Raw genomic sequence first — 72,089 nt, forward strand, 5'->3', positions numbered from 1 at the left:
GGGGGAGAGGGAGCGGAAACCCTGGAGCTTGGGTGTCCCAAGCTCCTGGCAGTCCAGAGCCCAGCTCTGGGGTTGCTGCAGCACTGCTTGTGGAGGTGGGTCTGATCTCTCCCCATTAGAGCTGTGCAGGGGAAGGACAAATCCTGTCCCTCCCCAGCCCTGTTGGTTTCAGGGAACTCAGATTTCTTAGGGCAGGGTTTATTTCACGGTCTGTGACATGTTTTTCATGGCCATGAAATTGGTAGGGCCCTAGTTATGGCCCTATTATAGGAGTGGGTGGATAAGGTTCTGTGGCCTGTGATGTGCAGGATGTCAGATTATAGGATCGTCTTGGTCCCTTCTTGGCTTTAAAGTTTATGAGTCTGTAAGCTAGCCAGGGTTGTAGTACTAGAGGTTGTATCTGGGACTGGGAAGAGAGATCATGTGTTCATTGAGCAATACTGCAAGGTCAAGCACTCTTTAGAGGGGAGCCCAAGTACTAGCACTTTTGGTCAACACTTTTCACTAGCCATACGTAAAACAGCCCAAATGCAAAAATAATAATAATAATAATAACAACATGACTCCATTCCCTGCTGCATAAAACTATATTTTATACAAGCATAAAGTACATAGTATTAGAGGGCCAGATCCAAACCCCAATGAACAATGGAAAGACTGCAACTGACTTCACTGGGGTTTGGATTTGGCCCTTACATTAGATACACTATAAAATCAATGTTTAAATTTGGGCATGTAAATTAGCCACCCAAATTTGCATTCAGGTGTGCAAATGGGTTTTAGGTGCTAAAAATTAGTATTTGCACACTTACATGCTAGTGTGGGCATCCAAATGCAGAATTTAGTTAATTACTTAACTCCAGCTAATTACTTAAAGCTAATTATTTAAATTTGAGAAGTGGGCCTTATTTCTACAGTCCATAGAACTGTACCAAATATTTTGGTATCTTGAAATGATAATTATTTCAATAAAAAGTAACATAATAAAAACCTCCCAAAATAGTCATTCCAAGCAATGATCGATATTATGAGTCGTGTTTACTACTGATCAAGTTTCTTTGAAAATTATATAAAAGCACAGGTGTTACTTTTTCTTAGCTATTCCATCATAGCTACACAGCAGCTTTTCAATTACAAAAATATTTATCAGTGCAACATACCAAAATTTTACAATTTGCAAAGTTATACTGCAATAATATAGGCTGTTCAAAACTGAATACTTCATGCAAAATAATAAAATTGGACTGCAGCTTTCCTGGGGGGAAAAAAGTACTTTTTTTATTGATAGGTGGTTTAATATTCAAGTCACTAGCTACAGATTCATCTGACAAATGAACACTACAGGAAAAATATACGATAACCCTTTTAAAATAATGGATGACTAATAGCTATATAATGCAAAGAAATTCCTAAGGAACTGCATACTTCTTTCATTTTAATACAAAAGAATTCAACTGAGTATTAGTAATTTAATGAATACCAAATTATTTTATTAAAACTGTTTATATAATTATGGAAACACAGAACTGACTCCATAATTAAGGTTGTATTTAGAGTTCATTTTAAGCCTTGTTTTGGCACAAAGACACACTCCAACTTTTAATCTCAGTTGTCTGAAAATCTCTCTGCTATTAGTAAGAAGATTTTTTCTGAAAATTGCATAACTTTAAAAGACATAGTTTCTGCATCCTAGTTCATTAAAGAAAGGCATTTTTTAAAAAATTGCTAGTCATGACTTTTCAGTCTCTGTTTCCAAGAACAGAGTGTACTTGTTGATTGATGCCTTTCTGTAAGATGTGTTTTAGTGAAACACAAGTTATTGGGTTCAATAAAGAAGCAACTGGATGAAATTCTATAACCAGTGTTAGTCAGGAGGTCAGACTGCATTATCTACTGGTCCATGCTGGCTCTAGAAAAAACCCTAGGAATAAGAATTTAGACTCCCATATTGGCACATGTACAGTTTGTGTACATATTCAGTCATAAAATACTCTGAAAATTCACAGTTTGGATTTGTTATAAAAAAAGAAATTATTGATAGTCATATTTATTAAACAGACTCCATTATGGAAGCCAGTTTGTAAAGATATACATCTGAGTCAGCAACATTTAAAGATATTCATACCGTACTCAATGAGTACGTGCTGTAGGAGTACATGCTGTATTCTTCATACAGAGCCGGGAGTTTGAACCCCTGATTTAAGTGCAAAACTCAATTCAGTTTTAACTATGGATCCTCCATAAAGCCATTAAGACTCCTCGACTTCCAGTTCACATTCACTGAGTCACAGCCTGCGAATGCTTGGAGTGCCCGTTACAGGCAACTGCTGCAGTTGTCAGACTATGTGCAGAGAAAAATGCTGTACAGCAGCAGTACTTCTTAGTAGCTACTACAAGGTGCAGCCAGGGGCTCCAGCCAGTTTCAGTGGTTTTGCTGTCACCATTAAGGAGAGATTCTTAGAGCCCAATAGGGATGAAGGAGAAAGATGAAGAAGCTAGAGCCAATTAGCCAACATGAGGCTGTCCCCATATGACCATATGACAAGCTTGCTAGGAGCATGAGGAAGACTAGAGATAAAGAGAGAGGTGAGAATTGCTGACCCCACCACTAGCTAAACAGGAGAGCTAACAACAATGAAGGAAGTCCCAAAACAAGAACAAATTTAAAATTACACTTAAGGATGCTAAGTGCAATGCAAGAGAATATATACCATTGAAATAATCTGTGAAATAAAATTAAAAGGATTATCTTGAATTCTACTTAAAAAATCTTAACGGTAACATTTCTTGGTGTGGAACATAATGTGAAAGGGTCAGGCCAGATGGCTACAGGAGAGTGCTAGAAGGCAGATATATTAGCCCCAGGTTAAGTAGGTCTCTTTTCCCTGGGTAGGGGAACAGGGAAGGTTCCAGAACAATCAGGAACTTTCTGGAAACAATTAAGGCAGACAGGCTGATTAGAACACCTGCAGCCAATCAAGAAGCTGCCAGAATCAATTAAGACAGGCAGGCTAATCAGGGCACCTAGGTTTTTAAAAAAGGAGCTCACTTCAGTTTGTGGTGTGCATGCGAGGAGCTGGGAGCAAGAGGCACAGAAGCTGAGAGTGAGAAGGCATACTACTGGAAGACTAAGAAGTACAAGCATTATCAGACATCAGGAGGAAGGTCCTGTGATGAGAATAAAGAAGGTGTTGGGAGGAGGCCATGGGGAAGTAGCCCAGGGAGTTGTAGCTGTCACGCAGCTGTTACAGGAGCCACTGTAGACAGCTGCAATCCACAGGACCCTGGGCTGGAACCCGGAGTAGAGGGCAGGCCCGGGTTCCCCCCATCCTTCCATCCCCCCAACTCCCTACTTGATACCAGAGGAGTAGACCTGGACTCTGGGTTCCACCAGAGCGGAAGGTCTCTGGCCTGTTCCCTAGTCCACTAGGTGGATCAGCAGAGACTGTGGGGATTGTTCTTCTTCCTTTCCCCATGCTGGCCAGTGATGAGGCTAACTGAGTGAATGGCATATTTGAGCCACGAAAGTGGCCAAACTGAGGGCTGCCGTGAACCTGTGAGGCGAGCAAATCCACCAATAAGCAAAGGACCCACCAAGGCAGAGGAGGAACTTTGTCACAATACATAAATACACACACACACACTTATTGAATACATGTTTAATGCCCTCATCACTGCATTATCTGGGCACACTGTGTAGGTGTTCTTTCAGTTGCAACAATTTCTTCAAAACTGGGAGCACATATGATATTAACTCATCACAGCCTTCTCTTTTAGCACATGTAGCTACTAGCATAACACTGGTAATGAACTTGCTTGCCTTAACAAGCTCTGACTTTTTATGTACTATTATAATGGAAGAGAGTGGTTTGGAACACTACAGGGATCCTTTTACCTTCAGCACTGATGCCTTTTTCAAAATATTAAGCTTTATAGCTCCTGTTAACAATGCTTAACATGTTTCAATGTATGGTGAAGTGAAACGAAGTGATTCACCATACCTTTAAACTCTATGAAACTGGTGGACAAGATATATTAGTATCCCAACATGTTATCAATTGTGTCTGTTTTACGGCAGTCCTATACTGATTGTGTGGAAGATGAGGTCACTTACCTGTGTTTTATTCGTATTAGCCAAGATCTAATTCAATCTCATGAAATACACAAATGCCCAGGCCTGGAACCAAGGGAACTAGACCAGTTTGAAAACAGTGTGAGAGGAGTGTCAGGCCTGTCGTCTGTTAATCAGCAGCTGTAACATAAAAAATTAAATTTCAGCCACCTACCCATTAAACTTAATTATGATTTTCTTGGTTGAAATATAACTATGATTAAGGCTAAGATTATGTTGTGGAGATCGCGGAAGTCACGGGATCCATGACTTCCAGCAACCTCCATGACATTGGGGGCCCCCGCAGCTGACCAGCCGCTGCTGGCAGCAGAGGAACCCTGGGGCAGCCCAGCCTCCCCTGCAACTGACTGGCCGCCATCACTGGCAGCAATCCCTGAGCTGCCCAGCCACCACCATTGGCAGGGGTCTGCTTTGCAGCAGCTCTGCTGGGGGCCCACAGCTCCCAGCTGCCGCCAGCAGAGGTACCCCAGATCTGCTCAGTGGCTGTGGGCAGGGGAGGCTCCCCCCACAGCTCCCCAGCCTCTGCCACTGGCAGGGCCCCCCACACAGTTCCCCTGGCAGTGACCCCCCTAAAGCACCCAACCCCACAGGGTAGCAGGGGGGTCTCTCCCAGCCACTGCGCAATGGGTCCCAGCAGCTGCGGGGGGAGGGGTGGCAGGGTGCTGACCCTCCTCCCTCCCCATTTTGTCAGGGATGTTTTTAGTAAAAGTCAGGGACAGATCATGGCTTCTGTGATTTTTTTTTATTGTCAGTGACCTGTCCATGACTTTTACTAAAAATATCCATGACAAAATCATAGCCTTAACTATGGTTTGTGATCTCAGATGACCTTCATTCCTCCAAATTGGGGTCCTCATACCCAACATAACAAGTGCACTTGAATGCTTTAAATCTGATGAAAAAACTAAAGACCTTTTAGTGATCTCGGATGGAAAGGTCAAACTGGGGAGATTTTCATATGCAGCAACCCATAATGAAAAAAAATGTACCAGACTTCAAAATCCTAGCTCACAGAGACCGTTGATATTAACTGTCAGTCAGTGAATCACCTTTATTAGATAATACAGACAAGTGCCTATAATATGGAAGTGTAAGTGGTAACTATGGTTAAGGGTGACTATAAACTTTCATTCTAAGTCCTCTTTTCAACCCCCTTCCAATGTTTGAGTTAAGTAACCAACTGCTTTGTGAAATAGGGCATAAAAAGGATTTTTCCCCTGAGGATTAAAGAATGACAGAAGTAAAGATGTTTATATACTATTTTAATATAAATTACCTGCTGTTGTTTATTTTATTTTTTTTTTACATCCTTGGTGTCTGATACTGGTGACTCTGCTTAGTATCCCTTACCCCTCCCCTTTTGGGCACTGATCTCCATAGGAACTGAAGCAACTCAGTAATAGTTTTGTGTTCCCCCAAATATGAGGGTTATAATTCTGGCTGATTTTTTGCACGCCATACAAAGGGGTGTGGGAGCCTTCTCTTTTCCTTCTTCCTCCCCCTGCCACACATTACAGGCCTGCATTAAGAGCCACTCAGCATCTAGATTTAGCTATCTGATATAATACAAATAATCCTAATTTTCTCAGTCAAGTTTCCTCTCTGGCAGTTACTTATTTAATGCCATGCCTCCTTTATCTTCTTTGAAATGACACTGCCAGAAACACTGATTATAAAACAAATTCGATAACATGTATCTGTTTGATTGAGGTAAGAAAAGACCATTGTGGATTTAGTCCCAAATCTGAGGAAAAAGAAAAGCAAAGAACCCATAACATGGTTCAAAAAAGAACTAGATAAATTCATGGAGGATAGGTCCATCAATGGCTATTAGCAAAGATGGGCAGGAATGGTATCCCTAGCCTCTGTTTCCCAGAAACTGGATATGAACGACAGGGGATGGATCACTTGATGATTGCCTGTTCTGTTCCTTCCCTCTGGGGCACCTGGCAATGGCTTCTGTCAGAAGACAGGATACTGGGCTAAATGGACCTTTGGTCTGACCCAGTAGGGCCGTTCTTATGTTCTTACGTACGTTCTTAACTGTCATTAAAGGTGGTTCTTTTCCTTGATGAGGACACATGAATATGGATAGTATGCTAGACTAGAAAGATAAGAAAAATACTAGTCATTGCACTGTTCCATTTTATCTCCAGAATAGCCATTGTGTTGTAACTTTATTCTTACAACTACAATACCCACCTGCTGAAGTGAAGAAACAGATTGACAGAGCCAGAAGAGTACCCAGAAGTTACCTACTACAGGACAGGCCCAACAAAGAAAATAACAGTACGCCACTAGCCATCACCTTCAGCCCCCAACTGAAACCTCTCCAACGCATTATCAAGGATCTACAACCTATTCTGAATGATGACCCATTGCTCTCACAGATCTTGGGAGATAGGCCAGTCCTTGCTTACAGACAGCCTCCAACCTGAAGCAAATACTCACCAGCAATCACACACCACACAACAAAAAGACTAACCCAGGAACCTATCCTTGCAACAAAGCCCATTGCCAACTCTGTCCACATATCTATTCAGGGGACACCATCATAGGGCCTAATCACATCAGCCACACTATCAGAGACTTGTTCACCTGCACATCTACCAATGTGATATATGCCATCCTGTGCCAGCAATGCCCCTCTGCCATGTACAGTGGCCAAACTGGACAGTCTCAACATAAAGGAATAAATGGACACAAATCAGATGTCAAGAATTATAACATTAAAAAACCAGTCGGAGAACACTTCAATCTCTCTGGTCACTTGATTACAGACCTAAAAGTGGCAATTCTTCAACAAAAAAACTTCAAAAACAAACTCCAACTAGAGACTGCTGAATTGGAATTAATTTGCAAACTGGATACAATTAACTTAGGCTTGAAAAAGACTGGGAATGGATGTGTCATTACACAAAGTAAAGCTATTTCCCCATGTTTATTCCCTCCCTTCCATCCCCCCACTGTTCCTCAGATGTTCTTGTCAACTGCTGGAAATGGCCCACCTTGATTATCACTACAAAAGGTCCCCCCTCCCCCGCTCTCCTGTTGGTAATAGCTCACCTTACCTGATCACTCTTGTTATAGTGTGTATGGTAACATCCATTGTTTCATGTTCTCTGTGTATATAAATCTCCACTGTATTTTCCACTGCATGCATCCGATGAAGTGAGCTGTAGCTCACGAAAGCTTATGCTCAAATAAATGTGTTAGTCTCTAAGGTGCCACAAGTACACTTTTGCTTTTATTCACATATGTTTCCTCAGTTATTATAGTAGCCATAGAGCACAGACACTATAGATAACCATGAATACTAACTTGCAATCTAATCATTCCCCCACTTTTTCTGTTCCTCAAATACTTTTTTTTTTGGAGCGGATTGTGGGATCTGATATTTCCACAATTGCTCTGTGCCTAAAGAACAATGAAAAACTCAGTGGAGCTGTCTGAGTTATTAGGGCATGGAAGACATTTTTGCCCATATATTCTGATCAGAAATTTTGTACTTTCAACAAAAACAGCTGAAGGACGAAACAAATTGCTCGGTGTATAGAGGTTATTGAGATCTATGGTTTTACCTAACTTTGAAGATAATTGTTTAGTATTTTGTAAAGTTACAAGCATTTACAGTCAGGAATATGTACAGTAGAATCTTGTTTGTTTTGTTTTTTGAGGCACTGCTGCAGTGAGGTACAATGTTGGATTAAAACTTCAGTAGTGTGCCTCAAAATATGAATGTGTGTTCTCACAAGTGTTCTCACATTCTACAGGAAGGGTGCTTACAAACCGTAGGTGACTCAAGAGCATCAAATAGAGAGCACTTAAGCCTTCCTGGCTCTGCCTCTGACTGTCCTTGCTGCAAGCAAGTCACTTCACCTCTGTTTGCCTCTCTGCTTCTATTCCCAGGCTTTATCTGTCTTGTCTATTTAATTTGTGACTTCTTTATGTCAGAGAATCGTTCCTTCTTGGTAGAGTAGAATATTCAAATAAAAAAAGTTTCCTTGCCTGCAAGGTTGTTTAAACAAAGAGAAACATGTCTCGCCCATTGACTTCAGCTCTGTCAGTTCTTATAACTCTATGCTCTATGGCAGAAGTACAGCTTGTTCTGATCAGAAGTTACTAGCCAACAGCTCCCTCACCCTCTTTCTTCCTTCCTTTTAATAAGCGATATCTCCAGCCCTGGCAGCTCATTAAGTATTTGCAGGGCTGGGTGCTATCTCTTTTCTCACACCAATGATGAGATTTAAGGTCTGATCCTGCACTTACTGAAGTCATGGCAAAGTTTCCACTGACCTCAGTAGTGCAAGATCAAATCCTTCACCCCATCATTGTCCATCTGGTTACGTATACCAGACACATCTTTATTCTTTAGGTTTCCAAGCCTGCTTAGGGAGACTTTCCATTCATGTGGCATCAGGAGGGGATTGCAATGTCTGAATCCAACTCTTAGGTATTCTCATCACTTCAAGCAGAAATTGCTTTTTTATACACTGTAATTCTATTTCAGACAACATTATTTATAGATCTGGTAAACATTATTACCCCTCTTATAAATGCGCCCTTTCTATAAAGTCTGACTGATTTAGTTGTAAATCAGTTCAAAAATGACACTGGATCAAGGGATTACATATTATGAGTCAGATGCTGATATCCCTACTCATGTTGAGTAGTACCATTAACATAGAGTAGTACCCTCTCCGTGAGTAACAGCATTAGAGTCTGGCCCTCAGCTCCTTTGTAACGACTGTGCTGTTGAAGAAAAATGCCCACAGAACTTGTAAGTTGCAGTGGTAAGTTTCAGTTTCAAGATACATGAGTTTTAGGGAATGCCTGTACTGCAGCTGGGCGCATGCTTCCCAGCTCTGGTAGACAGGCACGTGCTTGCTATGCTCAAGCTACCACAGTAAAAATGGGTGTGGGAGAGCAGGGGCAGCAGCTCGGCTGCCTGAGCGCAAACCTGCCTGAACCTCTACATACCCCAAGCCTCACCTGTGCTACCCCCTGCTACACTGCTATTGTTAGCTAGCTACCATGTGTCTGATTACCTGAGCTGAGAAACACACTCCCAGCTGCAGTGTAGACCTCCGCTAAGGCTACACCTACACATATCTGCTCTAGCTCTCATTGAGCGAGCACAAGTGTAAACAGCAGTGTAGCCACGGTAGCACTGGCAGTGGCAACAGAGGCACAGCTGAACAGTACAGAGTACTTACTGACCAGATCAGGCAGGTTTGTACGCGGTCCGGCTCAGCCATGCTACACTGCTCTTTATGCTCATGCTAGATCAATGAGAGCTAGTGCAAGTATATGCACATGAGCAGGGGAATTGCATCCCTAGCTAATAGGGTGGACATACCCTTAATGTCTCCCCACCTATTCCCAATATAACACGGTGCAATCTTTCACTGGAGTATGTAAGTGAAAAATATCAGCAAGTAGAGCTTTTTGCAGATGAGCTTTAGTTGCAAGAGTTTGATACAACTGGATGTACCTGTTAATGACAAAGCTAGGGCTAGACTGTGGCCCATCCTGCCTATGGTTCCAAGGTAGAAAGGGGATGTAAACCAAGATCTTTCTCCCTTTTGATGGTGTGTTGAACTGCTGCATCTTGCACATAGGAAGAAGCAGAATCCATAGAGCCACTGCGTCCTCAAATCATACAGATTGGGTAGGACTGGGCAAAGTGTTGACTCTGCCCTCCCAATATACCCAGTGGTGTACTTACACCAGCACACCAGGTATGTATTATGACAGGTATGGATAGACTGGTTGCAGTGTACCTACTCCCTGCCTGGTACAGCGGGGAGACAATCTCTGTCCTGGACTACTCAGAGGTCATACAGCAGTGTGCTGCCCCATACATCCGACTACACTCATAATATCACAATCAAGCCCTTGGTGAAAAGTAATAGCCAATTGAAAAATGAAATGAAGAGTATAGCCTGGTATGAGGATGGTAGTTAAAGCTGCATAATAAATTCTAATTTGTAATGTGTTTAATAAATTATTATTTGACGAGTAGTAGGCCAAATGTCTGATCACACAAGGAGAGTGAGTTAGAGTTGAGCCGACAAATGTTTGAGTGCATGGTTCTAGCAATTAATTGTTTTCCTGAAATAGCCAAAGCCAGTATATCTGTACTTTCCTCAGTGGTTGTTAATGTACCCTGCTTTCTGGCACTACCACATCTGCTGATTTCATTTCAACCGTTATAGCTGCAGTATGGAAAGGAAGTGGGAAGGTCTGTGAGGCTGAGAGTGGGAGGTGAGAGGAGGAAAACCAGTGGGAAGAGAGAAGGAAAAAGAGAAAGAGAGGTGTCTTCTGATGTCACAATCCTACCACCTAACAATTAACTGCTCAACAGAGAGAAGAGAAAAAAAGAGAAGTGAAGAAGGAGAAAAAGGGAGAGACTATGGAAAGATGAGCTCCACCTCCACCAGCCTGTGAATTTTTCAACATACAAGCTATTACAAATATAATTGACCTTATGTTAGCAGTTGCTGCTCTTTCGACAATAAAATATAAAGAATGTGATATTACTCTGGTTTATCTATGACAGTAATTAAACATTCAGCTCTGCATTAACAAACATCTCTGAAGATGATACACTATCTTGGTAGTGGTACACATTCAAACCCCCTATAAAGGGTAAAAAGTGAAGTTGTGAGTACATGTGATGACAAACAATTTTGAAAACAATTTCATTTGCTCCAAATACTTTACAATGGATGCAATTCAACCAAGCATGGAAGGCCCTCACAAGGCCATTTAGGCCTACCATGAGGAAGTGGCTGCAGATGGAGAGTAAATGCAGGAGAGCTTCAGCACATCCTGTTTATCCCCGGAAAAACCCAGAACAGGCTGGTGCAGAGATGCGCCTGGGGAGGGCCATGGAATCCACATTTATGAGATCCATTCTCTGAAAGCCCACCTACAGGGTCTGATTCAAAGGCCACTGATGTCCGTAAAAGTCTTTGGCTTTGGATCAGGCCTATATATGACACTATCGTTATTATTCCAGCTTTAGGGGTGGAATAGCAGCCATGCAACAGCCCTATTATATCCCCCAGTCTTCCCACAGGAGGAGGGGTGCATCCCATCCCAAGCCCTGCACAGTTCTTACATCAGAGGAGGGTGAGTGAATTTTATTCAAAATTCTCAGACAACGAGCCAGACCATCACTTGACATAAATCACTATAGCTCCATTGAAGTCAATGAAGCTGTGCCAATATATACCAGTCACGGATGTAGCCCATCATCTAAATGTTTGTTTTGATTGCTCATTGTGCTCATCTTTTATTCAATTATGGTAATATATTGCCATAAATTATTTATCAAATTTGCTTAAACACACATACATTGTGGAAAGAGATAATACAATTGTATTTTTTTTTACCATAGATTACAGTTGATTCATAGATTGCAAGGGCAGAAGGACAATTGTGATCATCTAGTCTGACCTCCTGGATAACACCAGCCTAGAACTTCCCCAAATAACTCCTACACCATATATTTTAGAACAACATCCAATCTTAATTAAAAAATTGTCAGTGAGGGAGGTTTCATTTTAAAATGATAGTGCTAATACCTGGCCGCAATACAATTGATATGGGTTACTTTATGATTCAGCAACCTTTATACCTCATTGCTTAACAAATAGTGGTAATAATGAATGAATATCCAGTCTCTGTTCAGTTTTTCAGCAAAATTAATGCTTTCAAATTATTTTGAAGTGCAGAGAGCAGCAAGTCTATGAAATATTTATGAGCAAGTACATCATGCCCGTAGTGGTTCTAGTCTGTGACTGCAACATATGGTTTATAAATTGAAACAGGTGTGGGAGAACAGGTGGTCACAGCAATGCAAGGGCACATTTGGAATTTACCATGGGGAAACAAAAATGATAAAGTAGCTCTGTTGGCTTCTAGGGCAACTTGCAAATTTGATGACATAAATCATAAAGTTCTTCACAGGGGCAAATCCTAGTGCTCATGGGTTTGTAGCAAACTTACTTTGTGGAATAAAACATATGGCAACTGTGAAGCAAATGGTTTTGTCACCCAGTGGCACTGTAGTGGCTGTGGCAAATCTTTGTCATATACCTTCATATTGGCTGAAACAAACCCCAAAAATGATGCTTCTCATCACTCCCACAGGAAGTAAGCTGATGTGGGCACACGGGGCGGGGGAGGGGGGCGGGGAGCTGTGGTGGGAGAGAACACAATACAAGATGTGGGAACAAAACAAACTTTCTCGGGTTGAGCACAGGATAGGGTCAACCAAGATCTCAGCCAAGGTATAACAAAGGTCCCAAATCCTACTCTCAACCCATACCATTGTTGATTGATCTCTAGACATTTTAGATGATGTTCTTCTGTATCTGTGATCATATTAATCTCTATAAAGAGTCTAACCCACCATCAACTCACATTCAAGTCAATTTGGACAGTAATATCTGCAGTGTGGCTGAAATTCACCCCTATGCAGGGGGGCAGCACAGGGGCTATGCAGCACTTAAATCCCACTTTGTGGAATTAAATAGATTTTAATGCACAGGCATTGTACTTGCCTTCTGCACAGGGCTAAGTTTTACCTGTGGACATATTCCCCAACGTTAAAACATTGAATGTTTTACAAAGCCTCAGTAAAAGTCATATGCACACAAACTGCTTACTAGAATGAGGGCTGATTTGATAGTTGTCAACTGGATTACAAAAAAGGGACAGTTTTGGAATCAGAAACATCACATCATCACTTTTGGGAGCGCACATAGATGTTGATGCCCAAGTGCAATAAATAAAAGAAGCACAACTATGAATTCAAAATATATTTGGGCTCTATATTTATTTTATAAACTCTCTAATCTTAGGCTCAGTCACAGAAGTTGCAGGAACTGTAAATTTCACTCTGGGAATAGCTGAGTTCCCACAACCCCCATTGACATCAAAGTAAGATTGTGAAATCATTGTGCTTACTTTAGTGTATTGGATTTATGCATTAAAATGTATGTGCTAAAATTGATGTTCTGTTTAATATTCCTGAACTAGAAAACCTTAAAATAAAATTAACTAGTTCTACACCATCCTGGAGGCCAAATTCTTTTTGGCATTCGTATACTGAAAAGCTATTTCCAGGAACATAGGAAATGACACATCAGATCAAACCAATAGCCCATCTATACAGTATTTTAAGCTTATCAGCTCTCACAGTTTACCTTTAACATTTCAAAAACAGTCTACTTTTTGTAATCACATAGACAACACTCAAACCAGATCATTGGTTCCAGGAAGCAATTTACCATATGTGCTTCAAGGTTGCTACTGAGGCTCTCTAAAGCGTTCAGAGTGTGATGTTGGGGACTATGCCTAAACTGCAAACTTAATAAACTTTTACTAAATTATGCTATTGTATGCAGTCAGAACTAGACCATTGACAGCCCAAATTCATCTGTAGTGTAACTCCATTAAAGTCAATGAAGTTACAACACAGTGAATGTAACCTATTATGCTTCAAATTTACTACTTCCTTCTATTCATCCCAGTTCCTTTTTTTAAAACATGTACTTCTCTTGCTATTCCTAGTGCAAGGCAGATAAAATTACTTTATAGGAGAAGCTAATTACCCTAACACAAAACAATACTGTGGAAATTTAGATATAAACATTTTTCTGAAATATACCTTTATAGAAAATCTGATCATGATGTCGGCTCAGAAGAACATTCCATTAAACTTAAGTTCCATTAAAGTCAGTGAGACTTAGGGTATGTCTACACTACGAAATTAGGTTGAATTTATAGAAGTCGGTTTTGTAGAAAGTGTTTTTATACAGTTGAGTGTGTGTGTCCCCACACAAATACTCGAAGTGCATGTAGTCGGTGGACTGTGTCCACAGTACTGAGGCAACAGTCGACTTCTGGAGCTTTGAACTGTGGGTAGCTATCCCACAGTTCCCACAGTCTCCACCACCCATTTGAATTCTGGGTAGAAATCCCAGTGCCTGATGGGGCTAAAACATTGTCGCGGGTGGTTCTGGGTACATATCGTCAGGCCCCCGTTCCCTCCTCCCTCCATAAAAGTAAGGGCAGACAATTGTTTTGCGTCTTTTTTTTTTGAGCTACCTGTGCAGATGCCATACTACGGCAAGCATCAAGCCCGCTCAGCTAACCGTCACCGTATGTCTCCTGGGTGCTGACATGGTACTGCATTGCTACACAGCAGCAGTTTATTGCCTTTTGGCAGCAGACAGTGCAGTATGACTAGTAGCCATCGTCGATGTAGTCCTTGATGGGTGCTCTTTTAACCGGGCGCCTGGGCAAACATGGGAGTGACACAGCCAGGTCATTTCTCTTGTTTCGTCTAATGGCGACTGAGTCCTACCGGCAGTGCACTGTCTTTTAATCTGCAGCTAGCAGAAGACGATGGCCAGTAGTCATACTGCACCGTCTTCTGCCGCGCACCCAGGAGGTGACGATGGCTAGCTGTCGTACTGCACAGTGTGCTGCCAGCATGATGTATAAAGATAGATGAAGTGGCTCAAAACAAGAAATAGACCAGATTTGTTTTGTATTCATTTTCTCCTCCCTTCCTCTGTGAAATCAACAGCCTGCTAAACCCAGTTTTGAGTTCTATCCTTGAGGTTTTGAATTCTATCCTTGAGGCGGCCATTCAGTTTCTTGCAAAGCCACCCCCTTTGTTGATTTTAATTTCCTGTAAGCCAACCCTGTAAGCCATGTCATCAGTCGCCCCTCCCTCCATCAGGGCAACAGCAGACAATCGTTCTGCGCTTTTTTTCTGTGCAGACGCCATACCATGGCAAGCATGGAGCCCGCTCAGATCACTTTGGCAATTAGGAGCACATTAAACACCACACATTATCCAGCAGTATATGCAGCACCAGAACCTGGTAAAGCGAAACTGGGCAAGTAGGCGACATCCGCGTGGTGACGAGAGTGATGAGGACATGGACACAGACTTCTCTCAAAGCACGGCCCTGCCAATGTGGGCATCATGGTACTAATGGGGCAGGTTCATGTGGTGGAACGCCAATTCTGGGCTCGGGAAACAAGCACAGACTGGTGGGACCGCATAGTGTTGCAGGTCTGGGACAATTCACAGTGGCTGCGAAACTTTCGCATGCGTAAGGACACTTTCATGGAACTTTGTGACTTGCTTTCCCCTGCCCTGAGGCACAAGAATACCAAGATGAGAGCAGCTCCTGAGTTGAGAAGCAAATGGCAATAGCCCTGTGGAAGCTTGCAACGCCAGACAGCTACCAGTCAGTCGGGAATCAATTTGGAGTGGGCAAGTCTATTGTGGGGGCTGCTGTGATGCAAGTAGCCAACGCAATCAAAGATCTGCTGATATCAAGGGTAGTGACCCTGGGAAATGTGCAGATCATAGTGGATGGCTTTGCTGCAATGGGATTCCCTAACTGTGGTGGGGCCATAGACAAACCCATATCCCTATCTTGGCACCAGAGCACCAAGCCAGCGAGTACATAAACCACAAGGGGTACTTTTCAATAGTGCTGCAAGCATTGGTGGATCACAAGGGACGTTTCACCAACATCAACGTGGGATGGCTGGGAAAGGTACATGACGCTTGCATCTTCAGGAACTCTGGTCTCTTTCAAAAGCTGCAGGAAGGGACTTTCTTCCCAGACCACAAAATAACCCTTGGGGATGTTGAATTGCCTATAGTTATCCTTGGGGACCAAGCCTACCCCTTAATGCCATGGCTCATGAAGCCATACATAGGCAGCCTGGAGAGTAGTAGGAGCTGTTCAACTACAGTCTGAGCAAGTGCAGAATGGTGGTAGAATGTGCATTTGGATGTTTAAAAGCACGCTGGCACAGTTTACTGACTCGGTTAGACCTCAGCGAAATCAATATTCCCAATGTTATTACTGCTTGCTGTGCGCTCCACAATATCTGTGAGAGTAAGGGGGAGACGTTTATGGTGGGGTGGGAGGTTGAGGCAAATCACCTGGCTGCTGGTTACACATAGCCAGACACCAGGGTGATTAGAAGAGCACAGGAGGGTGCGGTGCACATCGAAGAAGCTTTGAAAACCAGTTTCATGACTGGCCAGGCTACGGTATGAAAGTTCTGTTTGTTTGTCCTTGATGAAACCCCCCGCCCCTTGGTTCACTCTACTTTCCTCTAAGCTAACCACCCTCCCCACCTCCCTTCGATCACCACTTGCCGAGGCAATAAAGTCATTGTTGCTTCACATTCATGCATTCTTTATTAATTCATCACACAAATAGGGGGATAATTACCAATGTAGCCCAGGAGAGGTGGTGGAGGAGGGAAGGACAAGGCCATACAGCACTTTAAAAGTTTAAAACTTATTGAATGCCAGCCTTCTGTTACTTGGGTAATCCTCTGGGGTGGAGTGGCTAGGTGGCCGGAGGCCTCTCCACCGCATTCTTGGGCATCTGGGTGAGGAAGCTATGGAACTTGGGGAGGAGGGCGGTTGATTACACAGGGGCTGTAGCGGCGGTCTGTGCTCCTGCTGCCTTTCCTGCAGCTCAACCATACGCTAGAGCATATTAGTTTGATCCTCCAGCAGCCTCAACATTGAATCCTGCCTCGTCTCATCACGCTGCCGCCACCTTTCAGCTTCAGGCCTCTCTTCAGCCCGCCACTTACTCTCTTCAGCCCGCCTCCTCTCCTCCTGGTCATTTTGTGCTTTCCTGCACTCTGACATTGTCTGCCTCCATGCATTCGTCTGTGCTCTGTCAGTGTGGGAGGACAGCATGAGCTCAGAGAACATTTCATCGTGAGTGCGTTTTTTCGCCTTCTAATCTTTGCTAGCCCCTGAGAAGGAGAAGATCCTGTGATCCTTGAAACACATGCAGCTGGTGGAGAGAAAAAAAGGGACAGTGGTACTTGAAAAGACACATTTTATAGAACAATGGGTACACTCTTTCACAGTAAACCTTGCTGTTAACATTACATACATAGCACATGTGCTTTCATTCCAAGGTCGCATTTTGCCTCTCTCCACCGTGTGGCTAACAGCGGGGAACATTTCTGTTCAGCCATAGGCAAACAGCCCAGCAGGAACGGGCACCTCTGAATGTCCCCTTAAGAAAAGCACCCTATTTCAACCAGGTGACCATGAATGATATCACTCTCCTGAGGATAATACAGAGAGAAAGAACGGATGTTGTTTGAACGCCAGCAAACATACACTACAATGCTTTGTTCTACAATGATTCCCGAGTACGTGCCACTGGCCTGGAGTGGTAAAGTGTGCTACCATGGTGGATGGAATAAGGCTGTCCTCCCCAGAAACCTTTTGCAAAGGCTTTGAGAGTATATCCAGGAGAGCCACGAATGCCAGGGCAAATTAATCATTAAACATGCTGGCTTTTAAACCTTGTATAGTATTTTAAAAGGTACACTCACCAGAGGTCCCTTCTCTGCCTGGTGGGTCCAGGAGGCAGCCTTGGGTGGGTTCAGGGGGTACTGGCTCCAGGTCCAGGATGAGAAACAGTTCCTGGCTGTCGGGAAAACCGTTTTCTCCACTTGTTTGCTGTGAACTATCTACAATCTCCTCATCATCATCTTCCTTGTCCCCAAACCTGCTTCCGTGTTGCCTCCATCTCCATTGAAGGAGTCAAACAACAAGGCTGGGGTAGTGGTGGCTTAACCCCCTAAAATGGTATGCAGCTCATCATAGAAGCGGCATGTTTGGGGCTCTGACTCGGAGTGGCCGTTGGCCTCTCTGGTTTTCTGGTAGGCTTGCCTCAGCTCCTTAAGTTTCACGCGGCACTGCTTCGGGTCCCGGTTATGGACCCTGTCCTTCATGCCCTGGGAGATTTTCACAAATGTTTTGGCATTTTGAAAACTGGAACGTAGTTCTGATAGTACGGATTCCTCTCCCCATACAGCGATCAGATCCCGTCCCTCCCGTTCGGTCCATGCTGGAGCTCTTTTGCTATTCTGGGACTCCATCATGGTCACCTCTGCTGATGAGCTCTGCATGGTCACCTCTGCTGATGAGCTCTGCATGGTCACCTGCAGCTTGCCACACTGGCCAAACAGGAAATTGAAATTCAAAAGTTCGCGGGCCTTTTCCTGTCTACCTGGTAAGTGCATCTGAGTTGAGAGTGCTGTCCAGAGCAGTCACAATGGAGCACTCTGGGATAGCTCCCGGAGGCCAATACTATCTAATTGTGTCCACAGTACCCCAAATTCGACCCAGCAAAACCGATTTCAGCGCTAATCCCCTTGTCATGGCTGGAGTATGGAAATCGATTTTAAGAGCCCTTTAAGTCAAAAAAGGGCCTCGTCATGTGGACAGGTGCAGGGTTACATCGATTTAATGCTGCTAAATTCAACCTCAATACCTAGTGTAGACCAGGGCTTAGGCATATGTGTAATGTTAAGCATGTTTTGAAGCACCTTCCCGAATCATGCCCGATTACTGGAAATTACAAATAAACTGACCCTATGTAACTGGGTATATTGGTGTTGCTCTCATATCTTTTTAGGACCTGAAAGTGAATCACTAGTCCTGGCACCTATTTAGATATGTATGCACCTGTAAGAGAAAAGTTGAAATAACGCTGTTGTCTTCATAGTTTATTTTCTTTTTGAAACCTATTGTTGTAGCAGTTGCTGGGTGTACGTTGTGGAATAATATTGTCTGAATTGGAATATGTTAATGTTCCATTTGTTTTTAGTTCTGTGGAAGATTCTTATTCTTGTGGTAGAGATCATCTAAGGAATGTCACTGACTCACATGCATGTAAATGGGCATCAAATACAGGAATAGTTATTAACCTAAAAAGAAAAGGAGTACCGGTGGCACCTTAGAGACTAACAAATTTATTAGAGCATAAGCTTTCGTGAGCTACAGCTCACTTCATCGGATGCATGTAGCTGTAGCTCACGAAAGCTTATGCTCTAATAAATTTGTTAGTCTCTAAGGTGCCACCGGTACTCCTTTTCTTTTTGCGAATACAGACTAACACGGCTGCTACTCTGAAACCAGTTATTAACCTTTGATTCAAGTCAGTTATAAAGGTAACGCAACCTCCATGGGATTGCAGCTGGGTTACACTCTTTGTATAAATTGCATTTTATGTAAATCTTCTCTTATAAAACTATACCAGCCAGTTTTATCACTCCTTTTCCTGAAGTTTCAGTTTTTGCAAATCAAATGACAATAGTTGGGGCAGCAAAAGAACAGAACAGAAACCAATCACATCAACTGTAAAAATAATACTACCAGGGCAGTTTGAATTCAAAATTTTTTCTATGTGCTCCTATCTATCATGACATGTGTAGAACAAAGGTGCTTGAGTAAATTATGCAAATGAATTAGTCTTTCAAATGACTGGAAGAAATAACAGTAAATAACAAAATAGACATCTAATGATACCGTATTTAAATATTTAGTGATATATTTTACATTTATTCTCCTTGGGACTCCTACTGACATCTGTAACCATGATATTAGCGGGACTTCGGAGTGAAGAATTTTTAACTAATGTGCAATGATCCTTCTTTCTCCTCACCTCCCCAAGTGCATTACCTGTATATAATGGAACATTTTTGAATGTATGCATATGAGTCTGATTCAAAGCTTCAATGGGCTTAGGGCTAGGCTTTCTATAAATAAATACCAGATCATTAGACTCTGCCTGTGCTTGACTAATATTGCAAATGAAGCTAGACTGTAGCATACATTTTCCCTCTTAAATTCAGACTAAGGGAAGAGCAGCATCGCACAAATACATGGATAATACAGGCTTCACACAGCATTGTGGGGAGAAAAAGGAGGCAGCCTCCACTACAGGTAGTCATCCCCCCCAACTGCATGAGTTAGTAGATTAATGGGTTGTAAATCCAGAGTCTAACCATGGTATTGTTCTAGCACACTCTTGGAATACGGGTTCATTTTCTGTTTTTTATATGCCAAGATGATAGTGATCTATTTTAAACTTTCTCCTTCCAGCAAATGCCAGAGGAATAAATAAAGGGCATAGAGGAAATTAAGTTTGCTAATTCCTGAAATGTACCGAGAGTCTGCAACAGCCATTAATCATAGAATCATAGAATATCAGGGTTGTAAGGGACCTCAGGAGGTCATCTAGTCCAACCCCCTGCTCAAAGCAGGATCAATCCCCAACTAAATCATCATTTATCAAGCCTGACCTTAAAAACTTCTAAGGAAGGAGATTCCACCACCTCCCTAGGTAACCCATTTCAGTGTTTCACCACCCTCCTAGTGAAAAAGTTTTTCCTAATATCCAACCTAAACCTCCCCCACTGCAACCTGAGACCATTACTCCTTGTTCTGTCATCTGCTATCACTGAGAACAGTCTAGATCCATCCTCTTTGGAACCTTTCAGGTAGTTGAAAGCAGCTATCAAATCCCCTCCTCATTCTTCTCTTTCACAGACTCAACAATCCCAGTGCCCTCAGTCTCTCTTCATAAGTCATGTGTTCCAGTCCCCTAGTTCAGCAGCAGTTACAGATGCCCAGCACCACTTTCAGAATTTGTCCTATTAAAAGTAAACATGAGTTTGAAAAGCTGTATTTTCATTTGGTGAAACCTAAAGAGTTTGTGATATTTATCTGGGAAGTTTTGGATCCATATCCTTTATTCTGAAATGTGAATAATGCAATGAACTACCTTTCTTATTCATTATTCACATGTGAAAAGATGAAAAACAAAGTTTACACATAACAAAATTGATTAAGTACCCAGCCAGGCACTGTAGCAATTCAGACCACTGGACCATGGATCTCTCTTTACACCTTGCTCTCTCTTGACATTGCTTTAATCTGAAAGGTTCTTCTTTAAGAAAAACAAACATGTATCATATTTTATCCACACCTTTATTGGAGCAGGAATTAAAAGAGCACACAGTCAAGGCAGACTTGTTGTGCCACTTGCTGAAGACAAGCTGAAGCTGAAATGAGATCTCCTGTCATAGCACAGGGGTATAATGATTTATTGCAAGGAATCTCTTGACAAGTTTATTTTCTGTTTGCCACTGTAAAGATGCGTTGAAGAAGGAAATTGCATTTTTCAATCCATAAGGTAAGACCTACAACATGGGACATCTGGCAAAAGGTAGGTCAGATTTTTATGACAGCATCCCTTGAAAGAAGCTCTGAGTTTGTCTTGGGTTTAATATAATTTGTAGTTATCTTCCGCTAATCTTGTGTTGATTTAAGGTAGCAGCAGTCACTGTGTTAGCTACCATGGTAGTGATGTATCTGGCAACCTACTTATTTTCTCCCAAACAGGAAGCCTGAACTTGACCATACAGGCCTTGCTCACGCAAAACTTCCCGTTGACTTCAGAGAAAATGTTCTCTTGGTAAGGACTGCAGGATTGTGCCCAAAAACTTTGCTAAATTCTGAGAAGTGTGTCTATGGTTTAATTGATTAGAAGGAGCATCTCCCATGCTTAGTGATAGATATTCTGGGAGTAGCAGCCTCCTTTAAATGGTCATACTCATGCTCTCAGCAGTTGGCCCTGCATTCCACAGTGGATCTTCAGGTTGAGATTATCAAAGACACCTAAGTGATTTGGACACCCAATTATCATTAAAATTAGATGGGAATTAGCATCTAAATCTGTTATGTGGCTTTCAAAATCTCAGTGTTGATGTATTCTGGATATATGAATCACATGATGTACAGGCATTTTAAAAAACAGATCTGGGATACCTGATAGAAATTCTATACTGTGAACATCATTTTTGGAAGTACTACTTCAAATGTATGTTATTTAAATGAAAGACAACATCCAAGATGGCAGCATCTATCAGTTCAAAGTCAAGACCAATAGGCAAATTTTGCAACCTATGGTGTCTACCAAACTCCAACCCCCTACATCCCATTCAAATTCCTAATTAAAGTAAAAATATATGGAATTCATGAAAATATAAGACATTATTTTCTCTGCAATATATGTGGATATGATGACAATGAGATGGACCAACTGGGAACAGTTACATTATATTCTATTAATTCTGAAAATTTGTTGTGTTCAGTTAAAAAAGAAAATACTGAGTTTCTTTATTTATACATGAACCACATTAAAAAAGTCCCTGAGCACCATTTATTTCAACATTAGACAGTTTAGTGTAATGTTAACATATTTTAATTTATACTGAAGAACAATGTATTGGCAAAATGCTGCATATCACTGAAACTTTAAATGTCAAGCAGATTCTTTTTCAGTTAATGAGGAAGGCAAGCTCCTAAGTAGAATTAAAGAATGCAGTTTGTCAGTTAGAGTTAAGTAATATAAAGTGTCCTTTTCAATTTACAAGGTTTTTTTTAATCTCAATTACCAGTTACATTCCTTTTTTCTTAAGAATGAGCTTTTTAAATCATATGCTTGTAGGGTTGGGTGTAAAAAAGATGTGGGTGAGAGATCACAGATTGTGAATTCTTCTTTCTTCCCCTGCATAGTACCTTCCCAACATAAGAAAACAGGAACAAACAAGAATGGGGAAAATGTCTGAAGGATAGGGAAAAAAGAATTCTATTACAAACTTAGAAGGAACAGCTTTGTAAGGATTTTTGTTTTGTAAAATTGGAAATTTTAGTTCAGTCACTGAAGCAAAGTAATTTGTAATTAATTGTGAAGCAGTGCTAGAAACTGACCCCCAACAATTGGATGAGCATTCTCAGTGACTTGTTCCAACACAGCTTTATTATTTGCAGTATATTAACTAGAGCTGTAAAACAGTGCAAAAATTTAATAAAGAATAATAGTACCTAGCTCTTATTATATAACACTTTTCATCCATAGACTTCAAAGTGCGTTCAAAAGGTGCCATTATCCCACCAGTAGCAGAACCAGTTCTCCTGAGTCTCAGTTCAGAGCATTATCCATTAGGCCAAATGGCACGTGCCATACTAAAAAAATAAACTCAGGGCCTTACTCTCCACAGCCTTATGTCTTATACACCTGTACAGAGTGGATATGAAATGCAACCACTTGGATTCGGTAGTGCTGTGTTTAACTCCCCCTTTGCTTCAGTAAAAATGATTACAAGGCACTGGAGAATCAGGCATTAAGAGTACATGTGTGGGATGGGAATTTACATAGACCAATCTGCCACTGTCCTAAGAGCCAGTGCCTAGTTTTCTCCTGCTTGTCTCTGTGCCTTGTACTATGAGGTGAGTAAAACAACAAAAATACACATCACAGTTTCACCATAGCTATAAAAGCATGCAACAAACCAGCCTGAGCATAGCAAAAGCATATTTAATCTCGTAAGGGAAAATCTCAGATAAGTTTTGATTTTTGTTTGGAAAAGCAGTCAACAATTTGGATACTTACTAGAACCACCCAAACCTATTGAGGTGCCTACAAGGGCATGCAGACCTCCACCCCAGACAGACCACCTCCTGCAACAGGCCCATCATCACCTTACCTTGAATTGTCTTCTTGGGGAAGAAGTACCAAGGGGCTTGTAGTCCACCTGTTACCTTCCGCCTGGCGTCTTTGGCAGATTGTAGAGTGTTCCCCTCTTTTATGTCTTCAAACTGACCACGAGGCAGAGTCACTTGTCCACCCCTCAGTATAGGTTGAAAAAAATGCTTCCCATGAAGAGTAGCAGAGAACTACTTCCTATTTGCCACTGGGAATCTATGACCCAGATACACTCATAAGCTCTGTGATCAATTGCTAAAGAAACACAACTGCTAAAGAAAACATGTTTTTATAGCTATGGTGAAACTGTGATGTGTATTTTTGTTGTTGCTAAAGAAACACAAGACCATGGAAAAATAAGAGACACTAAAGAAAATCTGCTCTCATTTGCACAAGTTCAAAATCCTGGTTATCTCCAGCAGTTTTTTCAATATTACAGCAGAATAACTGAGAGAAGAATTTAGCTTACTGGTTTTATTCTGAATGAGAAAGAGCATATAAAATGCCCACAGTCCATCTGAATAAACAGGTCAAAATGGCTTTTTTTAACCTTTTTGTTCACATGAGGCCAATCAGGGTAAACAAAAGAAATATCAAGGAACTTCAGTTATGGAATTTCCACTTTGATGAACAAACCCAGGAATTTGAAATTCATCATGAAAATCTGCCATATAAATTTAGCTGACATTCAGATTTTTTAAAATTAAATATAGAAAAATGATATGTCCAACTTTAACAAAATTTTCCACTAAATGATTTTCACAATAAATGTCTCATGGAATAGTTCATTTTAGTGGAAAATCTGCAGATTTTAATTTGGCATCAAATATTTTTCACAGCTCTGCTCTTAGCACCTCGGACTAATACTAAACATTTACCTTTCTAATTTTGACACAAAAACTGCTCTTAATGGAAGATCGGACTCTCTTTCAAAGCATTCTAGAACATGCAGTTCTCAGAGCTTTAGTGACCAGTAGTGTCTGCCAGCAAAACCATTACACTGATCTTCATCTACACACTGTAAGGTAGCCCAATTACTTTGGTTATTCTCATTGATTTTAGCAAATATCTAATTTAAAAAAATAAAGCATATTTTTGTTATACCATGTACATCTGAAAAACACATATATTAACTTATATGCTCCAATCTGCTCATCATGTAATTGGGATGGAGCACATACCATGTATGTGATTGTGAGCATTGCAGAACAATGTGATAAATGGTATATACTATGTACCTGTGACCACCTCAGCTCTGTTATGCCCTGGAATCTGTCACTACTGTGGTTACTTCTAATACATCAGACTTCTCAGATTCTTTGTAGAGTTGCTGGTTTTAAACCTTCTAGGTAAGAGTTGCCTACTATCGTCAAAATTGTGAATTTCCTCCAAAAAGTACACTGTGCTGATTTTCAGCCAGGCAATGTTCAGCCTGGGACAAGGGACACATTTAAAGTTTTGCCATCTCAAGGAGACATTGGGGCTCAGAGGGAAACAAGGAATCCCCACTTTCAAATGAATAAAGCATTTGTTTCCTGGTAGAGCCCAAGATATTGGATCTACAACTGATCAGAAAATGTTTTTTTAATTTTTTTTACACATAGAAAATGTCAACTTTTTGGAAAAATATTAAAGAATGAAATATTTCAACCAAAAACTGAAATAGTTTGATTTTGAAATACCGCTGTGGTACTTCCTAGGAGTTGTAATTTGAGTGCTTCATGCTCCCATTATTCTCAAACTAAATTTCCCATGATAAACCACAGTCTCCCTTCTTGGTGAGGGGAGGGAGTCCATCAGGGTAGCCCCATGGTCACAGTATATCATGGGGGATTCAGTCCTGCTGTGGAGTCTGGCACATAGACAAACCTAACTTCGATGATTCTGTGATATCTGAATCACAATATTTCAGTTTTCAGCCAAAAAACTTTCAAGTTTTCAGGCATTTCCACAAAAAACAACCACTGCAAAAAATTTCAGTTAGTCAAAAAGTCTGTTTTTCTTCAGAAAATAGTTTCAATTGAAAAATTTTGACCAGCCCCAAATGGATCTTAAAGTCCCAATATACTGTCATCCCAAATTCATATCAATAAAACCTTTATAACACACCTCTCAATCACATGTTCTCCATATCTGTGCCAGTTGCAAAGCTCTCATTGAGTACAATAATGCAGGACAACGTCCTCCGTGACTGAATGTTTTATATCTATAACCAAAATATTTCTTTACAATATTTTTATGCAGCCAATGTAAACCCAAAGCTTTTTCAAACATTTTGGCTGAGACCTTTTATTGGATTCTGAATGTGTTTTTCCCTTTGCTACATGAATATCTTGCTTCATGAAGAATGCAAACAATTAAGCCGGCGGCACCTGGACAATCCGAATGGAATACTTTCTTATGGTTCCAATTTATCCTTACAAATTGTCTAATGGCAAGCTACTGGAAATTATAAATGCTCATGAACAGATTCATGTCTTCTAGTCACACACATGCTCCTTTACTCACCAAACTGCAAAGGCCTCAATGGATGTGCATCAGGAATTCATGTGGATGAACTTGTTTATAAATAGTAAAACCAGACAGGAAATGACAATTTTCAAAAGCTTATAACTCAGCCAAATGTCAATGGATTTACATGGAGTCAGTAGAAGGCATCTCCCTCTGTATGGGACTATATCCCTGCCAAATTTCAAAGACCTGCTATAAAACTTGGAAGTGTTAGCGCTTAAACTTAAACTAAAGAGTATCCTTTATTTTTTCTAACCTCAAATCGGCCTTGATCAACCTGAGCAAAGATTGAGGCTGGTTATTGTTCATTCATAACCCCTCTCCAGCTTCAATTTACCATTCTTATTAGGGATAAAGTAACTAGCCCAGATTAAATATGAACTGAGCTGAAGGAGGACCTATAGACCTATGGAGTTTAAGTTCTTGCTCTGTCAGAGACTCTCTGCGTGATCTTGGGTAAATCACTCAGCTGGGGAACTGAGGCACAGGGAGGCTATCAAAATTAGGATAATAGCACTTCCCTACCTCAGAAATGTGCTGTGAGGATAAATACATTAAAAGATTGTGAGGTGCTCAAATACTGTGACAATGACAACCATATAAAAATGATTTTTTAACTAGATAGCTAAAATAGAAATATCACTTAAGCCCAGGTTGAGGTCCAGAACTCTTATTCACAAAATAGCCCCACCCCCTTCAGGTGAATACCGAACCAAATATTTTTCGAGGTTCACAACAATTATCTGATCTCTTTTACTCCTTTTACTCCCAGTATCTTCCATTGTCCTCTTAGTCTTCTCTTCTCTTTCAGTATAGAAATCCATCTGTTTGTTTCAGAAACTCATTTGTTCTCATTCATTCAGTAACATTCTTGTTAACTTAGCACATGCTTGTTTTCATACTTTGCGTGGATTTGTTTCAATTTGCTATTCTATTCTTGTTTGCTTCTGCTTGCTTTGCACGTTACATTGATTATTTCTACCATCCTTATTGGTTTCGTTGGTTCACTTTTACATGACTGTACTTTGCCAGTGCCACACAGTTTTATATACACTTTTCCTAGCATCAATTCTATCAGCTATAGTCATCCATTTAAAACATCAGTAAAGTCCAACTCATGTCTTCCCTTTTTCAATGATAATAAATTCTGATTTCAACTTTTCTTCACCACAGATCCTTGAAGCTCGATCTCATTCTTTCTGTACTATGCTGTACTCTCAGTCAATTGTATACTTTGTAAGGTAACAAGACCAATATTTCATACTGCATTCAAGGTGAGCTGTAACCACCACATCAGATAGAAATAATACCTCCACCATTGATTTATATTCTGTCCGCTAGCAATACAAACTTTGCACTTTGTTTGTCTTCAACATTGTTACTGCACTGCACTGAGAAGACTTTATGGATTTTTCATACAATAACTCCCAAATCTTTTTTTTTTGGTCAGAATGCTACAGACTCTTTCCTTTTAGCACATACAATATTTTCTCCTTTGGTTCTGTGATTTATTGTCCTGTGTATTCCCTTACAGTGCTGCATTTGCAATTGACTAGCCCAGTTAAGGTAATCTAAATCTTCCTGTATATGACTGCTTTGTTTGTCATTATGTTCCTGATTATATATAGGTCTCTCTCTCTCTCTCTCTCTTTTTAAGAATACAATTATACAATACTAATTGATTGGCTTCACACTGCCGTACTTTATGGACTCAAATTATGTTACTGCATGTGTGTGCTGTGTGGGAAACAGACAGAACACACATTCTCTGATTCCCCATTCCGGAGAGCAAAGAGTGAGAACATCTAGTACGACCAGGTGTCCTGATGGCTGCAGAGGAGCTGTTTCTAGGTAGAGTGAGGATAAGGCTATGCTTACCACCTATCCACCCTGGGTACTTGGATGGCTGTACCTGGAAGAACTGCAGCTACACCTTTTGAATGGTTATAACAGGACACACACCTCCCCATAGTCCTCCTAAGTTTACAGACATATTAAGCTGATCAGGCAGTGTTCCTTCTCCTCCTCCATTCTCAAGCTCTTTCAAATATATAATCCTCCCATGTATAGTGAACACTCTTCAAAGCTTGCCTAACACTTTCCTATTCTTATTAGAGGGAATACCTAGAATACTACAAACACCAAGAGGAAGTTATTTAAGGTAACTGGCAAACTTTTAACAGTGGTAACATTTTCCTTACTTTGGCCAATTTTAAAACTCCCACATTAGTATTCTCCCCGTGGAGAACCTTCAGTGTCACAAAGTAAATGTTCTCTGGGCCCTAAAATAATTAGGCTGTTTCAGGTTAAGACACTTGTACAGTAAGACATATGTACGGTGGGTAAGCTGCTATGCATAGATAATGTGTCATTTTTGCTTCCATCTTAGTTTGCTCATTGATATAATAAAATGTTGCTCCAAAGCAATATTAAAATGGGTTCATGTAGTTCACTAAAGGAAGATTTGATATAAGGACATTTACAAGAGTTTGGTATGGGCCTGATCCAGCTCATATTGAAATCAGTGAGAGCTGGCTGAGGCCCATACACTTCCCCTATATACACTCAGTGTGAGAAAGAGCTCTCTCTGCAAACTATGTTGGTTTCTGATGATTAGCTGGGCTTGGGAGAAAGGACATATTTAAAAGGAGTATGTTTCTAGGTGTGGAGACAGTGTAATATATGCCCTTGCTCTCAAAAGGTGGCTATTGCAAACAACATAGAAGTACCCTGCATGTGTTGTATAGAAATGGATTTTATTTTACTAAATCACATCACAAATGCTCAGTCCAACCTTGTCATTATAATTTGTCACACTATTATGTGTCTCTCTGCAGAGATTTCATCTGGCTCTCACTGCCATTGGCTATAGTCTGGAACAAAGTTCTCAAACACAATATAATTTTTTTCCAAACCTCACAAAGTTAATAGCCATAACAGCAACAGTTATGTATTCTACTCCGAAAAACCTCTGTAGCTGTAGTGTTAGAAGGGCCTATTGCTGCCTAGGATTATAATTTTGATTATAATGGAATTTGGAACCTTTTACCTCTAGAGAAGCCTTTCAAATTCAGCCCATTGGTAGTGACTGAAAGTTATTACCCTCTGATGACTGTTCAGTGGCTTTTTAAAAAGGAATTTGGTTATTATAGTCCTGTTACTAAAAAGCAAGAATCCATTTTACAGAACACCGTATCAGATGGTACTAATTGACACCCCGGCTGCCAATCTCCTCTTGAACTGAGCAAAAAAATTTGGGTTCATAGTTTCTTCCCACACAAATGCAGTTTTGGTGAACCCAAAACTATTCATGATTTTGACTCAAATACTTCTGGCCCAATTTTTTTTTCTATTTGTGGTGGCAGAGGCCTCCCTTATAAGATTCAGCCTGTTTGTAAGAGCACTCGCTTGGGGTGTGAGAGAGATGGGTTCAATTTCCCCCTCTACCTGATGTGGATAACAGATTTGGACATCAGTCTCCCACATTAAAGAGGAGTACTCTAACCTCTGGGCTAGGCTTGTCTGGGTTCCCCCATCTCTCCTGTTGAAGTTGTTCCATTTTTTATAGCTAATAAGCCATAGGAGCAGGGACTTGAACTTAAGTCTCTCATATACCATATGAGTACACTAACCACCAAGCTATAGGGTTATTCTCAAATTCTCTTTTTCTCTAGCCCAATGATTATTCATTTTCATTCATAGTGCCACTTTATAGTCATTGGGCAAGAGAAACAGATGTAACCCCTTAAGAGAGGGTCCTCCTGAAATACCACACTGAGCATCTAGGGCAGTGGTTCTCAAACTTTTGTACTGGTGACCCCTTTCACATAGCAAGCCTCTGGGTGCAACCCCCCTTATAAAGTAAAAACACTTTTTTAATATATTTAACACCATTATAAATGCTGGAGGGAAAGCGGGGTTTGGGGTGGGGGCTCACAGCTTGTGACCCCCCCATGTAATAACCTTGTGACCCCCTCACGGGTCCCAACCCCCAGTTTGAGAACCCCTGAACTAGGGCACTTGCCCTAGGCTACAGCGGCAATGGTAGCAAATGTTCAGAATTCTGTTTCCCAGATTGCCTAGGGTTCAGGGCAGAGTTAGAACTAGCTAGCAACACCACCAGAACCAATCATAAGCCAAAACTCAGACACAGGGTTCGGTTCTACTTCATTTTGGGGTGTAGCAGAGAGAGAACCATCACAGCCAGGGAGGACCTTTCTACACTCCATATTCCCACTCCGTGGAAGATTGAGTCTTTTGGGGATTTCCAGAACATTGAATAGTGTCATCTCAGCAGAGACCAGAAACCCAGAAGCCTGAGAAGAGAGTCATAGTCAGACTACCAGGAGCAAGCCTAACTGCAGACTGGAATCCAGATCAGAGAGCCACAAGGACATTACCATCCTTGGTGTGGACAGTTTGTAAGAACATACCTGTTTATTTGTTTTGCTATTTTTTTAAGCCAGCCCCTGACTTCAATGCCCTTATAGGTGAACCCAGGACTTATAAGCCTGAGAATAAAAGGGAGAAGGCTGCAGTTACACCTCAGGGCTGAGTTACAGAGTTTTTGGGTATTTCCAATTTTCCAATACTGCCAGTGAACTGAAAAAAATTAGTTATTCATCCAGGTCTAACCTCAACAGAGAGCTTTAGGGTTAGATCAATAAACAGATAAAAATACCCTCCCTTGTGAGGTGGTTTTAAATAATTAAGCCAGGGCACTGCCCTGAGTATTGTTCTGACCATTGGCTTTATTGGGTGTTTGTACCTGTCTGTATCATGCTATAACAGGGAAACATTCAATATGATCTGAGGATCTTTTAATTTATGCAGTTAATTTCTGATCATATCTATGTATTTCCTATTTCAGTATCTATTGGCCCTAAAAAGTCTCTTGTTTAGAAAATTTTTCAACATATTCTTTATTCAAAATAGAAGCACCTTAGTTGTAGCCACCTTAATTCCCCATTTCCTACTTAGTCTTAAGAGTACTTTTCGTCTACCCTACATATTCTATCTATGTATGAGACCAATGTCTGTTAGGTGAAAATGTTGTTGCTATTTTGTGATTATTCCTGTCTATTTTTGTAATACTCCTATTTTTCTTTCAAATCCCTCAATTTTAGTCATCAACTATTTATATAGGGTGAGAATCTGGCGATTTTTCAGTGATCGCTAACAAGCAAATACTATTCTTTATGCTGAATAGCCCCAAAACATCAATTCTATCTGATGTTCCACACAGTCCTTTGAGATTTCATTTCAATATAGGCTGTTAGAGGTCCCAATCCTGGAAGCACTTGCACATATACTTAACTTTATGCACTATGAATCCCACTGAAGTCATGCAGGCACATCACAGTTAACGTTCTCAGGGATCTAAGCGGCCTTGCTCAAAGCAGCATTTTTAAAAGCAATTTTGGTGCTTTCGGGATCAGCGAGCTAATAATGCCTGGGTTCTGTAGGGACACTGTGGGCGGGGGGGGGGGGGGCAGCTTGGAATTGTGTGAGATATACCGGCAGAGGCAAGCAGGGATATTAAACTTGCTATGGTCAACAACTGATCAAGGAGGCTGGGTATCTTCCAGAAAGGTTGTGAGCTTGGTTCTGCCCAATGGAATTGGATTTGCACTCATTGGCAATCAAGGGCCACAACAGTAGCAATATAGCTAGGTACGGGAGCACAGGCAATTCTGACAATTGGGCATTGGCATTTGGAAGCATGCAATACCTGTGTGCAACCTCGGATGGTGAGTCAACATTCATATGTTGCAATTTCATTCCAGATGTTGGAAGACCAGCTGTGGAGGATTTGGTGTGAATCTGTGAGCACAAGATTGTCTTTTATGCACATAGGGAGGAGCATGTTATTGGACCAGCTGATACCACTGCTGTGCGCCATAGAGGCCCATCAGCAGTCACCAACGTGATGTGGCATACCTTGAAGAACACTATGTGGCAATGTGTAAAGGGGTTCAATTACTGTCCAGAACAAAAAGGGACTTGATGCAGATCTGTGTTGTCGGACATACAGTAACGCAGGGTCTGGCTGGGAGCCCTGGGGCGCCACCTGGGTTGACAAGGCATGACAGATGCTAACAGGGGTGTAGTCAAATTCCTTAGGGTCATAAAAGGCTCAGCAATTTGGACATGCTGGGGCACTAAATTATTCAGGGAGGATGGGTTCCTCTGTCAAGCTTTGGAACCCATTTGTTTTGGCCCATATAAAAAGGGGGTAGTAAGAGATGTCTGAGAACCTGAGTGGGTGTGGGGGGAGGCAGCAAAGCTAATTGCTGGTGTCTCCTTGTGGCACATGTCCAGTGCAGGTGCCCCATAGGAAAGGTATACAGTGACTGGATAAATGGCTTGGAAAAGGACTTAAAAAGAGGTGTTCATTAAAGGAACAAACAGGGAGTGGTTGGGGACTCCTACGATTGGTACGGCAGGGAACCAACCCCCCATCCTTATAGCACATCTTAACCTTTCTAGAAGGGGACGTGGATGGTAAGGTCCCAGCAATGGATTTGCTGGAGGCACCTGGATGGAGAAAGAGGGGGAGCTGGTGGAAGCCCCCCTGGTAATTACAGAATAAACACTCTGCCATGTAGTCCCAGACATCTAATAATAAAGTTGCGGTCTGATTAAACCCATGTCAAATATCTCCTGTCCTTCTTTTGCTACAGTCAGACAATAAGTCTGTGGTTACATGATACTGTCCTTCCTTATTTCCAATTAAGAGTAACAGAAGAGATGAGTGGGGAGGATGAAGAGGAGGCAGTCCAAGTGATCATCAATAGGAAGAGAGATGGCTCATGAGACAATTTCATTAAGACATATGGAAAAATTTTTAGAATATATGAAATGTAGAACAATTCAATGATTCAATCAACAATAGAACTAACTAAACTCATAATAGCAAGCAGAACTCACCTTTTATTCATAGAGATGGCACTGAGCTGCAAAATCTGGATCCATATTCAACACTGCATTCAACATTTTAACATTGCAAATTTGGAGGTATTTGGATCCAGAACGTTGGTTCATCTGATTGAAAAGACAAAGCCCAACTAGGAAATACATATCTGAAATAGAATTATGGAACACTCCATACCATCAAAGTTTGCCTTTGTTCAGATTCTGGAATTTGGTTCCAGTCTTATTTCTGTGTATTATTCAAAGGTTCTAACTCAGACAAAATTGACAAATTTTCATAGGGCCAGTAAAAGGCACCTCCCTGACATAAAGGCCACGCCCTTCAAATTTAAAGTCTCTGTTCCAAAACAGGGAGAAGAAGGGATGCTAGGACTCTTTAAAAAAAAAGGTTGCCAGAATTTTTTAAAATGGGCAAAACAATGTAATTTTACTTGGTATCTTTGTTGGCAATGGCAAATCATTTTTACTGATTCACCCATAGAAAATTTCAGCATTCATAGTTAAAGTTTGGCAGAGTTATAAGTAACTGAGAACAGGGTCTTATACTGAGAGATGTCAGGAAATCTTAATAATAGGTGGTACTGTTCTCCCACCTGTAATGAGGGCTGGTTGAAAAACTTCCACTGTAACCTTTTTCTGACAGAAAATCGGGGTTTCAACTGGATGAAAATAGTCATGGAAAGTATCTGCTCTTCTAAAATAAAAGATTTTTTTGTCAAAAAAGTCATTTTCATAAAAATTTTCCACAGGGAGAGTGGGAAACATTTTTTAACCCACTAGAACATAGTACATAAGAGCCACCCTTTGAAACACTCATTTGCTTAATTTGTTTCTCATATTTGATGACCTTTGATCACTCTACCTGAGATTCTGGCATCATTTGAATCATCACTGGTAAGAAAATATATATCACTTCATTACACCATTCACACTTGTCTTCACCCATTGCTTGTTTATTGATATTTTCTTTGCTCATTAGCCGATAGTGCACCACTCTTTCCAAACTGACCAGATGATCTGGAAGTAACAGTAGTCTTTCTGAAGGGGTGATTGATATAAATGACTGACAGGACATTTTGCAAAACTCCATGTGGATAATTCTCTGCCACCAGCTGACTCAGAGAAACTGTCTAAAGCCTCCAGTCTGCTTCATTTTGCCTCATTTAACTGCCACATTCTTGCTCAATAAAGAAGTTTTGACAAGGCATTGCTGTGGCATGGTTTCAATTTAGTTTATATACTGATCCTTCTACCTCAGAGCTTTGGCAGCTACTGAAATACATTGCTCACCCTCTTTCCCAAATCATTTTCTAGTCTTTAAAATGTTCAGATCATATCGTCTTCTGAATTTCACCTTCTCAGATAAGTGGAACTTTCCATTGCTTCCTGTTCTTTCCCTGTGAACATTCCTTTTTATGATGATTTCAAGCCTTCTTCTACTTCAGCTTTAGAGCATTTATACTGAGGTCAGAGGATTTGTCATCTTTTCTTCTACATCAGTGCTACTCTGCATCATGAGGAGATTGTTGAAGAGTTCTCAAAGGACAGGACACACAGTACCTAAGAAAGATGTTTTCTTCATAAAATAATTGTTGTGTCAAACTCCTAAAATAAGTGAAGGCATTTGTTTTCACAAGTTTTATTTATTCAAACTAGTAATTGGTTCCTCTTACCTTCCAAGATGTAACATAACTCTATAGCTATTATATAAATACATGAACAATTAAAATTGGAAGGACCACTTGTTAAAAGGACTGTTAATCACATCACAAACTACCTTTTTCTGCAGGTATGCAAGCTAAAAATTGAGGTAAACATGCCATATAAAAAGAGGTGTTTCTGTTTTCCTGGCTCTGTAGATTTCCCTTGTATTTAAAAAATGATAAATATTTTAATAGTGTGGCATAATTTGCTCTGATTGAAGAAAAGTGGAATGGATAGCATCCAGCTAACCTTTCAGCACATAAACCTTTCTTCTCATAGTAGAACTATCTGAGTAATGCTAGTAAGTGTCACATTTATGTCAAATAAGAAAGTCTGCTGCTGCTGAATGCATGATTGGGCCAGTCAAAGGGAAATTAAGTTGTACTCAGTTTGTTCTGAGCATGTCTCTTAATTAGATTCAGTTTAAAAAAATCTTTGTAGAGAACATATTCATGACAGAAGTGATAGCTTCAAAATACAGCATTTCAGTGCAGATGGGTTTTAGTCTAGTGTTTAGTATTTGTACAGCTGCTTAATCCTATAATTGGCATAAGGGTTATTTGGTGGTTTTCTAAGAACACTCACTTCAGGGAAGACTATTTTCCCCCTCTTCTTTTCAAATTCAAAACTTAAGAACAGTGTATTCAAGAGAGTGTTTAAAGTAGCAAGCAGGAGACACATTTTGTTACCAAATAATGAAATTTATGTTCATATCCTATGAACATCACTATAAAAAAAAGAGCTTCTGCCTTAATGTTTATAAACAGCTTACTGAAAGAATAATGTTTCTCTAAGTGATGCATGCAAAACAGAAACATTTCTTATTTAAGGAAAAATATTAAAGGTTACGCCTTTCTTCTAACAAGAAGGTTTGCTATGGCATATCAGTGCTCTTGCTGGTTTAAAAGCTGTGTAAAAATAAGATTTCAGAAATGTTCAGTAAGAGTATGCCTAACAAAAAGGATGGATGTGATGGATAATCCTGATTCCCACTCCATTACACCAGCGCAACTACATAGGCTCCATGGAAAATCAGGCCCAGTATGTCATATAACACATGATGCTATAGTCATACTGTTTACTTTTTTGTTAATTTTTTATACCGTCTGGTTTTCTTTGTCTTGTCCCAGGATCCAGTTATCCTGATTAGAAATATATATTTATATATACATTTATATTTCTAATCAGGATATATAAATAATATGAGTTTTCATTCTTTCATTGTGCAAGATTCCACATCCTTTGCCATTCGTCTCTCAAGCACATTTCAGGAAACTTATTGTCATAGACTTATGCTGTACTGAGATGAGTTCTCCACTCATGCCCTATTTTGCCAAAGCATGTGATAGTTTTCTGGTCTGGTCAAGTATGTATCATTCTCTAGGACTAAGATGACACAAAAAATATTTATCCTTTATTATTTAATTACACTTTTAGCCTGGCAGGAATTTTAATTTGAAGACTTTTTCATTAACACTTTACACCTTCTTAGAAATATTCATCTTTCAAGGATGCCAGAAAAGTCATCTGTCCATTTGCCAGAATTTTTAACTCCTCGACTCTGCAAACATCACCTTGAACTTTCCATTCCCAAAGAGACGTGGGAATTTCCTCTATTTCCAAAATAATTGCCATCTTTTAACTTGTTTGAATAGACCTCAATTCTGCCACCCATAACAATGTTGAGTAGTTCTTTACTAATTGATATTCAGTGGAATTACAATGAGTCACACCAGCTGAGGATCTGGCCTATTAATTTCAATTGCACCAAGTATTTCTCTATATGAGTAAAGGGGATAGAATCTAACCCTTAGTGAAGGTTTTCTATAAATGGATTGTGGTGTAACTGTGTTAAAATTATACTTTCACATTAAATTTCGGGGGGGGGGGGTCCTGGTCCTGTTTCCAGGCTAGGGTGCTCTGTAGGGAAATGTGCAATCTGAGCCTAGTAGCATCAGTTTGCAGAAGGCCAGCCTAGACTAAGGTGAGGTGAGGCGTGCTTCTCCATTTTTTAGGGAGCAGCCTGCTTTCTCTCTCTCTATGTTTGTGTTCTTGTATGTTATCCTTCTGCATTCTAAGAAATAAAGTTGCAATCTTCCAATAAGGATACTTTATGGGTTTTTTGTATGCCAAGAATATAACATTTATTATTATTTAACCTTTGTTTACCATATCACCCACTATATACGAGGTACTTTCCAAATATTCAAAAAAGGCAGTTCCTGCTGCAAAAAGTTTATAATCTGAAGGACACATGGACAAGACAAAAGAGATTAAGGGAAATAACAATAGGCACCTGATAGACAAGCCAATTAAATTAATGTTAAACAGTACAGCATATCTGGATTTTAAGTGGGACATGAATGTGGATAAGGTAGGGGCCCTGTGGATGAGCTCAGTGAGGTTGTACCATACATAGGGCTGCTGTGCAGAAGAGGGCACAAAACTGATAGTTCAAGATGTAGACATGTCAGTGGAAAAGGCTCGGAACATTCAGGGAGCAGTGTGGGTGGTAACAAAGCTAAGCTTGGCAAGGAAAAGTGAGTAAGGAGAGAAAGTTATGCAGAGCTGAGAGTGGTGATAAGAAGCTTTAAACTGGATATAACAGCAGATGGGGATCCAAATGGAGGGAAAGCCAATGGCAGCTGCATTTTGTATGGACTGAAGGCCAGGGTAGGGGACATACTAAAGTTAATACATTCACATATCAATTAACAGTTGAACTCGGAGAAAAGAAAAAAAAAACCTAACCAGTATTTTATTAATCCTATTTCAAAAAATTGCTGATCTTTCTTCCCCACACATCTGCTCAGTACCTCCCTCGAGTTATGACAAAAATCCTCCTTCTCCTCTTTTTTCTGAAGTAGAGAAAGGTAGTTTCTGCTGAAGATGCTATCACAACTACTGCCTCTCTTTAATCAAAGTGAGACAATCACCTGAGCTTTTACCTATCAGATTTCAGAGTGTTTACAAAAACCTTGATTTTGCATCCAATTCGTTCAGTCTTTAAACAATAATTTTTATTCTGCAAAATTCAGCACATTTCCATTTTTATCATGGATAAGTATACAATTGCCTAAAGACAGCACATCTTTAATTAACTTCTACTGTGTGAAAAGAATCCTAAATCATGTGCCTTGCCTTGTATTTACTGGGAGTTTTTCAGTCCTACTCTTTGCACACATATTCATATCAAACATGGCCTTCCGTTTGCAATAGTCGGGTTACAAATTATTCTGATCCAACTGATCTACTGCACCCAGTGGGGATTAATCCCCAGGAAAGAGCAAGCTTATTTGTGCTTCCACTGGCAGATCTGTCAAGGACCTCCACAAGGATCTGGGTCAACTTCTGCAAGCATAGTCCCTAGGCTGAATCTGGCCTATAATGTTTAATCTACGCTAATGTCAATCTGTAAAGTACTATACTTAATATTTACCAGTTGGGCAGCTTAAATTAATTTACCTGGCCACACTATTTACTGCAGAGTCAATGCTTTTCAAAACACTCAACACATGTTGCATATTCAAGGCACTCTACAAATATTAACTAATCTTTCTAATAACCCTCGGCAGTTGGCAAGTATTATTCTCCCCATTTTACTGATGGGAAAACTAAGAAAAAGAGAGTAAACATCTTGCCCAAGTTACTGCTTTGATTTCAGGAGTTACATTCTTCATTTTAGGTTTGTGAACTTTCTTGTAGGGTTAGGCAAGCAATTATTTGGTGATCTCATTAGAATCTGACCCACATAAAGGGATTAATTTAAACTTAGAAAATAAAAAGTGATTCATATGAACATGGTTCTGATTAATTTGTTGAAGTTTTTACCCAACGCTGCTCTCAACTCTGAAGGAGCCTAATTTGAGCCCACTTCAGTCAATGGCAAATCTCTTATTGACATAAGTGGAGCAAGACCACATTTAAGCACCACAGTGAGTAGCCCTCTACAATGGGGTTAATTTCATTCGGTGAGGGAGGAGATGAACCAGTAAGAAAATACAGTCTACTTTCAACGAACCCTCCAAATGTTAGCATACCCATGGATACACTGACTCAAAATGGTGTGATTAGCTGTGCTACCACCCAGGTAGTGTCACACAACATTTGTGAAACACATTTCCAAGTCTGCTGCAGCATGTCATTCCTAGAAATAATGCTTTTTGGATGGTTCTTCTAGGAGTGACAAAAAGCACAGTGCAGTGCCCATGAACCTTGGGTAAAAGTAGCATTGAGTGAATAGTTATGAATCATTTTAGTAAGCCCTACTCCTCACAGATTTTAGTTTGGCTACTTCGAATTTGGACAGGACCAGAAAAAGTTAACTCACAAATTAGATGCCAGAAGCTTATTCACTGAGGAGCATGGCTCTTGTAGGGTTTTCAGGTGTCTGTTTTTTTACCAGAAAGTCTGGTCAAATGGGGGCCTGTTGAGTATCTGGTCAGACACCAAAAGTCAGGTTACCACACCAGCCCCTGCTCAGCTGGAGCCACCTCATGGGGAGGCAGGCTCCAGAGCAGAGGAAGCCCAGCTGGATGCGGGGGACGGAGGAGGAGAGGATCGAGCAACGAGGAAGGGGAAGAGGAGAAAGCAGCAGGGGTTTGGGAAAGGAGTGAGTGGGAGCAGAGCCTTTGCAAAAGAGGCAAAGTGAGGGTGGGGCCTTGTGGGGAAGAGGTGGAGCAAGGGCAGGAGAGGTTCCAGTGCTGCTGCTGTAATGTCTGGTTTTCAGAAATTAGAAAGTTGGCAACCCTAGCATGGTATAAGCCTGTGTAAATGAAAAAATTGATACAAGGTTCTTCCTAACTCCCGAGTGGGCTCCATGGGGCTGCTTCTCTCCTCCCATGCAGATAGGTGTGGACCAATTATACCACTCCTAACATGCTGGATAAGCACAGCTGTGCTGACACAGAAGGGGATGTCAGCTGCACAAGGTAAAAGGCTAGCACAGTTGACTTCCTCCCTTGAGCAAGGAGGAACTGGGCGCAAAATTGTGACTCTGAGTCAATCCACTACCCATGGCTACCAGAAAGGTCCACAAGTGGCCTTTGCAGCCAGCCCTAAGGGTGCTTTAATCTATGATGTGGCAGGGGCTGGATAAGCTCTGAGAGAGTTGCAGACACCCGCCCACTCTATTCTTTCATTAAGAAAATCTCAAAAGCAAGAGAGCACCTGACGCAGTTTCTCCATCAGTGCTAGTCAGCACAGGAGGAAGAAGACTCTGGAGGAAGTATCAAATCAGGGAGAACAGCTTGTCAGGAATTTTCAGTTGAGATATTTTTTATGAACTTTGAAATTCACACAAAATCAAAATTTTCCACAGAAAAATTCAATTTTGCTGAAATTCCTGTGGAAAATCTAAGTGAAATAATTAGTTACAGATTGGGTCAACATCAATCTGTGTCTGCCTGAGCACCTTTAGTACCTCACGAGAATTGTAGTTCAGGTCCTCATCCCCATGACATGTCCATGATGTCTACCCCATCACTGAACTGCCAAGGGAAGTCTGTGACACATCGTGGGAGAAGAAGTCTGACTGGGGACCAGCACTACAGAAGAATAGGGAAATGAGGCACCTCCCATGAGGAAGCTCAGGAAGACTCAGTTCAACATCAAATTGAATCAAAATGAGCTGTTTTTATGAAGTTTGTCAAACCAGAATGAAACATCTCAATTCAGGAGTATAGGAATATTTCATTTCAATCAAAAATATCAAACTGAAGCTTTCAAAATTTCTGAATCAACATTTTTCAGAGCTTTCCTCGCCACAAAAATATTTGACATTTCATTCTGACTCAGGATTGTAGCCCAGTGGGCCATGTTACCTGTATTATATTCATTGCTTTGTTATCCTGCTTTATTATATTTAGTAGTAATGCAAGGAACTTACAGGCTTTTATCCTGTAAGATTTGGCTTTAGTGTATGGCTTGGGATCTATAACCTTTGGTATAGATAAAGTTAAGTAACTCATAAGTTTAGGGAACTGAAAGTAGCATGCAAGAGGGGGAATTTTGTCCAGAATACTGACATCAGCCACCACAGAATATAGCTGACACCAAACTGAACATCGCTGACACCAGCATCCGGTTCCGAACAGAACCTCCGACCGCAAAGGTGCCATGACAGCAAATTGATGTGTCATTCTAATAGGGTAACATCATACATATACTAACCTATAGAAAACGGACACCTTAAGGGGAGGAAATAAGAATAAGGACCTCTATTGAATATGCGTTGGACGTGGCAGTGTCAGTATAACCTACTATAAAAGTAACATCCCAGGGGCAGCAGATTGGTTGGAGAGATGTAGACCTGGGGAGGGGCCAGAAAGATGGCCACCGGGGTAGATGAGGATAATAACAGTGATGAGAAAGATAATGATTAAATATGAAAGATAATGGTTAAGTATGTAAAATAATGGTTAAGTAAAGATAAGGGTGTAAGTATGGACATCCAAATGTACTTTCTGTATTATCTCTATCTGCCTTGTTGAGTTTAAATGTGTGTATAACTTTGCTAAATTATTAATAAATTATATATTTGTAAATATATAGAGAGAAAGTTCCTATGGCGTGAGTGTTGCACCTGTGCACACTGGGATTCCCAAATTATGATAATTTTATACTGGGCCTGATCTTGAGACAAGAACCTGTTAATCCTCAAATTACAATTGTATATACCCAATTTTGGGTCAGGCTACAGGATGAAAACAAATGTCAAAATATCAGAATTTCTTATGACATGGAAATTCCTATTTTTGACCAGCTCTAATAGTTTCCATTATCTTAGAATGATCCTTTTGGCCACTAGAACATAAGCTTAAACCTATTGCCTGATGTTGGTTACCAGCTCATCTAATATTCTCAGCACACATAAACCATGTAAGGATAGAATTCTTTTCCCAAATATCAATGGAAGTGTTTCAGATGTGCTTACCCATTAATTACACAACTTTCTACTAGTATACAGACTATGACAGAGGTCTGCCTTCCATAGCCTGCTCCTCTATGTGCTGTGTATGTCAGAAACAGCCTGTAATATACCTTTGGGGTCCATTAGTATCTGTTTCACATTTTAATTTGAGAAAATCTTAGAGCAGGAGCCTGAGGTGTCCTTTATATTCAGACAGTTTTGAAGCTTGTGCTAAAATGGATAGACTCAGCTCCTTTATCTATTTTTCTCTTAGACTACCATGAAAATAGTATACTGCAAAAAGGTGAGTCACTTATAAGGATTCCCTACAAAGTGGTTTTTGTTACGGTATAGTATTTGTTAATATAGGCCTCTAGTGATTATGTTAAACCAGCTCACACTTTTCTGTAACTGTATCTGTGAGTTAGCTGTGGAAAGCAGGTTATCTGTGACCTTTGTATCAGGTATTTATCACAAATGCATTCAAAATATTTTTCTCCACTGCACTTTCTCTTTTATTATGGATATCCCTCAAATAGACATATTCATATTTTTCCTTTGAAGTATAGTAAAATACTCTCTCCAAGTCAAGCTGTGTGAAATTTTTCAGAGGAAATTTTTTTTCCACAAAAAAATGCAGTTTTAGGTCAACCAAAACATTTCATAGAATCATAGAATATCAGGGTTGGAAGAAACCTTAGGAGGTCATCTAGTCCAACCTCCTGGTCAAATCAGGACCAATCCCCAACTAAATCATCCCAGCCAGGGATTTGTCAAGCCTGACCTTAAAAACCTCTAAGGAAGAGAGACTCCACCACCTCCCTAGGTCACCTATTCCAGTGCTTCACCATGCTCCTAGTGAAAACGTTTTTCCTAATATCCAACCTAAACCTCCCCCACTGCAAGTTGAGACCATTACTTCTTGTTCTGTCATCTGCCACCACTGAGAACAGCCTACACACAATTTTCATAAATTTGATGAATTTTATAAATTTCCATCAACTTTGCATAATTGTTTCAATCAACTCTGAAAAAAAACTTTGAAAACGTCAATCTGTTTTGATTTGAAAGGACTGTTTCAAGTTAAACTTCCATTTTATTTTTTAAAAAAAAAACAAGTTAAAAAGCTCTTCTAAATTAAAAGAAACGTTTAGCTTTGAACAGAACATTTATTTCAACTTGAATTGATATTTTAAACTTTTACTTTTTACCAAAAAATTCTAAAAATTTTCATTTGAGGTCTACTGGAAACAATAGTTTTTTCAATTTTTCTGTTTGGTTTCAGAGTCAAAAGGTCAGTTATTTGCACAGCTCTATGGTCAACAGATTTTTTTTCCCCTCAGCTTATTTGACTCATTTGTAGTAACTAATTTTATATAATAGATATATTTATAACACCTTTCATTTCATTTTACATTTCAATAAAATTTCCATTAAATTCACTACTTCATCATGGCCATATATTCCTGGCATATGTATGAATAAAATAGTCAAAGAGTCATTTGGTCGGGCACAGGCCATTCTTTAGCTGAGACCAAAATATGAACAACATCAGATGGGACTTCAGATCAGATCAACTCTAACTAAACTCATGTAATTTAACATAAAGAATTATGTCCAAACTTCAGATCTTAAAAACCTGTACATTAATATAATGTATCACTTAATTAGGTAACGTGTACAAGGCCCCAAAGATGAAAGTTGCTAGAGCTGTCTAAAATTGTAGAACACAGCTTTCATATTAATAGAAGAAATAAGAGATCATAAACGGGAGAAAAATCCACTTAAATTGTGTCATAGAATGGGTCAGCTCAGCAGAAAGCATAATTTGTCTGTTAGGCAATTTAAAGCCTCCTTGCCTTACTTATGTTCAAGCACTAATGATTTTAAAGATTTTCTGTGCCTTAGATTTCTACGGCACTGTCTCACAAAACTGCTTTACCATCAAGGAAAAGTATTTAAAAAATGCTAAATATATTATCGTGGTAGAAGCTTAAGAATAATCCATTTAGGCTGTTATAGCAAGCCCATCTAAAGGCACAGAAATCTTAGAGCTATTCTCAGCTCACACATTTTATTTATCTTGCTGCCTCATACACAAGAAAACTTTAAATAGAGTTCAAGAACTCCTGACATCCCTAATGAATGTGGGATGCAGTTCCAACTTTTTATTTGTTATGATCATTCAAAGTTAGAAATAAATTAGATTAAAGGGGCACAAGTAAAAATATGAATGACAAAAGTGGGTGGGTGAGATTCTGTGGCCTGCGTTGTGCAGGAGGTTGGACTAGATGATCAGAATGGTCCCTTCTGACCTTAGTATCTATGAATCTAAATTCCTCTGCAACTATTATCTCTATTTTCTATCTGTTTTTCCCCTTTCCCCTATTTCTTTTGTATTTTGCTTTTTCCTAAAAGATGTATTTCCTGTGTACAAACTAAATAAAAAAAATTCAATACATTGATACTATTATTATTATTTGTATTTCCATAGTGTCTAAGAGCCCCATTTGTGGACCAGCACCCCTCTTGTGCTAATTTCTTACCCAAAAAGCTTACAATCTAAGTATGAGTCAAGAGACAAGATATAAACAGGCAGGGAAATACAAGGAAACAAATGAGACAAATAGAAAAAATGTTTAATAGCTTGTGCGACCTGATTTGTTTAAAAAAAAAAGGACTGGATGTGTATACACTTAATATCACACAATTATACCAATGTATTAGAAATCTATTTTAAAAACCTTGGCATATTTAACTTAATTATCACTCTAAAAGCTATTTTCCCTAAGTATGAAAGTCAAATCTGACAACGTAAAAACTATGTTATCCAGTCCCACTTTTTTAATAACCATAAGAGAAAATCTGTACTTGTAAGCGAGGGCAAATAGGCCAACTGACTTTAAGGAGTGTAGCTTCCTTCCCAGCATGGATACTGTGCCTCTCAAACTGTATAATGGAATGTGTAGCTGTTCACAATATCAGCACTGATAAAAGATGGACATACTTGCTGTATTCTTCTAGGAGAATAAGGGCATCCTCTGCAGAAAGTTAGGTGAACTGGGGTTATCTTATAGAAGAATTCCTCTGAAAGGCAGACACCAAACAATGGCATGAAGAACCTTACTGTCTATTTCTAATTTGGTAGAAGATGTATAAACCCATTTGGGGTCCTTTTCTTGATTAATCTATCTAGGCACTTACAAGGTCTCAATCACTACAGTATCTAACTCCCTTGTACACATTAAATAATTTATCACCACAACAACCATATGAGGTAGGGAAAGTTTATAATCTCCACTTTGGAGATGGGGACTTGAGATCATGTGGTGTCACACATTTGAACTGTTGATATAAAAAGAGAAAGCCTTCATATTCCATTATCAGTCCTCTGAGCCATCTAACTATCTCAACCCTTGAGTTTTAAAATCTTCATGTGCTACCAATAATGCAGAAGAAGCTACCAAACCCCAGTGAATGTCTGTGAGTCTTCTCCAAGCAGGGTCTCAATAGAAATTGTTTACAGTGAATAATAGGTTAGCAGCCTTAGCATCACGGGCACTTTAAGTCTCTCTCATTGAGCAACTCCAAAGGACCTGAATGGGAGCTGAAGCAGCAGGGAGAGAAGCATATCTTTATATAAGATAATTTTCCCTCTTCCTAATACATCCCTCTCCCTTTTTTTTTTTTTTTTTTTTGCCTAAATCTCTCTTCAGATTTAAATGGGCTGGGAAGAGGTAGCATATTCTCATGAAGAGATACTAGCAAAGGACTGCTGATTTATTTTATGGGAGATTTTAGCAGCTATACCAAGCTTGCTCTGGAAGATTATTTTGCCTCTTTCTTGGAGCCAGTATGTCCAGGGAGAAAGTAATGCATGTCTAGCAGTACTGCCAAATAGGCTGGGTGAATTGCTTCATGGAGGGAGGCTCTCTCATTTTCTTTGTCTCAGGGCTCATCAGATGATTCTGAAATGAACAAACAAGAGGAACATAAGGCTGCTCTGGCAATTATACTGCAGGAAATAAGGAAAGGTTGCTGGACTAATAATAGCATCTTACAGAATTTAGAAAGGAGGTGCCTGAGGGTTAAAAAATCCGTGGTTCAATTAAATGCTAGAACAAGTTCTGCAGAGAAAAGGAATAGCAATGCTGCAGATCCTTTTCAGACTTTAACAGGGATTAAGAAAAATATAACAAAAATAAAAGCAAAAATGTGTACTTCTTAAAAAAACAATCTAGATAATCCCTACAGAAGATCAAACAGAGAATATTTGGCCTTCCCAAATATGATCACACTTAAATCTGCCCCTGATGCAGAGACTAAATGCATTCTATGTTGGAACTCTCAGAGCAAGGCTGGCAAAGACTGACTGCCTCTCTCTTCCCCTCCCCACACCTTGCTGTGAAATCAAAATGGTTGCTACACTCAGGGAACACTGCAACCCTTAAATCTTGGGGTTAAATGTTCCTGGTTAAATCAATCCTGGTTAAATGTTACCAATTCATGGTATTCTGGAGAAAAACTTGGAAATGTGACCAGAAAATCCTAAAAGCTCAAAAACCAGAAGGCAAATAAAACAAACCTGAAATTTGTGATTTTGGGGGCAATCTCATGATTTTTGTGACCTCACTAGCAATTATTTTAGCATTTGGGACTGGCAATATTGCACTTCAGCAGAGTATTTAGCTTTAAACACATGCTTAAGTCCCATTCATGTCAATGAGACTTAAGCAGGATATAGATGTGATTAAGCAAGTGCTTAATGTTAAACACATACTTAAGTGGTTTGCTGAATCAGGGCCTGGGAAAGCAGAGCCATTTCTGCAGCTCTGCCCCTTTTTATATCTCACAGTACAATTCCTCCAATCATCTCCTTCAACAACAGTCATGCTGGTCTGCTGGTGTCTCCCTGAAATGCTCCACAGCCTCCATGGCATTTCAGGAAACAAGGTACAAATATAGTTAGCCAATGTTTGTGATGCATTGAGCAGAAATATGGTACATATGTTGCTGGAGCAGAGTGTGGATTCTGCAGGCAAAATTATATCCTCATCAATGCTTTCAATACTCCATTGCTTTGAATGGAATTGGACAGGGTTACCTGATTGGAACTTAATGAAGATGGAATAGAACACAGCTGATTCTCTTAGTTGTGTAGGCTCTGTGAAGGTGACTGGAGAAAAAGACAGTAAGAACTTATTTGAATACAATCAAACAGCAGAACTCCTTGAATAAGAAGGTGCTATTTTTACCCAGTCACTTTTCAGAGAAGAACCACACATTAAAATCTCAGTTAATCTGCAGAATTTATTTAAACTAACTCCATGGGATCATTCACACAAGAAAGGCTATTTACCTACCTAACTGGTGATAAAACTGGGGCCTTAGATAAAATGTCCAAGATTTTCAAAAGCTGGGCTAAAGTAAGACTTCTAAATTTAGACAGGCACCTAAATTTAGACAGGCTGGTTTTCAAAACTTCTAAGATACTAGCTGCTTTAGCTGAAATAGGCACTTTTGAAAATTAGACTTAGTTTTAGGCACCTAAGCATGGATTTAGGAGCTTAACTTTAGGAACCCAGTTTTAGAAATCTTGGCCAATAATTCCAGGTCATGACCACTGGAAAATACTCAGCTTTTCTCGAATAGCTCAAATTACTATTCTAAATATGGATGGCCTGAATTGTTCTTCCTGATTTTATTTAGAAAGAAATGCTACACAAAAACAGCAAAATTTGGTATTTTCCTTTCTTCTCATTTAATACTGGTATCTAGCAACCCAGTCCCTAAAGTAGGGTGACCAGATATCCTGATTTTATGGGGACAGTCCAGATATTTGGGGCTTTTTCTTATATAGGTGCCTATTACCCACCACTCTCTGTCCCAATTTTTCACACTTGCTATCTGGTCACCCTAGTCTAAAGTAATCTTTTCATTGATAAACCTCAACAGCAATGGTGAGAAAGTTTAGGACAAAGGGTGCTCTGCATTGTTTAAATGATGCTGATGTCAGGAACTCAGCTGCCTCGAGGCTCAATCACCTAGCAACCCAATGAATTTAGCTGCCCAGTGACCTTCACTAAAAGGCTGTTCTCCTTGATTGTTCAGAAGTGCCAAAAGTTCACCATTTAAACCATGTAACAACAGCAACACAGTGGCTGTTCAATGCATTCCATGCCTGAAGCTGCACTAGACCTGCTGCCTGTCCAGCCCTTGCCTACTCCACTCCAGCCCTAGACCCTACTTACCTCTGAAATCCTGACTCCTGAGTCTGACTATTGGCTTGTCTCCTTACCACATCTCTGGCTTTTACCCTTTTGTTCTGTTCTGGCTCCTGACTTTGACCCTTGGTTTACCTCCTGACCATACCTCTGGTTCTGCCATCTGATTCTGCTCTACCCACTAGTTTGCATCACCTATACCTTAGTGCTTGACAGTGTGAGCAGCCCACTAGATGATAAGGAGGGGCTTCACCTCATGACACAGATCTCCCCTCTGGAATGGCTCCAGCAGGACCCCAACCCACCTTCTTGGATGTTGAGATCTTGCGGGAACTACAGGCATCCTGGTGCTACGTGACCAGAATGCAGCACTCCAGCCCCAGATACAAGCCCAGGAAGCAATTTCTGTCCTCTCCTATCCCCCAACTCTTGCATCCACTGTCCGTGAGCCCAAGCTGCCCCCATCCAATACATTGGATGGGGATTGTGCCAAGTTTCATGGGTTCCTTAACCAATGTCATCTCCGGTTCATGTTGCAGCCACAGTTATATCCCACAGATCAGTCCTGAGGGGGATTAATACTTAGCCTGCTCATTGGGGAGGCCTTCAAAGGGTTGTCCCTACTCCTGTCAGTGTCCAGTCCTCTTCCTGAACACTTGGAGAGCTTTGTGCAGGCAATGTTGGGTATTTTCAATTATTATGATGATGGTATTTTCAACCCAAGAATGTACCAAGAAGCTGCTCTCCATGCCCTTCAGCAGGTTGTCAGATCTGTCACCAAATATGCAGTGGGGTTTTGATGGCCTGCTGCAGAAACCCACTGAATGAGGCCATGCAGCAACATCTCTTTAGGCAGGGACTCGACAATTCTTTCAACAATGAACTAACATGGGTGGAACATCCACCTAGCCTGGGAGCTTTAATTGATCTTTGCATCTAGATTGATGATCATCTAAGAGTGAGCCCAAGAAAAACTGCATATCTCCTGACCCAGCGAGCCAGGACTCTTCCCTCTCCCATGGTTCCAGTTGTTCTACCAGACCCTGAACTGATGCAAGTCAACCAAGTCAGACCCCATCTCTCTACTGATGAAAAGAATCATTGTAGGGCATTGGAGGTGTGCCTGTATTGCTGGATGCCCTGGGCACATCACAGCAGGGTGCCCCACTAGCATCCAGCCCATGCCCTTGGCAGTCACCAAGAGATCTTGAAGTTTGTGGTCATCTGCACTCCACATTCACTGGTCTTCACTCATGACCCCTGAATCAGATGGTGCTCATAATCTATATCTTCTGTTTCATGCTATGCTGATGAACATGCCTTCTCAATGTGAGTCAACAGTCAGTCGCATTCTCCGGCGCACTCCAGATGCTGAAAGATCCAGAGTTGCAAACCAAAGATTGGTGCTCAGGACCTGAAATTCCTGCCTCCAATTGCCCAATCAAATTTCAATTGGGAACAGAGGTCTCTTTTGGAAGCATTTACACACTATCTGAACCTGAGCTAAAGGCCCACTGGTATTACTTTGAGGAATCTCTGTGGAAGGGTTCATCCATCCTTCGATTTTCCAAACAGGAGCACCTATCTTCTTTATTACTATGAAGGATGGCTCCATCTGATCTTGTGTCAATTCTAAAGCCCTCCAGAAGATCACCATCCATGGTCAACATCCCCTTCCTCTCATAAATTAACTCCTAGAAAGTCTTTGTTCAGCTCACAAAGTTAAAGCTGGGGCATGGAACCTGGTCAGAATCCAGAAGGGGGATGAATGGAAGACAGCTTTTCAAACCAGATATGGCCATTTCAAATATTTAGTCATGCCATTTGGTTTACGTAATGCCCCCGCTGTCTTCCAGCATTTTATGAACGACATCTTCAGAGACATCCTTAACCAATTTGTGGTCATCTACTTAGATGATATTTTTTCTTTTTCAGAGAGTTACCACCAAGTGCACCCTGACTTGACTGGCTTCACCAAAATCAACTTTGCATTTCTCAGGTTTTGTGTAAATTTGACAAGGATACCGTTCAGGTTCTGGGCTATGTTGTCTCAGCAGCAGAACTTGCTATGGACCCCTGAAAAGTTACAGCCATCACTGAATAGAAGGCAGGTAATATAGGCAGGTGCAGATATTCCTTGGATTCACAAATGTTTACCGGTGATTCATCCAAGGAGTCTCTAATGAGGTACCTCCTATAATGTCCCTCCCCAAGAAAGGGGCTAAATTCATCAGGTTCACAACACAGAGATGGTTTTCAACTGCTTGAAAAAGGCATTTATTTCTGCCAACATTTTGACCCATCCAGATCCCACAAAGGCCATCATAGTTGAGACAAATGCCTCAGGCTTGGCAATAGGCATGATCCTCTCACAATTTACCAGCCCTCACTGGTTGCTTCATCCCAGTGTCTTTTTCTCTTGGAAACTGACTCCCACATGATGTTTGGGACAAGAAACTCTAGGATATCAAGGCTGTCTTTGAGCAACGGCAGCATCATCTCGAGGGGGACCATACCTGTCCAAATCTGGACTGTTCACAAGAATTTGGAACATCTACAGACAACATCAGATTCACTGGATCCTTTTCCTCTCCCAATTTGACTTTATGGTTACATGCTGTCCAGGGATTAAGAATGGGAAGGTGGATGCCTTGTCCTGCAAGAAAAAGTACCATGTAGTGGAGCAGGAAATTCTCACCACTATACTTACACTCTCCCAACACTGTCTGCAGGACCATCACTGATCATCTGATGATCACATCTGTTCCTTGCTTCTAAGTGACCCGTTTGCAGCCCCAATCTGCTAAACTCTAAGAAACAGCAGTGCTTCACTGTATTCAAGTTTTCATCTACAACAAGACCTCCTTTATCAAGGGGATCATCTCCACATTCCTGAGTACAGCTCCTTGCTTCAGTTGCTAAGACTGTCTCATGACTCACCCTTGGCAGGACATTTTGGACAATTTAAAACCTGGAACCTAACCACTAGGTACTTCTGATGGCCAACCCCATGAACTGATGTAAAAAACTGTGTTAGGTCATGCAACCTGTGCACCCATACAAAGAAACCATGAGCCAAGCCTGTGGGCCTCCTTCAGCCCCTCCCCACACCTACATTTTCTTGGTCACTCTCTCAATGGACTCTATTGTAGAGTTACGACACTCCAGAGGGCACTCAGTTATCCTGATCACAATGGACCTCCTTAATAAGATGCTCATTTTATTCCCTGATACAACATTCCATCTGCCCGTAAACTGCACAAGCCTTCCTGCAGTACATCTTTCAGTACCATGGCATGCCTACATATATCACTCCTAATCCCCCAATTTGTTTCTTGGTTCTGGCATGAATTGGTTCTGCCTTTTCAGCACCAAGCCCCCACCCAACAGCCTACCAACCTACTAGTCTAGAAAATGGTTATACTTGGAACAATAAAATCAGAGATTCAGCACACAATATTAAGAATCTTGAAAAGTCTTGAGTAGAAGGTTACAGGATTTGTAATAGGAATCAGGCATCCTATTGTCTCTAATTTTATTGATGGATTCCTGATTTAAAGAAAAGCTGAATACACATTATTTCAAAAGACACATAAAAATGTATTATCCACCAATTAACCAACAGTTCTAAATCTAATTTTGAACAAATAGCAGAGAATGATCAGAGGACAAAATACTTTATCAATGTGTTCTACTTTGCCATAATGTGACTTTTGTTTGCTGAGCTTGCTGTCTATAAACAACTTATAATGTTCTCTTTTGATTTAAACAGTGCTAACATTTCTGCATTTACTGCAATAATATTGTGTGAGCCCTAACACTGTAAAGTGAGACATAGAAGCAATTTGCTCTTTATATGATATTGATTTTAAAATACATGAGCAAGGTTTGTGCTCATTCCATGCAGAACATAAAAAAAAAAATAGATTTCTTAAAGTTATGCATACAACTTCACCAAACCAGACTAAAAACAGTTATGGAAAACTTTTGTGGAGGAGATTTTAAATACTTTGTGAAGGAAGATTGCTGATCCCATTCATCCAGTTTATCTCTCATCAGGTTCTTAACTTAATCTTTGGAGCCCTTCAGGGTTTGTCCACACTGCAATTAAATACCTATGGCTGGCCCCTATCAGCTGGCTCAGGCTCACAGGGCTCAGGCTACAATGCTGTTTAATTGTGGTGTACACTGTAGGCTTGTAGAGATATGTTTATGAAATATTGTGATTTGGAGACACTCTCTTATAAGGGTGTTGTGAGCGTGGGAATTTGGAGCTGTGCCCTGTAGCCAGGGATTGGAACACCATATGGCTGTGTGCAGCAGTTCACCAGAGATGCTCTCCAGTTTGTTTTATTAAAATTGTATTCCTTTCTCTTTCATTTGGTTTGTTGTTTAATGAACCCCAAGATCATTACAAATTTGTTAAGGCTCAGGCTGGAGCCTGGGTTCTGGGACTCTCTTTGCAGGGTTCCAGAACCCAGGCTCCAACATGACCCCAAATGTCTACACCATAGTTAAACATCTCCCCGTAACCTGAGTCCATCAAACCTGAGTCAGCTGACACCGGCCTGGCGCAGTGTAGACATTCCCTCAGAGAGCGAAATAACCATTGAATTCTTTCTGATTGCAGGTAAATGCATCATTAGAATCTGATAATTGCCATTCATTATTTGGTGGTTTAGTACATTAGAATGCCTCAAAGAACACCTCAATTCAGCAAGAATGTCAGGGCCAAACTTTTCATGGTTTATGGTCTGCTAAGCACAAGACTTCTTAAATTTGTTCATTTTCAGACTAACCCACAATAACCCTTCCTGTCCAGAAAGGATTATTATCTGGTAGATTTTAAATGGTCACAAAGCAGTGTGATAAATTCACCAAAGTGTTTCAAGTGAAAATATTATTTGAATGAATTCTCTATTTCTCTTTCTCTATTCCTAAATCCAGGATGCTTGGAGCTACACCATTTAAGGTTTAGAGCTGGCAAATAGTGGATTTTTTTCCAGTTTGTTAGCAATTTTGAAATTAGGGGGGAAAAATTGTGTTGGATTTAAAAAGTGTTTTCATTCAACAAATGTTTCATTGCAATAATTTTTGAATGTTTTATAAATAAAATCAATGGAAATTTTGGAACAAAAAGTAGTTTCAAACCATTTTGATTTTCTCAGAAGTTCTTTCCTGAAATAAAGAATTTGACAAAATAGACATAAATTTATAAAACATTCCAGTGTTGGTGAATCTGTATTTTTGCCAAAAAAAAGTTTTGGCCCAAATATTTCACCCACCTCCAGCCCAAAATATTCCACTTGTTTGCAGTTTCTTTTATGTTTTGTTTTCAGTATTCATTATCATAAAATAGCATAACCCTTAAAGAATGAGGTCCCAACCAGAGTAACCACATTGAACCTCACAGATTTTCATGATTACTATTTCCTCTCCTATGTGTTCTTTACACCCAGAGTACAAAGTAGTATGGTTCAAGAGAAAGTTGTTTCCTGGCTGCCCAAATGACAGTTAACTGGGAAAAAACATTAAAGTGCCTGTGATTCAGTATTTGCTGAATAGCTCTTTCCTGACTGCTGTGTCTGATATTGAGGTCAGCCAGGGAGAGCTTTTTTATGGCACTAATTGACTTCTTCCTCCTCTATTACAGATGGAGATGTAGCTGTAAAATTGCTGGATTAAGCAGTTTTGCCTGAGTGACATCAGAAAGAGAAGTGTCTGCCAGGAAGAACAGTAAAAAGAGCCATGCATGGCCTTAAAATCCCCCATTCTCTTAAACCTGTCCTTTGGAGGGCAGGTCCAGTCCCCCTCATTCAGATATTATAGGCTGGGGAGAAGACTGGGACAGGGATGAGAAACCTGAGGAGTGGAGACTGGGAATGACTAGGTGAGAAGTATAGAACTAGGGGTGGGGAAGACACAGGACTGTGACAGAGAGAAAAGATGGGTGAGGTAATATATTTTATTGGATCAACTTCTGTTGATGAGAGAGACAAGCTTTCGAGCTACACAGAGCTCTTCTTCAGGAAGCCCAAAAACTTGTCTCTCTCACCAACAGAAGTTTCTCCAGTAAAAGATATTACCTCACCCACCTTGTCTCTCTAATATCCTGGGGCTGACATGGCTACAATAACACTGCATAGGACTGGGGCAGAGACAGCCTGGAAAGGATAGAGTAGAAGGCGGGGGAATGGGCAGAAGAGTCTTTGCCCAGTAGACTACACTCTGCTCCAGAACCTAGAATCAATCCCAAGATTCCCACATCTCACCATTCCTCTGCTGTCAACAAACATCTGTGGAAATCATGAGCACAGTGTCTTATTCCTAGGCCTACCAAATTCACGGCCATGAAAAATGTGTCACGGACCATGAAATCTGCTCTCCCCCTGCTCCTGAAATCTGATCTTCTGTGTGCTTTAATCCTATACAATACAGATTTTATGGGGGAGCCAGTGTTTCTCAAATTGGGGGTCCTGATCCAAAAGGGAGTTGCAGGGGAGTCGCAAGGTTGTTTTAGGGGGGTCATGGTATTGCCACCCTTACTTCTGTGCTGCCTTCAGAGCTCGGCAACTGGAGAGAGGTGGCTGTTGGGCAGGCCTGCCATCAGCAGCACAGACATAAGATTGATAATACCATGCCATGACACCCTTATGTCTGCACTGCTACCTTCAGAGCTGGGCAGCCAGAAAGTGGCAGCTGCTGACTGAGGGCCCAGCTCCACAGGCAGAAGTGCAGAAGTAAAGGTGGCACTGCTATACCATGCCTTCCTCACTTCTGTGCTGCTGATAGCGGCAGCTCTGCCTTCACAGCTGGGCTCCCGGCCAGCAGCTACTGTTCTCCAGCTGTCCAGCTCTGAAGGCAGCACCACCACCAGCAGCAGCGCAAAAGTAAGGGTAGCAATACCGCAACCCCACGTTGTAGTACTGCAACCCCTATAATAAGCTTGCGACCACCCCCACAACTCCTTTTTGGGTGAGGATCCCTACAATTACAACACCATGAAATTTAAGATTTAAATAGCTGAAATCATGACATTTACATTTTTTAAAACCCTCTGATCGTGAAATGGACCTTTTATTTGGTAGGGCCCTACTTATTCCCCTCTAGTGTTGGTCCATGTAGAGGATGATGGGGGCTGTGTTGGTGAGTATCTGAGTGTCTGTTGTGGGGACAGTTTGTCAGTTTGACCATGTGCTTGATTGTTTGAAAAGTGTGAATTGGGAGTGGTTTGTTCCAGGTGGGCCTGACTGTTATAAAAAACCAGTCAGCTGTGAACCAGCTGAGCAGCAAACAGAGGGAGTTTGCTTGGGGAGAGCCCACTGAGGCTTACATCTTGCAGGCTTCTCTGAGTAGTTACTACCACTCCTGAGTAAGCTCGTAGAAAGAAGGTAATATGGATGGTGAGCGTTCAGCTGTTGTTACCTGCACAGGATGTGCCATGTTTGTCTTTCTTCCACAGGACAAAAGCGACTTTATCTGTACAAAGTGCAAGCTGGTCTCCATATTGGAAGAGAAGGTTCAAGGTCTGGAGAAACAAGTATCGACCCTGCGTTGCATAAGAGAAACTGAAGATTTTCTGGACAGACATCAGGATATACTTCTAAGGACACAACATTCTGAAGATTCAGAGCAGGCTGCACAGTGGGGACAGAAGGACAGTGAAGAAATTTGGCAGCATGTGACCTCCAGAAGAAAAAAGAGGAGCGTCCATGTACCAGCAATGAAGATACAGGTAAGCAACCATTTTCATGTTCTCTCCATAGGTACTAATGCAGAGAGTGGATTAGATGATACATCTGAGGGAAGGGAACAGAAGGAGACTCCACTGATTGGAAGGCATGAGATGCACTGTTCTAAGGATGGCGGTTCCATCACACTCCCAAGGGAAGGAGGCGGGTGGTGGTGGTCGGGGACTCCCTCCTCAGGGGGACTGAGTCATCTATCTGCCACCCCAACTGGGAAAACTGAGAAGTCTGCTGCTTGCCAGAAGCCATGATGTGACGGAGAGACTGCCGAAACTCATCAAGCCCTCGGATCGCTACCCCTTCCTGCTTCTCCACGTGGGCACCAATGATACTGTCAAGAATGACCTTGAGCAGATCACTGCAGACTACGTGGCTCAGGGAAGAAGGATACAGGAGTTTGAGGTGGAAATGGTGTTTTTGTCCATCCTCCCAGTGTAAGGAAAAGGCCTGGGTAGAGACCGTCGAATTGTGGAAGTCAACAAATGGCTATGCAGGTGGTGTTGGAGAAAACGCTTTAGATTCTTTAACCATTGGATGGTGTTCCAAAAAGGAGGAGTGCTAGGCAGACATGAGCTCCACCTAAAGAAGAGACTAGTAGGTTAAACTAGGTTCATGGGGGGAAGGAGACCAAAGCCCTGAGGTAAGTGGGGAAGTGGGATACCAGGAGGAAGCGTGAGAGGAGAGGGCTCCTGCCTCATACTGAGAAAGAGGGACAATCAGCGAGTTATCTTAAGTGCCTATACACAAATGCAAGAAGCCTGGGAAACAAGCAGGGAGAACTCGAAGTCCTGGCACAGTCAAGGAATTATGATGTGATTGGAATAACAGAGACTTGGTCGGATAACTCACATGACTGGAACACTGTCATGGATGTATACTAACTGTTCAGGAGGGACAGGCAGGGCAGAAAAGGTGGGGGAGTTGCAATGTATGTAAGAGAGCAGTATGACTGTTCAGAGCTCAGGTATGAAACTGCAGAAAAACCTGAGAGTCTCTGGATTAAGTTTTGAAGCGTGAGCAACAAGGGTAATGTCGTGGTGGGAGTCTGCTATAGACCACCAGACCAGGGGAACGAGGTGGACGAGGCTTTTTTCCAGCAACTAACGGAAGTTACTAGATTGCAGGCCCTGGTTCTCATGGGAGACTTCAATCACCCTGATATCTGTTGATATCAATACAGCCATGCACAGACAATCCAAGAAGTTTTTGGAAAGTGTAGGGGACAATTTCCTGGTGCAAGGGCTGGAGGAACCAAGTAGGGGCAGAGCTCTTCTTGACCTGCTGCTCACAAACTGGGAAGAATTAGTAGGGGAAGCAAAAGTGGATGGGAACCTGGGAGGCAGTGACCATGAGATGGTTGAGTTCAGGATCCTGACACAAGGAAGAAAGAAGAGCAGCAGAATATGGACCCTGGACTTCAGAAAAGCAGACTTTAACTCCCTCAGGGAACTGATGGGCAGGATCCCCTGGGAGAATAACATGAGGGGGAAAGGAGTCCAGTAGAGCTGGCTATATTTTAAAGAATCCTTACTGAGGTTACAGGGACAAACGATCCCAATATGTAGAAAAAATAGTAAATATGGCAGGTGACCAGCTTGACTTAATAGTGAAATCCTTTCTGATCTTAAACACAAAAAAGAAGCTTACAAGAAGTGGAAGACTGGACAAATGACCAGGGAGGAGTATAAAAATATTGCTCAGGCATGCCGGAGTGAAATCAGGAAGCCAAATCACACTTGGAGTTGCAGCTAGCAAGAGATGCTAAGAGTAACAAGAATGTTTCTTCAGGTATGTTAGCAACAAGAAGAAAGTTAAGGAAAGTGTGGGCCCCTTACTGAATGAGGGAGGCAACCTACTGACAGAGGAAGCAGAAAAAGCTAATGTACTCAATGCTTTTTTTGCCTCTGCCTTCACAAACAAGGTCATCTCCCAGACTACTGCACTGGGCAGCACAGCATGTGGAGGAGGTGACCAGCCCTCTGTGAAGAAAGAAGTGCTTCAGGACTATTTAGAAAAGCTGGACGAGCACAAGTCCATGGGGCCGGATGCGCTGCATCCGAGGGTGCTAAAGGAGTTGGCAGATGTGATTGCAGAGCTATTGGCCATTATCTCTGAAAACGCCTGGTGATCGGGGGAGGTCCCGGACGACTGGAAAAAGGCTAATGTAGTGCCCATCTTTAAAAAAGGGAAGGAGGATGATCTGGGGAACTACAGGCCAGTCAGACTCACCTCAGTCCCTGGAAAAATCATGGAGCAGGTCCTCAAGGAATCAATTCTGAAGCACTTAAAGGAGAGGAAAGTGATCAGGAACAGTCAGCATGGATTCACCAAGGGCAAGTCATACCTGACTAATCTAATTGCCTTCTATGACAAGATAACAGGCTCTGTGGATGAGGGGAAAGCAGTGGACGTGTTATTCCTTGACTTTAGCAAAGCTTTTGACACAGACTCCCACAGTATTCTTGCCAGCAAGTTAAAGAAGTATGGGCTGGATGAATGGACTATAAGGTGGATAGAAAGCTGGCTAGATCATTGGGCTCAATGGGTAGTGATCAATGGCTCCATATCTAGTTGGCAGCCAGTATCAAGCAGAGTGCTCTGAGGGTAGGTCCTGGGGCCGATTTGTTCAAAATCTTCATTAATGATCTGAAGGATGGCATGGATTGCACCCTCAGCTACTTTGCAGATGACACTAAACTGGGAGGAGAGGTAGATAGCTGGAGGATAGGGATAGGATACAGAGGGACCTAGACAAATTAGAGGATTCACCAAAAGAAATCTGAGGTTCAACAAGGACAAGTGCAGAAAAGGACTTAGGATGGAAGAATCCCATGCACTGCTACAGACTAGGGACTGAATGGCTAGGCAGCAGTTCTGCAGAAAAGGACCTAGGGGTTACAGTGGATGAGAAGCTGGATATGAGTCAACAGTGTGCCGTTGTTGCCAAGAAGGCCAATGGCATTTTGGGATGTATAAGTAGGGGCATTGCCAGCAGATCGAGTGATCATTCCCTTCTATTCGACATTGGTGAGGCCTCCTCTGGAGTACTGTGTCCAGTTTTGGGCCCCACACTACAAGAAGGATGTGGAAAAATTGGAAAGCGTCCAGTGGAGGGCAACAAAAATGATTAGGGGATTGGAACACGACTTATGAGGAGAGGCTGAGGGAACTGGGATTGTTTAGTCTGCAGAAGAGAAGAATGAGGGAGGATTTGATAGCTGCTTTCAACTACCTGAAAGGGGGTTCCAAAGAGGATGGATCTAGACTGTTCTCAGTGGTAGCAGATGACAGAACGAGGAGTAATGATCTCAAATTGCAGTGGGGGAGTTTTAGGTTGGATATTAGGAAAAAAGTTTTCACTAGGAGGGTGGTGAAGCACTGGAATGGGTTACGCAGGGATGTGGTGGAATCTCGTTCCTTAGAGGTTTTTAAGGTCAGGCTTGACAAAACCCTGGCTGGGATGATTTAGTTGGGGATTGGTCCTGCTTTGAGCAGGGGGTTGGACTAGATGACCTCCTGAGGTCCCTTCCAACCCTGATATTCTATCATGACATCAATTCCTCTGTGGCCAAGATCTGTGTGCTGCATCTAGGGGTTCCAATCTGCTGATTGACCTTTGATGGATGTCAGTAAAATGTCTTATGATCTTCTGTTTTTTCAGTTTGGTTTTTAAAAACCTAGGAAATTACCCACCAAAAACCCAACATTATTTAGGTTGCAAAGTCAAGCACTCAAATGTTAGGAAATACCAAAATTAATGTTGCATGGGATTAATTTAGCCTATAATGTTCACATTTAGAACTGTATATAAAGAAGAAAGTCTAAATTAAGAAATTGGAAGAGTAACATGCTTAAGATTTAGATGTCATTGTCAGAATTATGAATGTATTTATGAAAACATTCTTAGGTCTTCAAAGAAGGATTTATATGCAATAGTCAAATTTCCGTAATCCATAAATTTACCACACAATGAGTGTTAAAGAACTCTGACCTTTTGCAATAGATATAAATATACTTAATAATCCTTCTGAAAAGGATGTATTTTTATTTATGACATTTTAAAAGGGGTTCTATGGGAGGAATAGGTAATAATCATGAGGTCATCTAAAAGATTGTACATGTGTCTTCTATTTCTTTTTGAAAAATTAAGTGATATAAATATATTAAGTAAAAAATCAGCCAGTTTCCTCAAATTTCTAGTACTGTTGATTTCAGAATATATTTCTTTCCAGCAGCAGCCCTAAAATTTGGAGGACTTCAGAAGATTTCCTAGATGCCTCTACCCCTCAGTAACTGTTGTTGGTGATGCCAATTATCACACCACAAATCAGGATGTACAGAATCTTGGGTCCCGAACCTGTTATCAGATCTCTACAGGCAGATCTCTGCACCTGTGCATTGAAGTAAAACACCATTGATGTAAACAAGGCTGCAAACAGGTGCAGAGATCAACATTTATGTATTTGATTGCAGTATTGGAACCTAGGAAATCAAACAATGTCATGATCTATGGTATGCTCATGTCAGACAATGTAACTTTCTGGCAGCTTGCAATGATATTAGTATATATGATGCTTAACCTATTGTCTGCTTTTACGTAATTAATTTAAAGATCTTGGTGCTGGTCAGAAAGCTATGCAGTCAATGTGAATTTTGTCATTGACTTCAATGGGGCCAGGATTTCACCTCTAGACTCCAGGAGTGAACTATTTCCTTGCAGGAGAGAAATGACTTGACACAGACAGGAGACACAATGGGTAAATTGCAGTACCTAATTACCCTTTCTGCTGGGAGAAATCTCAAATATAACTTATTTCAAAAGATTTATTATTATTATTATTATCATATCTTATTTAATGCTTTATTCCCTTTTCATAATCTTCATTGTCCCTTGTGAAGCTAGGATAACTTTCCTGACATCTATCATGCTTTGCAGCATGAGTGATGTACCAGCCATTAACCAAAGCAACTGATGTTTGTTCTAGCTCTCAGAACATTATTATTACCATGTCTGAGATTCTTAGGATTTCTCATGTCTTGCATTTCCAAACTCTATTTTAATCTCATCCTATGTCTAAATAGAATCTTTTCTTCCTCTCTGCAGAAAGCAGATGTGGCTATTTTCCAGTGATTTCTGCTGTGTTGGTCTCCTTTCTTGCTTTGTTTTCTGCTTCCCTGAAGTCTGTCCAGCCTTGACTATCAAAGTCTTAACTTCTCTATCTAACTCTGCCCACCACGGAGTGATTGTAACTCTGGCTTCACTGCCTTCTGCTACAGACCTATAGCATGTACTGACATTCAGTGTTCCAGAGCTCCAGATTCGCCCTTCTTGTACTTTACCTTAATAGCTACAAATTTCCAGGGGCATCCTCTCTGCTCTTGTGCTGTTCTGACAACTGGCTTCAACAAGCCAGAGCACAAAAATTTTCTACCTGTTGGCTATTTCTTTGGGAATAAAAAACTCTTTTGTGGCAGTGACTTCTGGGTCCTTCTTTTGCTAGTATATGAATGATCAGGTCACCACCAAATTATTAAAAAGCTTTCTTTTGAAATAAAATATGTTCTCATTTAAAATGTTGACATTAGGTTGTACCTGCTAACAGAGAATTATCAGGAAACTATTTCTGCTTCAAAACTCTTTGTTTGTAGTTTAAAGGAACATGGTAATGTTGAAAAAAATCACATTTCCATTTGAAAATGTACCCGCTGTTCATAGAATCATAGAAGATCAGGGTTGGAAGACACCTTAGGAGAACATCTAGTCCAACCCCCTACTCAAAGCAGGACCAACTACAACTAAATTATCTCAGCCAGGACTTTCTCAAGCTTGGCCTTAAAAACCTCTAAGGATGGAGATTCAACCACCTCCCCACGTAACCCATTCCAGTGCTTCACCACCCTCCTAGTGAAATACTTTTTCCTAATATCCAACCTAGACCTCCCCCACTGTAACTTGAGACCATTGCTCCTTGTTCTGTCATCTGCCACCACTGAGAACAACCTAGCTCCATCCTCTTTGGAACCCCCCTTTAGGTAGTTGAAGGCTTCTATAAAAATTCCCCCTCACTCTTCTCTTCTGCAGACTAAATAAGCACAGTTCCCTCAGCCTCTCCTCATAAGTCATGTATCCCGGCCCCCTAATCATTTTCATTGCCCTCCGCTGGACTCTCTCCAATTTGTGCACATCCTTTCTGTAGTAGGAGCCCAAAACTGGACGCAATACTCCAGATGTGGCCTCACCAATGCCAAATAGAGGGGAATAATCACTTCCTTTGATCTGCTGGCAATGCTTTTACTAATGCAGCCCAATATGCCATTAGCTTTCTTGGCTACAAGGGCACACTGTTTATTTATATCCAGCTTCCCATCCACTGTAATCCCCAGGTGCTTTTCTGCAGAACTGCCACTTAGCCAGTCAGTCCCCAGCCTGTAGCAGTGCATGGGATTCTTCCGTCCTAAGTGCAGGACTCTGACTCTGAATGGTTGTTACAATTAACCCCTACTATGGTTATAACTGAAAGAGATGAAAGAAAAAATTCTTCCTTTCCTCTCCCCCCTGTTTTTCTTTGTGCATTTGATGGTATTTTGAGTGAAATCCTGACCCCACTGAAGTCAATGGGAGTTTTGCAAGTCTGATATATACCTAGTTCAGACTGGGTATGCTGACAGGCTTAACAGAAACTTTAGTATGGTCACTCTAATACAAGTATGTTTGGATGCCCAAAAATGCAAGGTGCAACTTCAACTCTTATTGAGTGGGAACTTAAGGTCGCTCAGCACTTCACAAGGACTGATACCCGAAACTAACAAGACAATTGAGGCACTTAGTGTCATAGTCACAGGTCGAGCTGCACCTCTGACTATTCTGTATTCTCTCTGAGTGCAGACCCACTGGTGACACGCCTTGTGCCTTTACCTCACTTGGGGTGGAATCTCACAAGTCTCCTAGTCTTAGACCAGGTCCTAGGCTACCAAACCCTGTGGATCAGTCATGCTTACCCCAGCAGGTCTGACTGGATTCAGTACTTGCAGTTTTTCCCTTCAAGAGTCTGTGACCAGTAGTATGCAGCAACCAACTTCTTTACACCAAAGTATTGTTTAATCTTAACAGTAGGAACAAAGCATAACATAAGAGAAAAAGAATGAACTGGTCTGGCTGGGGCGTGGGAGGTAGAACATCCAAGAGAATAGCTCCTGAATTATTCCTAAGGGGTTGTTAGATGGTTGGCTATCTGAAGCCACTGCACTCTTTTCCTACCTCTGTGCAATCAGCCTCTTCTTGAATCAACCATATGTATTCATAAAGTGAACCCCCTTACAAGAGTCAGACGAACATACAGAACATAGTATGCACATTCTTCTCACCCAGGTCCCAATCCTTCTCCCATTGAGGTCAATGACAAAAATCCTATTGGCTACAGTGTGAGGAGGATTGGGCCAGTACTGCACCAACTTACCACAGGATAGATTTATCTAGTATTGGTATTAATGTTTGTAAATTTTAAAGATATTTAAAAGGCTTTAAAGAGGTTAAAACACTTCTTGCTTTTGTAGATTAACATTAATGTATCTGTTGCCAGACAATCAATATCAACAGACCAAGAAAAGATCATTAAACTTGTTCAGTTGTTTTCAAAGTATTTTACCTTCAGGGTTAAACATTCAACTTTGATGAAGACTCATATAAAATAAAATAAAGCAAAACAAAACAAATAAAAATGTGTGCTTCTAAATCTGACCATTGTCCAACTTTCTTGAAATCTCACAGGTCAGGCTCCCTCTGATAGTTTTAAATTTATTTTAGTTCATAATTGTATATGGTTGGAAAAATCTGTGTGCATGCTATTCATTGCACTTACACTTTAGATAATCCAACACCTGTACATTGGTTAGGGTTTGAATTTGTATCTCTAGCCAACAGGTTTTTTTTAGTGCAAATTCCAATATTTTCATATGCACAGGTGTTAAACAATTTAAAGCATATTCATATGTGTTGTAACATTTAGAAGGTGAGTGCACTTGCAAAGGCATAGATCTGTACTAGGCAGCTGGAACTGGAGGAGATATCTAGCTGAATATTTACCCCACTATATCCAGTTATATTGCTCCATGATCACAGGCAGCATTCACACAACAATATCATAGAATCATAGAAATGTAGGTCTGGAAGGAACTTTAAGACATCATCAAGTTCATCCTCATGTGCTGAGGCCAGACCAAGTAAATCTAGAGTATCCCTGACTGGTGTTTGTCCAAACTGTTCTTATAAATCTCCAATGATGGGCATTCCATAACCTCCCTTCGAAGCCTATTCCAGAGCTTAACTACTCTAACAGTTAGAATTTTTTTCGTACTATATAACCTAAATCTCCTTTGCTGCAAGTTAAACCCATTACTTCTTTTCCTATCTTCAGTAGACATAAAGGACGTGTGATTACTGTCCTATTTATAACAGCCCTTAACATATTTGAAAACAGCTATCAGGTACCCCCAACCTTGCATTCTTCTTTTCTCAAAACTCAACATCACCAGTTTTTTTTAAACTTTTCCTTTAGGTCAAGTTTTCTAAACATTTTATCATTTGTGTTGCTCTCCTCTGGACCTTCTAGAATTTATCCACATCTTTCTTAAAGTGTGGTGCCCAGAATTGGACACAGTACTCCAGCTGAGGCCTCACCAGTGCCAAGTAGACCAAGACAACTACCCTCCATGTCATACACACAACACTCCTGTTAATATGCTCCAGAATTATATTAACCATATTAACCAATGATATTAATCACATTGTTGACCGATATTCAATGTGTGATCTTCTATAACCCCCAGATCCTCTTTAGCTGTACTACTACCTAGCCAGTTATTCTTTATTTGGTAGTTAGGAAGGAAAAAATGTAGTACTTTACATTTGTCTTTGTTGAATTTCATCTTGTTGATTTCAGACCAATTCTCCAATTTATCAAGGTTGTTTTGAATTATAATCCTACCCATCACAGTGCTTTCAATCTCTCACAACTTGTCCTCACCAAAATTTTATAAGCATACTCTCCACTCCATTATCCAAGTGACTAATGAAAATATTGAATTGTACCAGATGACCCATGATAGACCTCTGTAGGACCCCACTATATACACCTACCCAGTTTAACAGCAAATCATTGATAACTACTCTTTGAGTACAGTCTTTTAACCAGTTGTGCACCCCATAAAAATCCATCTAGACCTATTTCCCAACTTTGTTTATGAGAACGTCATGTGGAACTGTGTCAAAAGCCTTACTAAAAATCAAGATTTTTCATATCTAGTGCTCCCCACAGGGAGCCTGAGAAAGAAGGAAACTAGGTTGGTTTGGCATGGTTGATTCCTGATAAATCCATGTTAACTATTCCTTATTCTCTGATTATCCTCTAGGTGCTTACAAATTGATTGTTTAATCATTTGTTTTAGTATCTTTCCAGGTATCGAAGATAGGCTGACTTTCTATAATTCCTGGGTAATCTTTGTTCCCCTTTTTTAAAGAAAGGTACTATATTTGCCCTTCTCCAGAGCTAGAAATTTATGGGTTTTTTTAAAATATGAAAGCTGAGATTCTCACATAATTCCATAACAACAGGAGCTGGGACTTTAAAAAAGTACTTAACTATCACAAGATAAAAAGTAGGAGTTGACAAGACTGTGAGCTCGTTGGGAATTTTCCAATGGAACAATTTTCAGATGTAAAATTTGTCCATGGGAAAATTTCTATTTTGATGGAAACTTTTGATTTTCCTTTGTAAAATGATTCCAAGCTCCATAACTTTCCCAGTCCCCAGGCTTCTAGACTCCTCTGGAGCCTCTCAGTTGGACTGCCCTGGAACTGGAGCTCCCAAAGCTCTTGGGCTTTCAGCCCCTTGAAAGCCCAGAACCTGGAAAGCTCCCAGACTCCCTCAACTGCCTGGTGGGCTGTCTGGGCTCTAGTCAAAATGAGGTGTTAAAATTACACAATTCCTGTTTTCTGGGAAAGTTCTAGTTTTCATTCAGTCTCAGAACAATTAATTTCTGAATTTCCCTGTGAAACGGGAATTTTAGTTTCTGGCCAGCTCTCACCATGACTTACTTTTTAGTATCACTGTTGAATGATTAATGAGAATTTTTCTCTTCCCATCTCAGTTGTTCCTTTTTGTGCTCACACCCACCCTTCTCAAAGTAATGTTGCTAGAAAGCGTGAGAGATGGGCAAAGCTTCACCAACCTTCTGTTCTGTATATTTTACTTTGTTGTAACCAAAACAATCTCTGTAGTTTCCTAGTTGCAGTAAATGGCTTTTGAGATTGATTAAATGTCTTGGCTTTGGTTCAGTTATTAATCATTATCTCAGTACCTATTTATTGTGCTAACCATAGGCTACAAGCAGGAGAGATTATCCCTTAAGTCACTGAACAGAGCTCAGCTGGAAGCAATGCCCATTTGTTTGAAACCTAACTCTATAAAATGTAGATTTCCCATGATTTTAACATGTCAGTTTCTATTTGTTCAAAAAAGTGCACAGTCTCTCAGATCATGAATAATTTGCCCGTTAGAGAAAATAAACAGTGTTTCCAGTTGTTTCTTTACAGAATGGACGGGGAGAGGACTGGCCCATATATTCCATCTAAATTAATACAACCGGTCTAATTCAATGTGTTATTCGCATTTTATATAGTGCAACCTTTTTATTTCAGTGGAGTTACAGTGGCTCAAGGTTGGAGTAACACTGTGATGAATCAAGCCCATTCTTTCTAGTTTATATAAAATTCCGTTTTGTGCTTTTTGAAAGTGCACCACTGCAAATTGATTTAGGTAAACTATGTTTCAGTTTGATTAAGTTTGTTTCTAAAAAACAGAGGAACAGATACTAAGCTCATATAAATCAATGTAGCTCCCAATGATTTAAAGGTAATGTATGTTTTATCCAAAATGGCTTTCACACAGTAGATGCAAATCTAGCATATATGTCCTAATCTATTCAAATTATTTGTAATTTTCTTTCAGTAAGAGATGTGTTGGTAGCTTGTCAGTTTAAAAATAAAAAAAAATCAATTTATTGTTCTTTCCCACTGAAAGGCACATTTCATGTGGTGTAAGGGTTAATTGTTTAGTGTTCACTGACATACTTTATGGAAAACAATCCTACTTTATTAGAAAATGAAAACCTTTTTTCTCAGGAATCTTACTCTGGTGCTTTAAGGATTGACATTATGTTGAGCATCCAGTGATAAATATGCCTCACTAGAAGTGAGAGAGTCCATAAATCAATATACTGTCATGCCAAATTTCTTCCCAAAGCAAGATAGGCTGTCAATTCTTCTTAAGGAAATCAAATTATATTCTTCACTGCCAAAAATACCCTAACCACAGGTTAAAGCAAGCTTTATGAGATGCTGTGTTAGCAAGTGTATGTAAGTAAATACATACCCAAAGAGCACGCTGCCATGCTTACAACTGTCTCACACTCCTCTATTCTCATTAATCCAGATTGAGACTTGAGCAGTAGTTAGGGTGAAAATGTGTAGAAGCTTAAATAACTATTTAGTGGCCAGTTAGAATCCCATTGACTCAATAGGATTTTCTGTTGACTTCAGTGGGAACTCAATTGGGTCCTGTAAGTGAGATGATGCTTCATGTATATATATATATATTTCCCTCAAATAGGAAATGGTAACTTATTTTACAATGGTGAGTAAAGAGAAGACAGCAGTAAATATATCAGCCAGAAATATACAAGGCCAAACTTATCCCTGGAGTAACTCTTCTGAAGCCAGTGAGGTTATACCATAGATGACTTTGATCCATAGAAATAATAATAGTACATTGTAGGGCACTATTCTCCTCCCATTTAAATTGGTGGAAATGTTGCTGTTTACTTCTAAGACAGCATGTTCAGGCCCATAAACACAAGTAGAACCCTTCTGCAAGTGTTGTCAGCAGTAGCAAGGGCCAGGTTCAAATTAATAAATTCCACCAGCGTGAATTACCACCCAAAATACCTTCACTGGGGGCACTTAATATGTAATACATTCCTCTCCCCACACCAGAACTGAGCCCGTGTATGAAACAAGAAAAATGTTATTAGGGAAAAAGGAACCAGCAGGATCATCTTGGGAAAAAACAGCAACAAGCCATGTAAATGAATGATAAGTAAAACACTCCCCCACAGTAACGTTGGCAGTAGTTTGCCACGTTGGTTCCCCTCTGCATAGTGAACAGCCACTATGTAAATATCCCTTTATCTCATCACTTCCCTCTTCCCTAAACCCAACTTACAGTTTGGTGTCAGCAAGTAGTGTAGTCCCAGAGTCCTGAGATGCACTCGGACAAGCCTGTCTCCAGCCTTTTGGGAAGTGCTGCTTGCTGATGTCCTGAGGCTCCAACACCTAACCCAGCAATTGAGCAGAATCTTTGCCACTAGACAGGAACCATTTTTCCATTTCTCTGTTCAGTTCCACTAACTAATCAATTCTTAGTTTGTGTACAATGCTAGTAACACCCAAAGTTCCACTAGATGAATTCTTGGTGAAAAGCTTATGCAGATTAAGCTCACTATGTAGCTGTACTAGACTGGTTCACCAATAGATGGAAGCAAGAAGCTACTTCCATTTGAGCACTGTCCATATGGAATTCTGGATAAACATCTTATGCAAACTAAGTACCCATTCTATCCCCCTGTTCACTACTAGATATGAGCAGAGAGCTCCTTACCCTCCAAAGCTTCAGGCCACAGGGTTCCACAATAGTAGTGGAATAATGATAAACCAGAGAAAATGATATTTCATTTTTAGTCTTCCTTGCAATTAGGCCTGAAAATGTTATTTCTTTTTCTTCTCCTGCACTGTTCAGCCTTCTGGGGATCAGAGCCATCTGGTAATTGTGGATTTTCCTATCTTCACATATTTTTGATATTTTCTCTCCAGTCTTCATCCCAAACTGCTGTCAGGGATTTAACGCACTTTAATTAATGTGCATTAACTGCACATCTTTAGTTAATTTGGTTTAACTGTCCTGCATATCCCCATGTAGACAAGCCCAACTGATTCATTATCTTAACTGAACCTACAAACTATAGCTTCAGTAAATTTACAATGGCAAATCTTTTTTCTGAATATTATGACATTTTAATTTGAAAAGAAAACACACCAAAAAGGCTTATTTTGCATATTGTATATAGATCTTCACAATATAGTGATCTACAAGTATTTGGTTAGAACTATTTTTTTTAATTCTCTTTAATGTATTTATTCTTGGGTCGTATGGCTTATATGATACAGGTATGTCTTGTGCAATTTATATTTTGTTTTAATATATAGCATTTAATTATTTGTCAAGGCAGGACTATAAGAAGTAAATATCCTTAACATAAGGAAGATTGAAAACTATACTGCTACTGTAGCAAAGTTACAATTTAGAACGTCATTAAGTTGGACACTTTTTCCAGTTTCCTCCACACTTTCTTTTCTCTCTTAGAAATTTTTGCTCCTTTCTCAGTTGCTGCTTTATTTTTATTCTCTCAGACATTTTGCAGGTCACCAAGGTATCAATCTGATTGAGACATGGTCAAGAAGAATAAGAAAAATCAATTTTGGAAAACCTCTGTTCGCACTCTTTCATGCACATTTTGTTATCTCCATTGTAAGCTTTTAAAAGTCAGAACATCTGAGTTTTCTATTGCTATGTCTTTGGATGCCTTTCCTCCACTCATGACTCATGTGCTGAGAAAGGGCAAGCATAGACAACACCCCAGTCTACACATACAGTGGGATAGACTCCCTTTTGTATTAACCTATACTTTAGTATTCTGCGTGCAGGCATGCAGACTTTCTTACTGAGCACTGAACTACACCGAAAACCACGGATTTGCAATACATTAGATTTTCAAAGGCAACTTAATAAAAAGCTCCAGAGCTGCACGAAACACCATGTTCCCCCACTCTCCCAAAAGCTTTTCTGTCCCTTACCATACCCAGGCCAATCAGAGGGGGTGCCAGGAGGGCCTTTTGACCTGGGCCTCAAGCTCAACGGGTGCCTCAAATTTAGACACTTGTTAATTTTTTGCCATTTGATAAGTTTCGCAACTAGTTTTTATGTGCATCCCTATCGGACCAAAATGTAACACACTCTGTCAGCTTAGAGCTGCAAATTTAAGAAAATAAGCGAGGTGATTTGGTAAAAGACATAATTTTTTTGTTAACTCATATAGATTTTATCATATTAAAGAGTTAAAAATGTTCATAAATATTAATAAAAATATATCGGTTCTGATGGCACAAGAGTAGACCATGTGTTGTCATTTTTTATTTTTATTATGGCTAGGAGCCTCAAAAGCTGGAAGTGGCCTTGGCCTCTCTGGACTTCTGAGAGGGCCTGACCATACCTAAGGTAGATATATATAGTACAAGTGCAATGAAAGTTAATGTTGTTTCAAGGACTTGGTAGCTACTGCCTGACTATCTGTCAAGGTCTGTCACTGTAATATCTGAGACTCTGGATTGACTGGGAGACTGATGCTCAGTATAGAAAAGGAATCTATCCATGTGGCTGGATGTATGTGTGCATCTGGAAGGCCTTTGGTCTACAACCTCCAGTTCAGAGTGAGGAAGAATGGGCAGGCCTCATGGCCCTATTAAATATATTTACATGAATTACTGCATTCTGCTTGTTTTTGTGCAAGAGGGAACACAGGGGCCCATGATTTACTGGATGGTTCATCCTCAATACCTTCATACCACTGAGAAGTTTTTATTGTAACTAATGTACTCACTGGCATTATATCAACAATTAAATCACCTGGCATCCTCTCTCTAGGGTCAGTGATCTGCCCATTTGTTCCTACTTGTTTACAGAGTGAAAAGATGAACTTTTCCATTCCAGGTGTTTCATTATGAAAATCATATTATATAATCAAGCCAGTCTAAGGTACATGCACATGTGTTAGTGTCAGAATAACGTAGTTCTAACACTGAATAATAATAATTTGATATAGAAGCTTTAATCATGAAGGATCCCAAAGCACTTTAGAGACGTAACAAATTGATACACTATACAAATTATACCCAGGGATCTCTTCTTTAGTTACTAAAATACAACTGCCTCTGGACAAAAGCCAGTAGCTGTTTCACAGCACACAGCAACACCACCCAGAAGCTTAGGGCAGGAAGTGGGTGCCAGGACACTCACATTAGGAACACTACTCTTGCAAAAAGGGCTCTGGAATCACTAATGACTATGAGTACGTTTATTTCCAATTCAAAACAGAGAATAAAAACTCTGTGGGACAGAGGCTGTCATTTTTGTGTGTGTTTATACAGTGCTGAGCACAACAGGGCAGGGCCCCCAGGTGCTATCACAGTATAAATAAAATAATTTCCAGTGCTCTTTAAAAATACTCTGCACCATTGATTCAGCACTGACTCAGACTTTGCCAGAGCAAAGATTTAGCTATGGAGGTAATGATTTAATCTAGTTTCCTGACCATGAGAAGCTTCCACACATCAAATACCATAGTAAAGACAGGGATTAAAAAGGGTAATAAATGGTGAGCTAGAATTAGTAGAAAATGACATCTTTAATTCCTCCTGTACTGGGTGTTATTGCCTGTTGCTCTCTCATGGTTCAAAGGACTGAAGGAGAGAAAAAGGAAGAGCAGGTGCACTGCATACCGACATGCTTTGTACCTGAGAAAAAATATGTGTATAGACTCCTGACTTTTGAGGCAGCTTCATGCCAAAATGTAATTTGTGGGTAGATAAGCAGATCTGTTTTTAAAGAGCATTTTGAATTGATTCCAAATTAATGGCAAACTATATTCTAAAGAGACATGACTTCTCTATTGCAAGATAATCCTACTTTCTATTAACATCAATCAACCAGGTGCTGTTTAGAGTTAATCCTGCCTCTTCTCTCTGTTTCATGGCTATATTAAGAGTAGGACAGTCAAACAATTAAAAAATTATAATCACAATCACAAACTTCAAAAAACAATCGTGATTAATCAAGTTTAAGGGTACTGCTAAATGATAATAGAATACTAATTTAAATTTATTATAAATATTTTGGATATTTTTCTACATTTTCAAATATATTGATTTAAATTACAACACAGAATACAAAGTGTACAGTGCTCACTTTATTTTTATTAAAAATATTGCACTATAAAAAGATAAAAAATGTATTTTAATTCACCTCATACAAGTACTGTAGTGCAATTTCTTTATCATGAAAGTGCAACTTACAATGTAGAATTTATTTATTTATTTATTTTACATAGCTGCACTCAAAAACAAAACAAGGTAAAACTTAAGTTTAGAGCCTACAAGTCAAAGCATGAAGGAACATACGAATGTTTAGAATATCTGGCATGTAAATACTTTGCAATGCCACTTACAACAGTGCCATGTGAACGCTTAGTCTCACTTTCAGGTGACATTGTACATAAGAAACAGGCAACATTATCTTTCCTAAAATTATTTGTCTTAGCGATTGGCTGAACAAGAAG

Source organism: Dermochelys coriacea, chromosome 4, assembly GCF_009764565.3.
Source record: "Dermochelys coriacea isolate rDerCor1 chromosome 4, rDerCor1.pri.v4, whole genome shotgun sequence".
Taxonomy (NCBI): Eukaryota; Metazoa; Chordata; order Testudines; family Dermochelyidae; genus Dermochelys; species Dermochelys coriacea.